This window comes from Aegilops tauschii, chromosome 2, assembly GCF_002575655.3.
Source record: "Aegilops tauschii subsp. strangulata cultivar AL8/78 chromosome 2, Aet v6.0, whole genome shotgun sequence".
NCBI classification, from domain to species: domain Eukaryota; kingdom Viridiplantae; phylum Streptophyta; class Magnoliopsida; order Poales; family Poaceae; genus Aegilops; species Aegilops tauschii.
This window is the reverse complement of record NC_053036.3, coordinates 199,270,826-199,341,410: the sequence shown is the minus strand read 5'-3', so window position 1 is coordinate 199,341,410 and position 70,585 is coordinate 199,270,826. Positions and strand designations below refer to the sequence as shown.

Below are 70,585 nucleotides of genomic sequence, written 5' to 3'. Positions count from 1 at the left end.
TCGCGGGAGAGGAGGTAGGGTGACTGCTACGGCACCTTCCTCGCCGCCACCCCCAGCTGTTTCACCCGAGCACGTGACTGCTAGGGTGGACTCGTCCGAGGAGGACGCTACACGGACTCCGGTCCACGAGCCTCCGGTCCACGGGTCTTGGGCCCACGAGCCTCGGGTCGACTGGCCTTCGGCCCACGAGAGTTCGGCCCACGAGACCCCGGAGGAGCACACGTCTGGATGGGGTACCTGGCCGGATCAGCCCGAGGAGCCGAGTGGCCATGCTGATGATGGCGGGGAGCCGACTGATCTTGAGGAGGAGGGTGGCACCGTCTACCAGCGTGGTGCTACACGGCTCCCGTCCGTGCCGGCGACCCGCGAGCAGAGGTGGTTGATCTTCCCTGATGGGGAGAGGTACGTAAGTGCATTTAATATTTTTGTACCTTCTGCATTCACGTTTCTTCAAATAATTAATGCGTTGGCCTTGTCATGCTGCAGGGGTTGGGACCACCATCATAGTGTCCGCCGGCCCAACTCCGTCCTTGGAGTTCTTTGCCGGCAAAACTTCCCGGGGTTTGTCACGTTGCCTGGTGAGGGTCGGCTTCCAGAGCTTGGGTTGAGCTGGGAGCACTACGTGGCTGCCCCGGCCCCGCCGGATGTCATTATCGACGGTGTCGTGTGCGACACGAGGGCAGACATGGTGATCAGGACGTTCTGGGTAATTTCTCCTTTACACATTTCAAAATCTTCAACTAGCTAGTTATTAATTGTACTAATCAATATTGTCTCATTTGATTGCAGACATTCTACAGGTGTGAGGAGGGATACGAGGAGGACAGCGCAAATGTTATCCAGAACGTCTGCAAGCGCCTACTCCAGAACTTACGGCACGAGGCTCGGGTGCAGGCTGTTCGAGACTACTACGCCTTGCGTGGTATCAAGAAGACCAAGCCGGCGTGCCGCGATAAGTTCCTGAGTAAGGAGCAGTACATGAAGGTAATTCTTAAGGCCTTCTACTTAAGTTCCTTCATTTAGTAATTCTTCGCCGTAGCGCTGAAGTTTCTATTTGCTAACTTAGGCGCCTCCGAGATGGTGTGCGGATCGGATGGATTGTTGGGAGGTGTTGGTCGATGAGTGGTGCTCACAAGAATGGCTAGCCCTCCACAACCAGGCCAAGGACAAACGTGCCCAAATGGAAGGTGTGCCACACCATCAAGGCAGCTCCAACTTATATCAGTTCGGGCGCAACTGGGTATGTGGTTTGCTTCATGATTCATGCAATTCATTCATCATGCTAGCTTGAGCCCTTTAATTACTAATTTTCATTGTTTCTCTCTTTCAGGCACGCTACAATAAGGCGGATAAGGTGCCAGAGGTGTACGACCTGTATGCCATGGCCCACACTAGCTCTTTCAAGAAAGTCAAGGCTTTCTCTCAGTCTGACCTCGATGATGCAAACAACTTCACCAACATCTCCTCCCGCAACAAGCTCGTGAGATATAGAGATGAGGGGAAGGCGAGGAAAGGGGAGGACTTTAACCCGAGCCAGGGTCCCATTGATCCAGAGCTGGTGATGATATCTGGTGGCGGGAGGTCCCATGGCTCCATAGCCATTGGAGATGGACTTATCCGTTGTCCTAGCACTCTCCCGGAGATCAAGGCGCGCCAGTCGAGCTCCGCTCCTGAGATAAGGCCTCGTGAACGGCCAGTGCAACTCGCCATCAAGGTTAGTGATACGTACTCAGTTATCTTTCTCCATTACATTGTGTGCGCTTCCATCAATGATTACAAATGGTCATGTGAGTGGTGTTGCAGGCTGCTATACAGACTGAGAGAGATAGAACGGAGAAACTTCTGGCGGAGGCGGCGGAGAGGCAGCAGGAGATGGAGGAGAGGACGAGAAAGATGATGGAGGAGGAGAGGGCACGGAATGACATGCAGGCAAGGGCCATGTACGAGCTCCTTGTGGTAAGTTTCTTCTGCATATTACTTGCTAGTCTTAACATTTGAGTCTCATTACTAACTAGTATGACTCTGTTCTGAAAACCAAATGTGCAGTCTGTGTGCGAGAAGTCCGGTCAGCCCGCTCCGCCGATGCCAGTGATTGCTCCTGGGAGCACGGTGAGTTTAGTTTGAATGGACATTACTTGGTAGTCTTAACATTTGAGTGTCGTAATGCTAACGAGACATTGGAAATGATCTTTGGTGCAGCTTAACTCCAGAAACGCATCGCACGATCCTTCTCCAGGTAGCGGCACTAGCCACCCCGCTCCTACACCTCCCTGATCACGGTAAGTTTCTCTAGTGTTTTGCTTAACAAATGCATAAAGACCTAGACTTAGCTTTATTTCCTCCAATATGCTTACCATAATGACCTAGAGTTAGCTTATTTTCCTCCAAAATGACCCATTTTACCTAGGTTAGCTTATAAATGATGCAGTTCATCCAAGTTAGCTCAAAAATGACCCATTTTACCTAGATTAGCTCCTAAATGATCCATTTTACCTACGTTAGCTTTAAAATGGCCCATTTCACCTAGGTTAACTCCAAAATGACCCATCTTACCTAGGTTATCTCATAAACGATCCATTTCAACTAATTTAGCTCATAAACGATCCATTTGACCTAAGTGAGCTAAAAAACGATCCATTTCACCTAAATTAGCTCTTAAATGATCCATTTCACCTAAGTTAGCTCAAAAAGATCCATTTCAACTAAATTAGCTCTAAAATGACCCATTTTACGTAGATTAGCTCCTAAATGATCCATTTTACCTACGTTAGCTTTAAAATGACCCATTTCACCTAGGTTAGCTCCAAAATGACCCATCTTACCTAGGTTAGCTTATAAATGATCCAGTTTATCCAAGTTAGCTCTAAAATGACCCAATTTACCTGAGTAGCTCCTAGGTTAGCTTATAAATGATCCAGTTTATACTTCTTGTTCTAGTCTTCTTCTTGTTCTAGTCACCTATTTCTAACTTTCTTATTTACCATTTTGCAGATTTCATTCACTTCATGGAAGCTAGCTTGCTATGATGGAGTGCTTGCTTTTCCTTTGATGAAACTTTGCATTGTATCTAGCTTGCTATGATGGAACTTGCTATCTTCATGAAACTTTGCATTGTAATATATATATGGATGGAACAATGTGTATGGATGGAACTTGCTTATGTATGAACAATGTGTATGGATGAAACTGATGTGATATGTGATATGTGATATGAAACTTATGTGCTGGATATGTGATATGGAAATATATCTATATATGTCATCTATATTTTCTGTGCAAATTGTGGGATTTAATAAAAAACAGAAAAAACAGCCAATATGCAGGCTCTTTGCCGTCTGCCACCGACGGCAAAGAGCTCTTTGCCGTCTGCCGCTGATGGCAAAGAAGCCACGTGGCAGCCAACTGTGCTTCCTGGGAGCTGACCCATTTGGTCAGTTTGCCTACAGTGGCAGACGGCAAAGACTTTGCCATCTGTGGCAGACGGCAAAGAACCTGCACTTTGCCATCTGTGGCAGACGGCAAAGACCAGAGAAATTTTGCCGTCAGCGGCGGACGGCAAAGGTCTGCCGTTAGCCACTTAACGGACTGACAGCGCAATTATTGCCGTCCGCCCTCTTTGCCGTCCGCCGCAGACGGCAAAGAACCTTTGCCGTCCGCCGCCAGGAAGCAGGCGGCAAAGCAGCTGTTTACCGTAGCCTTCTTTGCCGGAGCCTTTTGCCGTCCGCGGCTGACGGCAAAGGTCTTTGCCGTCCGCCTTTCGAGCCTTTGCCGTCCGCCGTGGCAGACGGCAAAGTAGCTCTTTCCTGTAGTGCTTGCGGTAGTACCGTGGCAAGCCGCGGTAGTACCGTGGGCTCAAAAAAAAGTTTCAACCAAAGAAAACTCCTAAGCACGGAACCTTCAAGCGAGAGACTACAGAAAGGAACTAACACACTGGACACCACAAGCACGAGCGCGCCACGAAGAAGGAGAGGCAAGAACCAACACAAACCAAAAACGAGACACAACCTCTCCAAGGAGAGGGCAGTGGCCGGAGCCACCTATGTTTGAGTCAATTGGTATGGCACCGCGAAGAATTATCCTTGGGCCCATGACCAAAACTCGTCTTTGAAGCACAAGTACCATCAAAAATGGCTAATGTGAAAGAGTTTATCACTTTATGCATAATGGGGGGAGGGAGAGTTCATTGAGAGAACAACACTCCCCCTATGTCCATGCCTACACCTAGAATAGACAACAAGTTGAGTGTGGTGGGGTGTGCAAGGGGTCAAGCAACATTGCTCGAATCAATGATATTTAGCTCATGCCTTAACTCGCGAAATCTTGCTTCATCCAAAGGCTTCGTGAAAATATCTGCAAGGTTATCATGGGTGTTGACGTAGTTGAGCTCGATCTCCCCTCGCCTAATGTGATCTCGGATGAAGTGATACCGAATCTCAATATGCTTCGTCTTGAAGTGTTGCACGGGGTTGAGAGAAATGTTGATAGCACTTTCATTATCACACCAAAGAGGCACTTTGTCACAAATGACACCGTAATCCTTTAAAGTTTGCCTCGTCCATAAGAGTTGTGCACAACAACTCCCGGCCACCACATACTCCGCTTCGGTGGACGAGAGAGACACACAACTTTGCTTTTTAGAAGACCAACTTACCAAAGAGCAACCAAGGAATTGGCACCCTCCGGAAGTGGACTTCCTATCCACTTTGTCTCCCGCCCAATCGGAGTCCGAATATCCTACAAGCTTGAAGTTTGCTCCTCTTGGGTACCATAAGCCAAAGTTTGGGGTATGAGCCAAATATCGAAAGATTCGCTTGACCGCCACAAAGTGGCTTTCCTTAGGTGCGGCTTGAAACCGTGCACAAATTCCCACACTCAACATGATATCCGGTCTAGATGCACAAAGATAAAGCAAGGAACCAATCATGGAGCGATATACCTTTTGATCCACCGCTTTACCATTGGGATCGATGTCAAGTTGGCACTTGGTGGGCATTGGAGTGGACGCTGGCTTGACATCACTTAGTTTGAATCTCTTGAGCATGTCTTGAGTGTATTTGGCTTGGTTGATGAAGGTTCCTTCTCTTCTTTGCTTTACTTCGAAACCGAGAAAGAACTTCAACTCTCCCATGGAAGACATCTTGAACTTTGAGGTCATGAGTGCGGCAAATTCCTCATTGAAAGCTTTGTTAGGGGAACCAAAGATAATGTCATCAACATATAGTTGGCATACAAACAACTCCCCTTTGACCTTCTTAGTAAAAAGAGTGGGGTCGATTAGCCCAACTTCAAACCTAGGGATCCTCAAACCCGGGGGGTTGTTTGACATAAACCAACTCATTAATGGGACCATTAAGAAAAGCACTCTTCACATCCATTTGTTGCAACATAAAGTTGTGATGAGAGGCATAAGCAATCAACAAATGAATAGATTCAAGGCGAGCAACGGGAGCAAAGGTTTCACCGTAGTCGATACCCTCGACTTGGGAGTAGCCTTGTGCCACCAATCGTGCCTTGTTGCGAATGATGGTCCCATGAGCATCTTGCTTGTTCTTGAATATCCACTTGGTTCCAATGACATTGTGGTTCCTCGTTGGCCTCGGCACTAATCTCCACACCTTGTTGTACTCGAAGTTGTTGAGTTCTTCATGCATGGCATTAAGCCAATCCGGATCTTCGAGTGCTTCATATACCTTATGGGGTTCAACACAAGAGACAATCGCATGATGTTCACAATAGTTTGCCAATTGTCTATGAGTGCTTACCCCCTTTTGAATGCTTCCAAGCACATTCTTCATGAGATGACCCTTGGTGGAGAGCTTGGATGCAATCTTGGCGGCACGACGCTCCAATTCCTCCTCGGTGGTGAGTCGAGGAGCGGTCACTTGATCATCGTGAGCGCCGTCTTGAACTTGCTCGGAGGAGAGAACTTGACCTTGGGCATCACTTGGTGTGTCACCACCGTCTTGAGCATGATCTTGACCTTGGTCTTGTTCATGAGGTTGAGGGTCTTCATTTTGTTCTTCGGAAGCGTGTGGGCCTTGGGATGGTGATGGCTCCACTTGGGTGGAGCATTGTCCTTCTCCTTCGGCCACAAGGGGTTCCTCAATGGGTAGTATAAAACCAACACCCATTCTTCTTATGGCTTGAGGAGGAATTTCATCACCTACATCACAAGTGCCACTTTGCTCCACTTGGGAGCCGTTATTCTCATTAAACTCCACGTTACACGTCTCCTCAATAAGTCTCGTAGATTTATTGAGGACACGGTAAGCATGAGAGTTTGTAGCATAACCAACAAATATGCCCTCATAAGCTCTAGCCTCAAATTTAGACAACCGAACACCTTTCTTGAGAATGAAACACTTACACCCGAACACCCGAAAGTACTTCAGGTTGGGCTTGTTACCGGTGAGTATCTCATATGGAGTCTTGTTCAAGCCCTTGCGGAGGTAGAGCCGATTGGATGCATGACACGCGGTGTTGATGGCTTCGGCCCAAAAGTTGTATGGAGACTTGAACTCCGCCATCATAGTCCTTGCCGCATCCATCAACGTCCGGTTCTTCCTCTCCGCAACACCGTTTTGTTGAGGGGTGTAAGGTGCGGAATATTGATGCTTGATCCCCTCATCACTAAGAAACTCATCCAAGGTGTAGTTCTTGAACTCGGTGCCGTTGTCGCTTCTTATTGTCAAGATCTTTTATTGTGTTGACGTTGGGCTTCATTCGCAAAGTCAATGACGGTTTGTTGGGTCTCGCTCTTCCTCTTGAAGAAATACACCCAAGTGTATCTTGAATAGTCATCCACAATCACCAAGCAATACTTCCTACCCCCAAGACTATCAAAGGATGGAGGCCCAAAGAGATCCAAATGAAGGAGCTCCAAAGGCCTCTTCGAGTAAATGATAGTTGTGGGAGGGTGAGCCATCTCATGTAGCTTTCCTTCGATACAAGCACTGCAAGCACGATCTTTAGCAAAACTAACATTTGTTAGTCCACGGACATGGTCCCCCTTGAGAAGACTTTGCAAAGATCTCATATTGACATGGGCTAACCGGCGATGCCAAAGCCATCCCACGTCAACTTTAGCCATTAGGCATGTCGCGGTCTTAGTGGGTCGCTCCGAAAAGTTAATCACATAGAGACCATTTTCGACATGCCCAACAAAGGCTACTTTAAGAGTCTTGCTCCACAAGAGGTCCACGGTATCAATATCAAAGAAAGTGGCAAAGCCCATGATTGCAAGTTGACGAACGGAAAGTAAATTGTATGCAAGGGACTCAACTAGCATGACCTTCTCGATCGTGAGATCATGAGAAATGACAACTTTGCCGAGTCTCAATACCTTAGAGGACGAGGCATCACCCCACTCGACATTGGTGGGCATAGATGGAATCTTGTGCATGTCCACCACCAAGTCCTTGCTTCCGGTCATATGATTTGTAGCTCCACTATCGAGCAACCATGATCCCCCACCGGAAGCAAACACCTACAAGAGATCAATGCTTGGTTTTAGGTACCCATTTTGTAATGGGTCCTTTGATGTTAGTAACAAGGGTCTTAGGAACCCAAATAGACCATTCAATATACTCATGAGGAGAACCAACAAATTTGGCATAAACATGCCCATCACTAGCACGGCATAGCACATAAGAAGGATTAAAGTCGCCGGCTTTGTTGGAAGGGGTGGCATTGCCCTTCTTGACACCGCCACCCTTCGCATTGTTCTTCTTCTCCTTGGAAGCACCCTCTCCCTCCTTCACAAAAGTTTGCTTGAGAGGAGGAGGTCATTTGGTCTTGTCATTCTTCTTCTTGTTCTTGGGCTTGGGTGCGAACCCAATCCCCTCCTTGGCCATAACTTCCTTTTGATTGCTCAAAAGGTCGTTGAGGTTCTTCTCACCTTGTATGCATGACACAAGGCCTTTCTCAAGTTGCTCCTTCAACTTAGCATTCTCCTCAACAAGATGCACATGCTCACAACAAGGATTAGTAGCATTTGCATTATCAATTAACACCATATGAGGAAAGGTGGCTTTCTCCTTAGTTAGCTTCACTTGGAGTTGATCATGAGACTCCTTGAGGCTAGCATGAACACCCTTCAAGACTTTGTGAGCCTTGTCAAGAATGTCAAACTCCTCTTTGAGTCTAGCAAGATCAACCCCAAGCTTTGCCTTCTCGGAGTTTAGCACACGAGACACAACAAGAGCATGATCAAGATCTTTCTTTAACTTAGCATGATCATCGTTGTATGACTCCTCAAGAGCCAAACGAAGACCACGCTCTTCGTCAAGAGCATTGGAGAGATCCGAAATCTCATCGGCATAGTCATGACTATGCCCTTCCATCTTAGAGATGGTGTATTCGTGAGCCTCGATCATGTCATTGGCTTCACCAAGTTGTTCCAAGAGAGCAACGAAGTGCTTCTTGGATTTGCCCTTGAGTTTACCCATAAAGGTCTCAAACTCATTTTCCTCCACATTTGTCCCCTCATGTTCATCAATGTTATCCGTCGAAGAAGGATGATTAATGATGGTAGTTTTGATGTTGGGGTTACCTTGTTGGTGGCTTTAGCCATGAGGCACTTGGCGGCGATGTTCTCATTGGGTGAGTCGAAGAGAGACATCCGTGGAGTCATCGCAATGGCCACAGAGGCCATGGCAACCGACTCACCATCTTCATCATCGTCATCATCCTCGTTGTACTCTTCTTGTACGACTAATGCCTTGGGAGGAGTCTTCTTGGTGAAGTTGCTCTTGTTGGGGAACGACTTGGCCTTGTCCTTTCGGATGAGCTTGCCACCATTGTCTTCCCTCTTCTCGTAAGGGTACTCCGCAACAAAGTGGCTCACATTGCCACAATTGAAGCAAGTCCTCACCCGTTGCTTGCCCTTTGCGCCACTTGAATTGTTCTTGTTGAAGTTTGGCCTTGAGTTCTTCTTGCTCCAAAATTGCCTTGAAGCAAGAGCCATGTGTTCATGATAGGCATATTCGTATCTTCGAGGTTGCCCTCCTCTTCTTCCTCTTCATCCTCTTCCTCCATACTAACCTTGGCCTTTAGAGCAAGGTTGGGCTTCTTTACTCTTTGAGAGCGAAGAACCGCATTGTCGGCGGTCTTGTCCAAGATGCTCATAGCAACGAACTCATCCAACACTTCACTTGAGGACAAGGTGTGGAAGTCCGGCCTTTGACGAATGACGGAGGACATGGCTTTGTGGTAGGGCATCATTGCCTTGAGGAATTTGCGCTTGATCCAATTGTCATCCGTGTCTTTACTTCCATGATCTCGGAGAGAGACCGCGAGTTTGGTTACTCTCCGAAAAAGCTTACGAGGTTCTTCATCTTCTTTCATTGCAAACTCATCGGCTTCATCTTGCACCACTTCATAGTTGGAGCGTTGAATGCTTGCGCTTCCCCGATAGAGGGAAACAACTTGGAGCCAAGCATCTTTGGCCACGGTGTAGGGCCGGAGATGAGGAAGATCTTCGGGTGGGATTGCTTCTTGGATGATGAAGAGAGCATTCTCATTGAATTGATGATCCACAACTTCTCTAGGAGTGAAGTTACTTCGGTCATGCGGATAAAAACCTTCTTCAATGATTCTCCAAAGGTTAGTGTTCACATGATTTAAATGGCGCTTAAAACGATAGACCCAAGAATCAAAATCTACATTCTTCTCAATCTTCGGAGCCGGACCGGCATGATTCAAATGAGTGGAAGGGAGCGGTCCACCATAGACAGGTGGAGGTTCCACATGGGCAAAGATGCCGGTGCCATTTTTACCACTAGAAGAAGGAGCTTTCTCGCTAGTAGCTTCCCCTTTGTCGGAGGTAGCATCCGTCACCTTGTTGGCGGGATCACCCACTTTCAATGGTGCGGTGGAAAGTTTAAGCCCTTCTAAGTATTTATTAAACATGCTTTCGACCTTGGTAGTCATGGAGGTTTTCAATGTGTCCAACGCCACATTTAATTCCTCACGAGAGACCGCGGTTCCCCCATCTCCCGTAGACGAGACCGGATTCACACCGGAGTGCTCCTCCACACCGTCTACGGCGTCAACCATACTCTTCGGACGGCAAAGTCCTTAATAAAGAGACGAGGCTCTGATACCGATTGAAAGGATCGATATAGTTGACTAGAGGGGGGGTGAATAGGCAACTAACAATTTTTAGCTTTTCTTTACCAATTTAAACTTTGCATCAAAGTAGGTTGTCTAGATATGCAACTAGGTGAGCAACCTATATGATGCAACAACAATAAGCATACACGCAAGCAAGAGATAAGGCACAAATAAACTTGCACAAGTAAAGGCACGAGATAACCAAGAGTGGAGCCGGTGAAGACGAGGATGTGTTACCGAAGTTCCTTCCCTTTGAGAGGAAGTACGTCTCCGTTGGAGTAGTGTGGAGGCACAATGCTCCCCAAGAAGCCACTAGGGCCACCGTATTCTCCTCACGCCCTCACACAATGCGAGATGCCGTGATTCCACTATTGGTGCCCTTGAAGGCGGCGACCGAACCTTTACAAACAAGGTTGGGGCAATCTCCACAACTTAATTGGAGGCTCCCAACGACACCACGAAGCTTCACCACAATGGACTATGGCTCCACGGTGACCTCAACCGTCTAGGGTGCTCAACACCCAAGAGTAACAAGATCCACAAGGGATTAGTGGGGGGATTCAAATATCTCTTGGTGGAAGTGTAGATCGGGGCCTCCTCAACCAATCCCTAGAGAATCAACAAGTTTGATTGGCTAGGGAAGGAGATCGGGCGAAAATGGAGCTTAGAGCAACAATGGAGCTTGGAGGTGGAAGAGGTAGTCAACTAGAGGAGGAAGACACCCCTTATATAGTGGGAGAACAAATCCAACCGTTATCCACCAACTCAGCCTGCGCAGCGCGGTACTACCGCACCTCAGACGCGGTGCTACCGCAGGGGCACGCAGTACTACCGCACCTGAGGCGCGGTACTACCGCAGGGGTACGCGGTACTACCGCAGAGCCCCGCGATACTGCCGCCCACGCAGCAGAGACCAGAACAGCCACACAGCACTATGGCAGAGGGCGGTAGTACTGCTGGTGCGGTACTACCGCTCCCCCTTGCGGTACTACCGCAAGGCAGGGGCTGTCCAGGGATGGGAAGGCACGGATATAAAAAATTACATCCGTGGCTACTTCCGCAGAGTTGAAGTCGATGCAAAAACCCGACGCGGTAGTACCGTAAGCCAGCCGCTGTACTACCGCGCGAGGTGCGGATGTAAAAAATTACATCCGCCCCTTACAGCCGCGTAGTTGCGGAACTAAGCAGGGACCACGGTACTACCGCTTACGAGAAGCGGTACTACCGTGGGGCCTTGCGGTACTACCGCACCAGCGGGCGGTACTACCGCAAGGTCCTGCGGTACTACCGCTCTGATGAGCAGTACTACCGCACTTCCTAGTTCAGCAGACAAGAGCTATAATTGCATAGACAAGGAAAACTTAGGATGCTCCAAAGGCAAGAGGAAAGGAGGTGCAAGGGACGATGTGTACGTGATGAATCCACCCAACCTTTCCAAAGCGGACCCCCTCTTAATAGTACGGCTTCCCTACGACTCAATACCATCGAAAAGAACCGAAGAGAAACGCCGTCTTCTATAGCCTTTGAGGGGAACCCAAACATCTTGTGCCTAGTCAATATATCTGAAATATTTGATGCACATGATTAGACCGCAAAAGTATTGTCATCAATCACCAAAACCAACTAAGGGATAAAAATGCCCTTACAATCTTCCCCTTTTTGGTGGATTGATGACAACACGGGATTTGCACGAGGGTATAACGCAAAGAGCAAGGGCAAACCCCAAGTCTCTAAAATATAGACGGGCTCCCCCTAGATGTGTGCTATCTCGATGAGTGCTTTGGACTGCACGGCACACATACTAGGATCAACACTCCCCCTGTATTTTATAGACATGGCAAATCTTGCAATAAGGCTAAAGCTAAGCAAGATAGACAGGAGCATAATGTAATAAGCATATGATAGAATAAGCTTACTACGGTACGATAGAGTGCATATGTCTTACACCATATGATAGAAGGTCTCACGAGCACAAACCAAAGCAAACCAAAGCAAACGAAGTTCAACTGACCCAAACACGACATAACTCGCAGCAAATCCTACACTCTCTCCCCCTTTGGCATCGAGATGCCAAAAAGGCAGAGAGGACACCTACAGCAATAGTGGTGGCTCAAGCGGAGTAGTCACTGGCTCGCTCCTCGTCGGACTCTGCAGCTGGGACGGACTCCTCCTCAGACTCGGTCCACCGATAGCCCTGCTTGTGCAGCCATTCTGCCTCTGGGGTGATGTTCACCTCTGACCGGGATGAATCCATCAAACACCTCTTTCTTGATTGCCCGTTGGCAAAAAAATTATGGCGGACAGTTCACATAGCCTTTAATATTACTCCTTCGAATAATATCAACATGTTATTTGGGACATGGCTTGACGGGATAGATTCCGAAATGGCGAAACACATTCGTGTAGGAGTATGTGCTTTATTATGGGCAGTTTGGAACTGCAGAAATGACTTGGTCTTTAACAGAACAACAAATACTCATTTTTTGCAGGTTATCTTCCGAGCCACTGCGTTGATCCGTATGTGGTCGCTACTCACTCCGACGGAGGCCAGGGAGCGTTTGGTTACTGGATCTATCCGATGGGAGATGCTAGCATGGGCTATTTTCAACCAGTTTGGATGGTGGTCATGTAATAGGATAGGCAATTAGTTTCCCTATCTTTATTTTGCCAGCCAGTTGTGGCTTTACTTTTACTTTTCTGCTCTGTGTGAGCATCTTGTTTTCTTTTGTTTGAGACCTCAAGACCTCTGTCGAACTTATTTTCTTTTTAATAAATGTGGCCGTATGCATCTTTCTGATGCAGAGGCCGGGGATCTCCCCCTTTTCTAAAAAAAATGTGATTTGGTGACCGGATTTTGTTCGGAGTCTCGGATAAGATCACGGACATGACAAGGAGTCTCGAAATGGTCGAGAGGTAAAGATTGATATATAGTACGATAGTATTCAGACACCGGAAGTGTTCTGGAGAGTACCAGGTACATATCGGGTCACCGGAAGGGGTTCCAGGCACCCCCGGCAAAGATACGGGCCTAATGGGCCAAGAGGGAAAAACGCAGCAGCCAGCAGGGGCTGTCGCGCCCCCCATATGGGCCACACTTGAGGGGAAGGAAAGAGGGGAAGGGAGAACAAAGGGGAGGGATTCGGCCTCCCCCTTCCTTCCCTCCTCCCTCCTCCTTCCTTTCCCCTCCGGTAAACATGGTAGGGGGGCGAATTGGACTAGGGCCCCAAGTAGTATTCCTCCTACTTGGGGCGCCCCAAGGTTGTCCCCCTCCCCCTCCCACCTATATATACGTGGGGAGGGGACGCCTATAACACACACCAATAATTGTTAGCCGTGTGCGGCGCCCCCCTCCACAGTTTACGCCTCCGGTCATATCTTCGTAGTGCTTAGGCGAAGCCCTGCATGGATCACTTCACCATCACCGTCACCACACCGTCGTGCTGACGGAACTCATCTTCTTCCTAGACACCTTTGCTGGATCAAGAGGATGAGGGACGTCATCGAGCTGAACGTGTGCAGAACTCGTAGGTGCCGTACGTTCGGTGCTTGATCGGTTGGAACAAGAAGAAGTTCAACTACATCAACCGCGTTGTCAAACGCTCCGCTTTCGGTCTACGAGGGTACGTAGACACACTCTCCCCCTCTCGTTGCTATGCATCTATAGATAGATCTTGCGTGAGCATAGGAATTTTTTAAAATTGCATGCTACGTTTCCCAACAGCTTTACCTTTTCCGCTGCTCATACTCTAATATGCTTGTGTAGAATGCCTTGGGTGCCTCTTTAACGTGTGGTAAGCTCAACCTTAACTTGAAAAATACTAAAAGCTACAACTTTTACTTGTTAAGGGTCTAATCACCCCCCCGCGCCCTCCCTCTAACCCCTCTTCTCGATCTTCAGAAAAACATAAGATTTTTCAGAAGATGTTTTTTAAGGGCTTTTCACAAGATATTAGAGTGGATGAACATTTTTCTACGAAATCTAGTGCAAATGAAACTCAAGGAAAAATGCCTATGACGAATCAAACAATCTAGACAGAAAAAAAAATCTATGTATTCGAATTCTCCAAAATTTCTATGAAAATCCTTCAAATAAGAGTCCCTCGAATTCTGGGGTACAAAGGGGGTAATGGATAGGTTAGCTGCTCAAAAGATGATACCGGCTGCCTTACAAACAAAATGACTCAAAAACCAGACATGTTCACACCAGTACAAATGTCACATTCACTCTCACAAACTTCTAAAGCTCCATTCTGTCAATCTCTCCCGTGTTGTCCAGCAGTACAAGACATTGCACCGCTCCAACATATCTCTAGTGTCCAATATATCTCCAAACAGGGAGGCAGGCAAAAGATTCAGAAAGTTCAGGCTAAGCTCTTCAGTCTTCACACACTGCCAAAGTACATACCAAACAGTTCAGTGCTACTTATCCTTTCCCTTGCAGACATCTCTGCCCTTCTCCACCTCTCGCTCCCAGACCTGCTCGCGCTCCAACAAGCAGCAAAGCGCCATGGCCTCCATCCCGTGCACCATCCAGCTCGCGACCAAGACGGCGTCCTCGTCGTCGGGGTGGAGGTCGCCGCGGGCGGCACAGGGAGGGCTGAGGACCCCGCAGCTGGGCGGCGGCGCAGCGTGGCTGCGGCCGTCACTGTTGAGCAAGGTGGCGCCGGCGAGGGAGAGCGGCAGGGTGGGGTTCTTCAAGTTCGGGAACAAGGACGCGGAGGGCGCCGGCATCTACGGCAGCCAAGCGAGGGACGACTTCGACCGCGACGACGTCGAGCAGGTGAGAACCCGTTCCCTGAACTGTCACTGAATCTCCATTGCTGCATGCGTTCGGCATCTGACAAGAATGGGCGGCAGTACTTCAACTACATGGGGATGCTGGCGGTGGAGGGCACCTACGACAAGATGGAGGCGCTGCTGAACCAGAGCATCCACCCGGTGGACATCCTGCTGATTCTGGCCGCCTCCGAGGGCGACTTGCCCAAGATCGAGGAGCTGCTCAAGGCCGGCGCCAAGTACGACGTCAAGGACGCCGACGGGAGGACGGCGCTGGACCGGGCCAGCGGCGAGGTCAGGGAGTTCATCACCGGCTTCGCCGTGGCCAAGAAGGCATGATCACTCATGCTTGGAGATTCCGGTTTGGGGTGTGTAGATTCTCGTCCGTTTTGCTGCGGTTGGTAGAGTGAGCTTAGCCGGGAGATTCACGAGCTGCTCGGGTCGGCACGGCACAACGACTGACCTTGCTTTGTGAAGGAGCTGATCTCCATTGAAAGTTTGAGTAGTTGCTGAACCTGACGAGCAGGTTTCGTTGCGTCATCCTTGAACCGAGGCAATTGATATATAACGTTATTCGGAAGAAGAACCTTGCTTCAGCCTGCTAATGTTATGCAACCATGTAAAATTTGTAGGTGCGTATATTCACTTACTTCAACCTCTCTTTTTTGTAAATGAAATCTCAGAAATGGAAGAGTGTCAAATGTGCCCTCACATAAAAGTGAAGCATATCAAGAAATCATTCATGTATATTTGAGCCGGCATTAGTGCCGGTCAACAGTTCTTTCTGACAAGCATCTACACCAAAACGCCTACAATTGGGTCTAGTTTCTACACACACTTCGAATCTGCTAAACCAAAAACACAAGATTTAAAGAAATAAAAGAAAAATGAAAATCAAACAGTGTATTTTTTTGCCAGATTTGCTGAGAAGAAAGAAATCACAAAAACTAAAACCCAAAATACAACAATAACACCTCAGGCACTTGAATCTCAACAGAAGCGCTACTACACAGTACAAAGCCTTCAACCTTTATTTCATTTGCTTTTCTATTAGCCTCCATCAGTACATGATCTATGTACTACAGTTTTACAACGGCATTCGCCAAAAGATTCAATTGGGGAACATTCACTTTCCTCCGCCTGCACAATGAACACGAGTATAAACTCTATAACCCCTTCCTCGTAAAAAGAATTCTATAACCCCATTATGAATCCACACGATCCTTATTTTTTTCTAGTATCATCAATTTCATATTTTTGTATGGGTTGTGAATATCACTAACTACGAAACATTCGGTAGATGGCAGCTGTACTTCAACCTAGGATGTGCGCGGAGTGCTTGTTGAAGAGCAGTGTCCACTGTGACTCCCTCACGGAACAACTTGTCATATAAGAGGCAGATAAACTGAGCCAAGTACTCCTCTTCATCAATATCTTTGTTGCCTTCACCGTTTTTCTCAGCATCGCTGTCTTCCCAGTCACTTATAGGGCTAACAGGTTCAGGCTCCGACTCATCAGCTTCATCATCCCCAATGACAAACTTCCCATTCTCGAGGCTTCCACTTACATCCATCCCATGGTATGCGATTGCCTGGGAATCTGGAGGCTCGACAGATGATGAGATGATTGCTTTGGCACCAGAATCCACGAATGCCTTGATGAGGCCATGAACAAAACCATACTTGCCACTGCACACAATAATCCTCTCCCTCCATGCTCCAACCTGAGCCAAAAATATGAGTTTAAGGTAACAAATCAAGAGCGCCGTGAACTCTGGATATGCATTTTAGAAAACATGGCAAACAGAAAAAAGACCCTACGATATGGCAGCTATTGAAAGAGTACATCTGTCCCGCAACACATATTTCTGGGTGTGCCCAGGTTATGCTACCAGGGTGCAGACCAAAGCAGGTCAAAATAGATTTTCTTGATATATTTTATCTATATCTATATATAGTATCTAACACCCCTACTTTAGGTGACGTGTGATGCGTACTGTGATACTGAGTTATTTCCGCTCTAGGTCCGCCCATATACCCCATTCCCCTGCACTGTCATATACGTGAACGGTGCCTCTTTGCCACAACAATGCCAACCACCAATGTCTCGCTACAATTTGGTTCATGACAAATCTTTCAAGTCAGCTGTACATTTACCATGTCAACTTTTGATAACGGTTCCATGAAACAATATGCATGTTTGACCCCGTATTCCTAGTTGATTTGAGGAATCAACTAGCAATAATGTATACAGATTTTAGTTGGAGATGCTCTTGCATTTCATAATTAACTACATTCCACTGTAGGCATTTTGTACAGCAGTTCCTATCTATGGACATATGACGGCTAGTTCAAAAGAAGTGCAATCTACCCATAATGGCTTACCATCCAGCGAACATCTTCAGGTGACATGTGACAAGCAGGCACTGTCCTCCTGAACATATAGGCACCAATTTCTTGGTTATCTTCCATCACCTGCGACAAGGAAACTTAGCATACCCAATGACCTGTCTAGGAAACAAAGAAAAGGAAAAGGCAGTTCCTACTTGTGTTTGGCGCCCTATATAGCGGTGATGTATCCCACCGATTTCAAACGATGGCCATTCCGCAACTAACTCAGACAAGCATGAAATCTTTGAAACAGAATATGCACCCGTTCTTTTAGACCCATGCAGCATGGTAGACAAGCTTGTTTTGACACACTGCAGAAACCTGTCTGCAAGTTCCCCTGGCTCGGCAACTACAAATACGTCATTCTGCCAGCTGCAATAGCAAGTTTTGCATCACATAACCAGAACTAAAGGTACAGAAATGCTTGTTTAACTAAACAAAAATATACAAACAATACCTCAATATCGAACCAGTTGAATCATTTTGAAGAGCCAGGTGTATCACACCAACCTGAGGCATATTTTGCAACTTGTCGTACAGTGACCGAACATGTCCAGATGGCTGCCATGACTTTATTGGCGATGTTGGTGGTGATGACTTCATAGCTGGGTGACCATCCAGGCTAAGCGGCGGAACTAGGTCAATTCGACCAATCCGTTGAGTGCCTTCTGGACTATACAGAAGTGGACTAGATGGAAAACTCCCAGTAAACAAGGGAGAGGTAATTGGAGTTGGGAGTGCAGTAGTTGGCTTTCCAAATCCAGAAGTGCTATTCATTAGAGTAAGCCTAATACCATTCTGAGAACAGAATGCTTCAAGCGAACGAGTATGATTTATCTTCTTTCCAAAATCAGGATTAAATGAAGCCTCTACAAGTAGAACCACACGTCTCCATCCCAAGGTAGGATTACTTTCACTTAAACCTGAGAGATGATTATAAGATGTTTCAGCCCCATATCCCATTAAATGTTACCTGAAGGTGCCAGAATGTAGATAAGACAAACCTGATTTTGATGTACTCAATCTTGAAAATGACAGGGATTTGACAATTCCAGAAGACTTCTCTTCCTCTTGATATCTTGGAACTAAAAGCTCACAAACATTCTTGAAAACATCTAAATTTTTCTGAATGTACTCTTCGGTTGCAGCCTCCAACTTAAGCCAGACAGCCGGGTCAGTCTCATCTAACTCCATACCACACCTGTCATCAACTGACAACATAACAAGATCTCACTCATTTGATTATCCAATATCGTTACTTTAAAAGTGCCAAAATGACTAAAAAATACTTATGGTTATGTTGATATGGGTCAAACGTACAGCTTCCTTGAAAGTTAGATTACCTGGATTAAAGCGGAAATATTGCATCTCAGGAAGCATAGGTATCAGTGTATCCAAAGTTTCTTCCACTCTCTCCACTGAGCATGCACTTTCTATTAAAACTTGCCCAGTGTCCAAGTAGCGCCATCCACCTCTCCGGCTCTAGATGAAGACACAGAACAGAATTCTATGAGAACAGTGTGCCAAAGGTATACATCTCAGATCGAAGTTCACTGGAATCTACGCATAGTAAATTTACAAGCAATCGGTATTCCTCTTGGATGACTTAGGTGTTTCCTCATAGTACATTTATGCCTGGATTTGTTATTTCTGGAAGAGGAAGATCTGTGACCACTAAATATAGAGCAGGTTAGACTGATAAATTACTTATAATGCCACTTAATGGAAAATCCTGCATTAATTGAAAATAATTAGACCTTAACCATAAAATTTACAAGCCTAATGCTCTGTTGCGTGATATTCTAATATTTGTAGAATAGGAAAAGTAATTTCCCACAGGAAAAAGGAAAGTACCAATCTAGTAAAAGAACTGGTTGCACATGGATACCTATCGCACAACATTGAATATTTTAATGATGTTGTTGAAGCAGCAAATTCAAGAACTATGACGTGTATTACCTTAGTTGGAACTGAGCCACACCCTATTGAAACTAGGCAATCTATTCTCGTATCAGGCCACAAAAGTTGTGCTTCTCTTATTGCAAAGATCGTGGGATTGTTCGCTACAATAGCTCCATCTTGCCAGCGATTTACATCTGATAAGGAAAAAAAGAGAGGAAGAAAACAGTAAACAAAATAAATGAGTACAGAGGTACATGCTCCAAGATAATAGAGACATACTAATTCTTGCACAAATTGAAATCCAATAGCGAGTTTAGGAATGTTTACCATCAGAGAAATCATCCAGATAATATGGAGCTGCAGATGATGCTCTTATGGCTTCCCATACGTGATGCTTGCAGCTCCCCATAAAAGCCCCACGTTTAATCCCAACTGGTGCACCAGAAACAACCGTTCCAACTGCGCCAGTAGATGGACTTTCTGCCATTCCTGGTGATACCTCCAGAGTGCCGGGTGGATACTGGAATACATTATCAGATTATCATGTGACACAAAACATAAAAAGAGAAGACAGAGAATGGAAGCACGAGGACGCTGATAGCTAAAGTAATACTACTAAATAATACTTTGTATCTTTCTTTCTGATTTCAATTTTGATAACTAAATAGTCCCAGCATACAGCTGTACAAACTACAGTTGGAATTGAAAACGATAGAGCAATAATGGAGGATAAAAAGAACCTGATAGTTCCGGAATATATATGGTTGGGCAGGCATGGCGCTGACCAAAGTTGATACAGCAAAAACCTTCGGAATGCCTTTCACAGAAGACTCTATTAGAAGGTCACCATCATCATCAGCACACATTTCCTTTAGTAACCTCTCGAATTGATCTGCGCTGTGCTGTAATTAAAATATCTTAGTCACTACCTCACCACACTGCAGAACAAGAAACGCCACAACGAAGTTCAATCGTTCATTTATACCTTCGACCCATGTACAACCACTCTAAAACTCTGTGATGAACTTTTGAAAAGTTGATCAAGTTTCTCCTTCCATGTAGCAGATTCGTCCTTAGGGACAGGTTCCGCAAATACAAGTTTACCTAAAAAAAGTAAAAAACAGCAGTTTAATTGACAGCACATTAGTGTTAATATAATTAAAAAAGTAATGAAACATGAAGAACCAAAAAAGCATTCACCAAGTTTTGTATATATCTCTTCACACTGATCCAAACTCATCTGCTTGATTCCAAGAGCCATCGCAAGCATGCCACCTGTTGATGTACCACATATGAGGTCAAACATTTCATGTATTCGCTTCCCAGTCCCTTGCTCTATCTGTTTTAGCATTTGGACAGTTGCAAGGCCCTTCATGCCACCACCATCCATTGAAAGAATGCGCAGACCCTTCTTTGCAACTGGTCTCCCTCTTATTGCCCGACGCAAGTTCTCATTCTCCCCTAAAGAGATCCACAAACACATCAACACATGTTATGGTTACTGACTGATCACGAGAAGTCAATCAGAACCAACAACATACATACCTAGAATTGCGAGAGCACGAGCAGCTGCCTTGCTGACACGCTTCTCTTGTGAAAAAGTAGAGCGAATTAAGAGGTCACGTAAGCTCTCAGAGTGAATGAGGGTGCGACGAGTCTCCAAGCAGAAAGCCAAATTGCCAACTGCAAATAGAGATAAGCGTTGCACCTAACAAAAGGAAGCAAATAACGGTGAGCCCCCAGTGGTTATCCAAACAACATATCAACCATCAACCAGAGTCTAAATCCAGATCATCTTGCCTCAGAGTTCTTGTGTGCACAAAGTGCTTTCAGTGACTTGAGCACATCTTTTCTCAACATCTTTTGAGCAACATGATCAGAAACAAAAGTTAACGTGACCACGACTTGCAATACTGATATTAATTCTTCATCATCAAATGATTTCAGTACAGCTTCTATAGGCTTCATAATATCACACTTAATCAGCTGCATTGCTGATGAAATATCTGACGCTAGTGACGAAAGAGCAAGGCATGCTTGCTCAACCTGAAAAGGTGATTTTCAATTATTGAAGTAAAAAAAATGTGGTATGCTTGAAATATACAACTATTTTCACAAAATTCATCAAATATATGGACGTTCAGGGTTGAGTAGGTACCACGTGACGATTATCACTGCTTATCATGCTGATAAGCTGTCTGACAGCATTTTCTTCTTTGCTAATGGCAACTTGATTGGTACGATCTTCCATTATTTTGGCCAACGCAGAGGCCAGCAAAGGGTGGTGACAGGAAGAGAACCGGAAAACAAGCGAAAAGAAGGCACTAAGTTTGTGCCTGGCCGCAATGAAGTAGGAATAGTTCTCAGTCTGGAAACAAAACCCAAAGGCAAACTTGTCAAGAAAAGAGTTGCAGGTAATGAGATGACCTAGCTAGCAGAATGATAGAATTCCAAGATAGTTTATCTACCTCTATTTCCACAGTGACAGACTTAAGACTTTCAAGTGCATCAATTCTAATATTTGCAAGTGTGAGATGTCTAAGGTTATGCAGCGGCAAAATTTCTGGAAGAAACTCTAGGGGATTTCCGAACAAGCGCAATACACGGAGCTTAGGCACTGACCTGCGGGAAATCGACAATGAATTATGAGGAAAATAGCACAAATTAATAGAAGCTACAGAAAATAAATAACCTCTATAAATAATATTTAATAACCTGAAATCCAATAATGGGCGGACCAGCTTGTTGTGTTCTAGTGATAATTCCTCCAGCAAAACACATTGCCGCAGTTCTACTGCTTGGTAAAGGAGGGGAGAAAGCTTAGATAATTGCAAGGACAGTTGATATGCATAACCTTGAATGGCAAGAAGTCTTGAGATACCACAAAGCTGTAAACACTAATTTTAGAGTTATTAATGAATTAAAGGTGTGCTCACTAACCAGGGACAGAAACTAGCATGTTGTTGTCAACTGTAAGCACTTTCAAGTTCTTCAAGTCACCAACTTCAGGTGGTAAAACTGACAATTTATTGTTGTCAATATATAGCTTCTCAAGAAACGAAAGGCGAGTTAGTTCAACGGGAAGCACCTGCCAAGTTTTCATATAACATTTCATGGTTAGAGTTGCCTTTGGATGCCAATCAATCTCAAATTTCATAGCCTTGCAGCCGACAAAAACATAACAAATAGTATTTCAAAATTGAGAAGCACGTAACAAGTCACAGTCGACAACACTAGTCAAACTGTTAATAACACATTAAAGGCCCTAAGGGGTCCTAAGCTCAGGATTAATAAGATAGTTGGCACGTTAACTATAAGATTTCACTCATTGGACAAAAAAGTCCAGAAGCTGTCCTACTGCAAATGTTAGGTTTGACTGTTCAATACTGAATGCACAGAACAGGCATCTTCCTACAAAATGATCAGCATTAAGCATCAAACAGACAGCTAGATCAGACATGATTCAACACCAACAGTCATTACACAACACATGATGCTGAATTTCACACTGGAACAGCAGGGTTTCTAGTAAAAGCTAACAGCCACGTATGACCAAGAAATGTTCACACGCCATCAGCATGCTGCATGTGTCACCACAAAGCACAGTAACCTGGCGCCAAGCTATACACCCGTGCCCGAGGTTAAACCTGATAAGAATCTCTACAACCAAAAGCAGACCAGTGCAGAGCAAGCATCCAAACACAGCGCCCTGGAGCTTCTACACAAATCCCAAACCCACGATGGCACTTCCCGTATCTACATTAATCACGCGCGCATGGAAAACGACAACGAATTCGAATGTGTGGGAGTGAGAGAGGAAGGAATGGACTGACCATCAGGCCGCAGTTGCAGAGGCTGAGCACCGCGACGGAGCGCCAGTGGTCGGCGAGCACGGGCACCCCTGCGGCGACGGCTCCATCAGCAGCCGGTGCGGGCGCGAGGTTGGATCTGATGAGGCGCGCGAGGACCACGGCGCCGTCACCGGTGCTCTGCGTTGAGCCCAGCGCCCGCGCGACCCGCACCGAGCGCAGCGCCTCCCGTCTCCTGACGACCCGCATCTCCACCCCCACGTCGTCCCCGTCGTCCGCGGGCTTGAGATCGACGCAGACGACGTCGTGGGGCGGGGGCAGCGCGACCATGAGCTGGGACTGGAGGCGCAGCGCGACCTGGTCTTCGTCGTCGCTGGTGGACCAGTCGAGCTCGATGCGGAAGCCGAGGTCGCCGTTCATGGTGGCGACGGGCGAGGAGGAGGCGGTGGGCGACGCGGCGGTGGGGGACTGCGGGGGCGGGGCCGGGGGCGAGGAGGGGTCCTGATCGGGCTCGTCGGCGAAGTCGCCGTAGTCGAGGGTGAGGTGGAAGATCTCGGAGCTGCGCTTCCAGCCCAGGCCCCATGACGACATGGCGGGCGCCGCCGCATCAAATGGCGGGCGCTAGGGTTCTTCGAATCAGGAAGCGCGGGGGGATTGGGAGGAAGGAAGTGGTGTGAGGAGGAAGACGAGCGCAGATCAGAGGAGCGCAGGCAGTGTGGGCGTTGCGCGTCTCGGTTCCTTTGGTTTGGCCCTGCGGAATTTTCCGCGTCATTTCTTTGCGTCTCTTTTCTGTTTGGGGTTTTACCTTCCAAACTCCGCTACCGACACTGTACGGGTCCACGGCACAGCGTTTCCTACCCGAAATTAACGAAACCCCCAACTCCAAACAGCTTTGTTTTTTTTAGCAAATATTTTTTTTATGAGGCCACCTAACTCCAAGCAGCTGGAGAGGCGAGGCCTCGTCCATACATGGGCCTAATTTCCCTCAGCTGCGCTGCCCAGCCCAATTGTCTTCACTTTGTTTTAAGCCCAGCCAGCCATCTATCTCCTCCCCATCCCATCGTGCATCTTCCTTCGTCCAACCAAGCGGTACGGAAGGGAAGCAGCCGCCGTCTCCGTCGCCGTCGTCTCGTTCGTCCCCAAATCTTCACCGAGCTTCCTCTCCGCTCTCGCCCCGCGCAGCAACGCGGAGGAAGGTACGGATCTTCCATTCTCTGCGTCCCTTGTTTTTATTTGTTTCTTATGCCTGCCTGCTTGTGATCCTCGTTTGGGTACGCGTACGTGGATTTCTTCCTCGTTTGGGTACGCGTACGTGGATTTCTTCTTCATAGCGTTCCAATCCCCGTCCCACCAATCAACCTTCTCCTTCTTCTCCTCGTAGCAGAGGCGGCCGCTTAGGGATTAGCGAGCTTGTCAAGTGGTCGCTCCACCCCTTCCCTCCCTGCCACAGATCGCCTCCCTCTGCGACCCCCCCCCCCCCCCCCCCCCCGCCACGCGAACAGCTCGCCGCTCCGCCCGAGGACCAGGTCGAAGCCGCCGTCCTGACATCACCAGACGGCGCCGATCCGTGTCGGCATCCACTTCCCCCCGCTCCTCCCTCCACTTTTAGGTCTGGACAGATCTGCTTAAAACAATTCCCCCTCCCCTTTTCAGAATTAGGGCCGTCCGGTAGTACCATAAGGATTCTGCTTATTCAGTGGGTTTTTGTGTCGATCGAGAAGGATTTCTACGGTGATTTCATGTCTATGTAATGAGCCAAACCTATGAAGCGGTCAGTAAATTTGCGAATTGATTGATGGTAGATGGTGAAACTCTATTATGTGATGTGTTTATTTCAGATGCGTTTGTGTGTACTGAATTCTTGATTGAGGCATACAGATGTTGAGTATAATATCAGTAACGAATTGAGAAAATTTTCGCAAATCCGTGTAGTTAGTGAATGACTAATTTCTTGTTGGTCTAGTGGATGGAGCTTTCTGTTTTTGTATTTTTTGTCTTGTGAACGTGCCAGTCCAAAGCAAGAATTTCATCATCTATTAAACACCAAACAAATTAGTCTAGGGGTATTTAAGACTCTCCACCATTCACCATAGACAACAAATTTGTATCCACAAGTCTTTCCAAACAGGCAATCACTAATTTCACTAGCTTATTTTCGCTGTAGCTTATCTGGTCAGCTGGCTTATGGCACCCTTAGTTTCGGGGTTTACTGGAAATTCGTTAAAATGCATAATTTTATCTGTATTTCAATAAATAGAACTCAGTAGTTTCAGTTGGTATTGGTATTTAGCAGTATGGACATGAATCTGATCTTTCCAAGTTCAGTAGACAAAGAACCACTTTCTTTATAACCGAAATGTGCTGATGCTCATGTATTGATGATATTGGTTCTTCTTTGTGCAGGAATGGACAAGTATCACAGCAGCACCCGCTTTGCACCCCTGAGAGACGCTCCATTTGCTCTCCGTGGTAAGCGCTCTTGAAGGAATTTGCTATGTTATTTGTACCTCTGAATTCTGAAATAGTTTGGAGATATCAAACAAACGCACCAGTCCACAAGTCAATACTAGTATAGGTCATAGTGGGTGCACATATGCGCCTTTCAAGTGCATTCTTGTTGTGTACTTTTGTAGGATGTGTAATGGACTAACAGCTGAGGTGCAAGCTGGAAAGAATATTAGATAGAGTGGTTTGATTGGTGTGTTATAAGAGAATGCATCTATATCTCATTTTCATCTGCATATATGGGTTCGTAAGTCAGTTTGTTGTTTACTGAAGAACATCCATGTTTTTAGTTCATAAATCTTTGGCATGCAATTGCTATGTGTAAATGGTACTATACTATTATCAACATTGTTTTCATCATTCTTGCTATTCTTCTCTAAGAATCTGCAGTTTACTTTTCTAATAAGGCCGGTCACATTTGTTGCCTTTATCTTCAGGTGCCTTTGGTACCTCCAACTCGTCTTTCAACAACATGGATGGCCTTAGACACTCCTCAAGCATTGGGCAAGCAAGGAGCTACACATCTTCTCCCTTAGGAGCTCTGCGACAGAAGATGCCTCCATCTGGAAACCGATCCCTGCATACAAGTCGTCCCCTGTCGACTCCTGTTGCGAACCGCCCACTGTCTCCCCATCTTCCTCTGAAGAAGCCACAGCTGAGCGCTACGTTCTCCATCTCACACCGTATATTTGGCGCTGCGCTGGGTGCTGCCATCATATCCATTCCTCTTGCTACCAGGTTCGGCGTCATGTTTGAGGTCTGAGTGAAATGCAGCCTGCAACGATGAGGGGTAACACTGCTGTGACGGTTTCGTCGTTGGGCATAATGCAACTGTAGGTGCAGTTGTAATAACTGTCCTATCAATCGTGCAGATTTTATGAATAATAAGGGAAACTATCCTAAACATCAGTGTAATGAAAACATAATTTTGGGTCTTCTTTGGTATGAGGTCTGCAAATCCGAACCAGATCTTTTGCTTTGGTTTCAGTGTTTTCCTTCTTGCGGAAGGGGCATTAGTGTTGATAGTTTTTGTCTGTTGAACTGATATTTGTGTCTCATGTTTCCTGCTGCACATATGTTGGAAGTGTTGTATTTTCGACTCCAGGGCATGTTTTGGTTGTGGGGGGGAAGTCCGGGATCCCCGCCTGATCCCTGGGCTGCCACCTGTGGACAACTCTCCTGGGGAAATTGGCTTCAAATGCCCGGGCTAAAAATAAACTTCGTGGAAGAATTCCCCGTGGCACTCTCTGTCTCGCATGCGCTTTCGCTCCTTGGTCTTGTCAAGGGCTGCGCCATCGCCTCGTCGTGGTTGGTCCGTTGTGCTCGTAGCTGCTGTGCTGCCTGCCATCCATGGCATCTCGCCTGGCTGCTGTACCGACGAGAACACCGCCGTGTCGTCTGGCCGCTCCAGCGACGAGAACGCGGTCGTCCTCGCCATGACACCTGCGAGCACGCGCTTGTCCACGCCAGCCAAGCAGCTTTCATCTCCATCTGAGATCTGAGCAAACCCATTGAAGCTGCTTCAGCTTGTCGATGACCACAGAGAGCAGGAGCAGCTGCACGTTCTCGCGCTTCTGCTCAGCGTATGGGTGTTCCGCCACCCGCTTGATGATTAGCTAGGTGAAGCGGGACATGTTTCCGCAATTGCATGGTGAATCTATACCGGCCATTGAGGACTATGGCTCTGTTTGTTTGAGCTTCAGGAATAAGATTCAGCTTTGTCAGTGAAGCTGAATCTAGAATTGGAAACAAACAGTTATTCTAAATCAGCTTTGCCAGTGAAACTAAATCTAAAATCTAAAACAAACAGCTATTACAAATCAGCTTTGCCAGTGAAACTGAATTTGGATTTGAGTCATTTTTACTGCAATTTGTTGAAGCACCTTAAATTGTACTTTGGTTGCGAAGCTGATTCACACACTAAAGCAATCTATAGGTGATTCGAATTCAATCGCTGAAACAAACATGATTTTCTATAACTGTGAATCAGCTTTGCCACTAAATTGAATTCCTAAGTGATTCGAATCAAATAAAAGCTGAAACAAACAAGGTCATAATGTCATTTTCTTTAAGTATTTTTTTCGTATCTATATACGACAGCCACGGAGCCTAGCTCTGTCCTGAAGTGTCAAATGCCGTTGAGAAATTTCCCCGTGGATTAGCATGTGACAAGGGAAATCACACCCGTGCTTTGTAACCTAGGGAAATCTACCCCAGCGACCAAACATAGCCTTAGGCCTCTTTTGGTTCATAGGATAGGATTATCGTAGGAATAGGAATTTTGTAGGAAATGAGATGACATGTATCCCAAATCATATGAATAGGAATAGGAAACGAGATGTCATTTGGTTGACACCAAAGGAATTTTTTCATTGAGTCTAGGCTCATTTTTATTTTCCTACGAAATGTGGAGGATAGGGACCAATCCTATGTAGGAATAGGAATCCATTCCTATGAACCAAAGGGCTCTAAAGAAAAAAATCCTATAAGAATCCTATCCTCTAGAATTCCTATGAACTTCCTCCAAACCAAAGGAGGCCTTATTGTGTTTGATTTTCCTTGTTAGCTAGCTTAGCTTAGTGTCCCCCCCCCCCCCCCCCCCCTTTGCTAGCATAGCTTAGTTTTGGTCTTCGTTCTTTTCTAGCTTCTACTCCCTCCATTCCAAATTACTTGACCCATATTTATCCAGATACAAATGTATCTAGACACTGAACAAGTATAGATACATCTGTATTTAAGCAAATTCAAGTCAACTAATTTGAAACGAAGGGAGTATTAGACTAGCTTCTTCTCTTTTGGTTGTATGCTTAAACTTGGGAAAATATATATAAATTACTGTGAGAAGAAATTCTCACAGTTTCGGGTCAAAAAAACGGAGACACGGTTGCAACAGAGATGTACGTATGTATTGGTCTACGCAAAAAAAATACATACGTATCGGTCTCTCTCTCTCTCACTCTCACTGAGAGCAGCTTGTATCAGATCAGATTCTGTATATATATATATATGTGTGTCAGGTGGAGCATAAACAAACAGTCTTCGACTGCAGCCAACTTGTTGAGCACAAATAAAGAAATAAACTTACGTGCTTACTCAAACTGCTCCCCCGCGTCCTGGGACGGCACGAAGCCGGCCAGCCGAGGGATTCATCCACATGCACTACTTGCAAATTGCTACTACTCCAAGTAAATGGGCCTTCATCACATGTTGCAAAAGGAAGACATGAAAGAATGGCGAACGGCACGTGATTGATGAGACGATGACATGACCGAATGCTACTGGTACTAGTGTGACAATGCTTGCCATGTCCTTTTTGCATGATTGAGGTAAACTCAGGTTTCAAACAGCCTTGAAATGTGGCGGACAAGTGTGCCCATAATGCATAAAATCGTGTGACACGTCATTAAGCTTGGCAAGGGAGTAGACGCCAGCCTAACAAACCGAAAGGTTGCATTAACTCAAACTCTGGTATGTGGTGACAGCAAACGAAATAGACAATGCGCATCACCAATGCTGCTATAATATCTCATGCTGTTGTGCTAACTAGGATTTTTTGTTAGGAAACACTAACGTCCACACGTGTGGGCATTTGCATCTCGCCCACACGCGTGGATCTACGTCCGTTTGTCGGTACACAAATCTTGACATGTTTGTGGTGCCACGTAGGACTGGGCTGGTGTGTGGGCATTCATCTGGCCGCCCACACGTCCGTTTCAACACAGGGAAGGGACGGTGTGTGGGCGTTTAGCAGTTCGCCCACACGTCTGTTTTCACTCATGCACAAGGACTGGTGTGTGGGCATTTGCCATCTCGCCCACACGCCCGTCTCCTCTCCCACACCCAAAGCTGTCAATTGCTATGTGTTTTGCAGTGTACATGGCAACTACCCTTAGTGTGCTTGTAAGAAGATGGCAACTCTTTTTTTTTACCCGAACATGTCAGTTGCCATGTGTTTTGCAGGGTACACGACAACTGCCCTAGTGTGCTTGTAAGCAGATGACAACTCTCTCTTTACCCGAAACATGTTATTTTTGCCATGTCTCTTTGTAGCGCTACACGGCAACTGCCTAGTGTTAGTATGTGGCAACTCCTAAGGGTTTCAAATCATGACAACTGTAGTAAACCAGACCATACATGTCAACTGCCTAGCTTTAGTAGGTGGCAACCCCTAAAGTTTTCAAATCATGGCAACTATAGTAAACCAGACCATACATGACAACAGCTGCAGTTGTCCAAAATGGCATCTGGCACTTGACCTGAGATGGCAACTGCAGTTGAGCAACCATGGCAACTGTAGTTGTCCGACATGGCAACTGTAGTTCAGCGACATGGCAACTGCAGTTAAACAGACATTGAAGAGGGTCCGGACCATGGCAACTGCGGGGAAGCGTGGTGACTGTCACGCTGGGTGTGCGGGACCGTGAGGTAGGTGGCTGAGAGAGGTCGTGTGGGCGTTATCCATTTTGCCCACACGTAGGTGTGTGAGAGGGACCGCGAGGAAAAAAAGAGGTGTGTGGGCGCTAGTTGTTTTGCCCACACGTAGGCGTGCGGGCTGTTCCTCTTAGACACCACATAAAATGTGTGGGCAGACCCCTTAACGCATAGACGTCCCTGAGCGCGCGCTTGCGCTCCCTCTTAGGGATGTGTGTGGCATATATCATGTTTACCGTTTTGACCTGAGGGGGAAACTTCTTTTGTCCCCCTGTGTTCGGTTGCCGGGGCTCCTCGTCATCGTCCTCGCTTTGCGATCCCTTTTCCTTATTCTCAGCATTTAACTTGCCGGCCTGTTTAAAAACCCAACAATCTTTGTTGGTATGATTGGCTGGTTTGTCTGGGGTGCCGTGGATCTAGCATGGACGATCAAGTATGCGGTCCAAGCTGGATGGTCCCTGATTGTTTCTTTTATATGGCTTCTTCTGCTGACCAGACTTGGAGCCACTGAATCCGGCGTTGACTGTCGTGTCATCGGTGTTGTCACCATTGCTTCGGCGTTTGTGTCTGCTGCGTCGGAGCTTGCCGTTGCTATTTTTGCCCTCGGAGGTGCCTATTCCGCTTGCTGTGTTTCTGCTTCGGGCCAGCCAACTACCCTCACCTGCACAAAAGCGGGTCATGAGTGCCGTGAGGGCTGCCATGGACTTCGGCTTTTCCTGGCCGAGGTGGCGGGCGAGCCATTCGTCACGGATGCTATGTTTAAAGGCCGCTAGGGCTTCGGCATCCGGACAGTCGACGATCTGGTTCTTTTAGTTAGGAACCTAGTCCAGAATTTCCTGGCTGACTCTCCAGGCTGTTGAACTATGTGACTTAAGTCATCGGCATCTGGTGGCCGGACATATGTACCTTGGAAGTTGTCAAGGAAGGCTTCTTCCAAGTCCTCCCAGCTGCCAATAGAATTTTCAGGCAGACTGTTTAGCCAGTGCCGAGCTGGCCCTTTGAGTTTTAATGGGAGGTATTTGATGGCGTGAAGGTCATCCCCGCGGGCCATGTGTATGTGGAGAATAAAATCCTCGATCCATACCGCGGGATCGGTTGTTCCATCGTATGATTCGATGTTTACGGGTTTAAACCCTTCTGGGAATTCATGATCCATTACTTCGTCAGTGAAGCAAAGAGGGTGTGCGTTGCCTCTATATCGAGCCGCATCGCGACGTAGCTCCGATGGAGTCCGTCTGCGGTTTTCGGCCCGGGCGTGACTAGGTTTGTCACGTCCGAATAGATAGCCGTCGTCGCGTGTCGAAGCACGTCCTCGCGATCCGTAGATCGATCTTGTATGTCCTGCTCTACTGTCCAGGTCCTGCCGAAGGTCATGTGTATAACCCCGAGCTGTTTTATCCCTACCTTTATGGCGAGGTGGGGCAGTCTGGTGTTCGGCTTGAGTTGCCGCTTTATCCCGACCGCGTGGTGGTCGGTCAGCCGCATTGCGCGATGCTGGTACGGGCTCTGGCGCCTCGTCATCGAACTGAGGTAGCAATATGCGCTTCGGGTAACTTTTGGCTGGGCGCTTAAGGCCGTATTCTTCGGCTGCTAGGACATCAGTCCATCTGTCCTTGAGCAGATCTTGGTCAGCTTGAAGCTGCTGCTGCTTCTTTTTCAGGCTCCTTGCAGTGGCTATTAGCTGGCGCTTGAAGCGCTCCTACTCGAGAGGTTCCTCAGGAATGATAAAATCCTCGTTGTCGAGGCTCACCTCCTCCTCGGAGAGCGGATGGTAACTACCGTCCTCCGAGTCTTCGTCTATGGCCTGTTCATCGGGGCTAACTCGCCCATCCTCCCGATTGTCCTGTTCGGCAGTTTGTTTGTCGGGGTCTTCTATGTCTTCGGCACCATCCGGAGTGTTATCGTCTCCTGGGCCGGTGTTGTTGTCTTTGCTGCGGCGCGATTTAGAGCGGCACCGCTGACGCCAGCGCTTTGATTGTGTCATAGGAGGGTCATCCTCCACTGGGTTTTCCTTGTCATCGCCGCCATTATATTTTGGTGCATCCACCATGTATACATCATATGAGGAAGTGGCCATCCATCATCCGGTGAACGGCGGGTTTTGGGCCTCCTCTTCTCCGGCATCGTCGTCCATACCGTCGATGTCTTCGGAGTCATAATCGAGCGTGTCGGTTAGGTCTTTGACAGTGGCTATGAAGTGGGCGGTGGATGGGAAACGAAATTCTCCCTCATCAGCCTCCAGTTCAAACCGGATATAATTCGGCTGGGAGTCCCCCGCTAGGGATAGATTTTTTAATGAGTTCAGCATGTCGCCCAAAGGCGAGTGCCGGAAGATGTCCGTGGCGCTGAATTCGCTGATCGATGACCAATCCTGCTCGACATACGCGGACGCACATGGCTCGGAACTTTAGCCGGAAACGAGTCCGAGGTTCCGGCGACACAGACATCACCCGAGGATAGGTCTGTGTGCGGCTCCAACGCCGCGGAATCTACGGCTTCCGTGGTGGGGTTGAGCTTCCCGTCCTCGGATGGCGCGATCTGCTCCGGATCTACGGCCAAAGCGGTTACTGGTGCAATTTCCTGGGCATGGCCCGATGACAGATTTTAGTCATGTTCATCGTGGCGACGGGGAGCGACTGCCGTGGTCTTGAATCCGTCGAAGATCAAGTCTCTGCGGATATCTGCGATGTAGTTCAAGCTCCCAAATCTGACCTGATGGCCAGGGGTGTAGCTGTCGATCTGCTCCAGATGGCCAAGCGAGTTGGCCCGCAGTGCGAAGCCGCCGAACACGAAGATCTGTCCGGGGAGGAAAGTTTCCCCTTGGACAATATCGTTGTTGATGGTTGAAGGAGCCATCAAACCTTTTGGGGACGACACAGTGGCTCTCAATGAAAGCACCAATGTCGGTGTCAAAACCGACGGATCTCGGGTAGGGGGTCCCGAACTGTGCGTCTAAGGTCGATGGTAACAGGAGACAGGGGACACAATGTTTACCCAGGTTCGGGCCCTCTCTATGGAGGTAATACCCTACTTCCTGCTTGATTGATCTTGATGAATATGAGTATTACAAGAGTTGATCTACCATGAGATCGTAATGGCTAAAACCCTAGAAGTCTAGCCTGTATGACTGTATCTCCTTCCGGACTAAGCCCTCCGTTTTATATAGACACCGGAGGGGACTAGGGTTGTACAAAGTCAGTTAGAGAGAAAGGAATCTTCATATTCGGTCGCCAAGCTTGCCTTCCACGCCAAGGAGAGTCCCATTCGGACACGGGAGAGAGTCGTTGGTCTTGTATATTCACAGCCCATTAGTCCGGCCCATGTCCAACAGGCCGGACGCCCGGGGACCCCTTAGTCCAGGACTCCCTCAGAGGGGAGGAGGAGGAGGCCGGCCTAGGAGGAGGCGCGCGCCAAGGGGGGGCAATCCTACTCCAAGTAGGTTTGGCCCCCCTTTCCTATTCCTACTAGGAGAAGGCGGAAAGAGGAGGAGGGGAGAAGGAAAGAGGGGCCCGGCCCCCCAAACCCTAAACCAATTCGGTTTGGGCCAAAGGGGGGCGCGCCCCACACCTTGCTTGCTGCCCTTTTTCTCCACTAGGGCCAAATAAGGCCCATAGACTCCCCGGGGGGTTCCGGTAACCTCCCGGTACTCTGAAAAATACCCGATACACTTCGGAACCTTTCCGGTGTCCGAATATAACCTTCCAATATATCAATCTTTCCGTGATCTCATTCGGGACTCCGAACAACCTTCGGTACATCAAATCACATAACTCATAATACAAATCGTCATCGAACGTTAAGCGTGCGGACCCTATGGGTTCGAGAACTATGTAGACATGACCGAGACACATCTTCGGTCAATAACCAATAGCGGAACCTGGATGCTCATATTGGCTCCTACATATTCTACGAAGATCTTTATCGGTCAAACCGCATAACAACATACGTTGTTCCCTTTGTCATCGGTATGTTACTTGCCCGAGATTCGATCGTCGGTATCTCAATACCTAGTTCAATCTCGTTACCGGCAAGTCTCTTTACTCGTTCTGTAATCCATCATCCCATAACTAACTCATTAATCACATTGCTTGCAAGGCTTATAGTGATGTGCATTACCGAGAGGGCCCAGAGATACCTCTCCGACAATCAGAGTGACAAATCTAATCTCGATCTATGCCAACTCAACAAACACCATCGGAGACACCTGTAGAGCATCTTTATAATCACCCAGTTACGTTGTGACGTTTGATAGCACACTAAGTGTTCCTCCGGTATTCGGGAGTTGCATAATCTCGTAGTTAGAGGAACATGTATAAGTCATGAAGAAAGCAATGGCAATAAAACTCAACGATCATAATGCTAAGCTAACGGATAGGTCTTGTCAATCACATCATTCTCTAATGATGTGATCCCGTTCATCAAATGACAACTCATGTCTATGGCTAGGAAACTTAACCATCTTTGATTAACGAGCTAGTCAAGTAGAGGCATACTAGTGACACTCTGTTTGTCTATGTATTCACACATGTATCAAGTTTCCAGTTAATACAATTCTAGCATGAATAATAAACATTTATCATGATGTAAGGAAGTATAAATAACAACTTTATTATTGCCTCTAGGGCATATTTCCTTCAGTCTCCCACTTGCACTAGAGTTAATAATCTAGTTCACATCGCCATGTGATTTAACACCAATAGTTCACATCATCATGTGATTAACACCCATAGTTCACATCGCCATGTGACCAACACCCAAAAGGTTTACTAGAGTCAATAATCTAGTTCACATCGCCACGTGATTAACACCCAAAGAGTACTAAGGTGTGATCATGTTTTGCTTGTGAGAGAAGTTTAGTCAACGAGTCTGCCACATTCAGATCCGTATGTATTTTGCAAATTTCTATGTTTACAATGCTCTACACGGAGCTACTCTAGCTAATTGCTCCCACTTTCAATATGTATCTAGATTGAGACTTAGAGTCATCTGGATTGATGTAAAAGCTTGCATCGACGTAACTCTTTACGACGAACTCTTTATCACCTCCATAACCGAGAAATATTTCCTTAGTCCTGTTAGGTAACTAAGGATAACTTTGACCGTTGTCTAGTGATTCACACCTGGATCACTATCGTACCCCCTTGCCAAATTCATGGCAAGGTACACAATAGGTCTGGTACACAGCATAGCATACTTTATAGAACCTATGGCTGAGGCATAGGGAATGACTTTCATTCTCTTTCTATTTTCTAACGTGGTCGGGTTTTGAGTCTTACTCAACTTTACACCTTGCAATACAGGCAAGAACTCCTTTTTTGACTGTTCCATTCTGAACTATTTCAAAATCTTGTCATGGTATGTATTCGTTGAAAAAACTTATCAAGCGTCTTGATCTATCTCTATAGATCTTGATGCTCAATATGTAAGCAGCTTCACCGAGGTCTTTCTTTGAAAAACTCCTTTCAAACACTACTTTATGCTTTATAGAAAATTCTACATCATTTCCGATCAACAATATGTCATTCACATATACTTATCAGAAAGGCTGTAGTGCTCCCACTCACTTTCTTGTAAATACAGACTTCACCGCAAGTCTGTATAAAACTATATGCTTTGATCAACTTATCAAAGCATATATTCCAACTACGAGATGCTTGCACCAGTCCATAGATGGATCGATGGAGCTTGCACATTTTGTTAGCACCTTTAGGATTGACAAAACCTTCCGGTTGCATCATATACAATTCTTCTTTAATAAATCCATTAAGGAATGCAATTTTGTTATCCATTTGCCAGATTTCATCAAATGCGGCAATTGCTAACATGATTCGGACAGACTTAAGCATCGCTATGAGTGAGAAAATCTCATCGTAGTCAACACCTTGAACTTCTCGAAAACCTTTCGCGACAAGTCGAGCTTTGTAGATAGTAACACTACCATCAGCGTCCGTCTTCCTCTTGAAGATCCATTTATTCTCAATGGCTTGCCGATCATGGGGCAATTCCACCAAAGTCCATACTTTGTTTTCATACATGGATCCTATCTCAGATTTCATGGCCTTAAACCATTTTGCGGAATCTGGACTCATCATCGCTTCCTCATAGTTCGTAGGTTCGTCATGGTCTAGTAACATAACTTCCAGAATTGGATTACCGTACCACTCTGGTGCAGAACGTACTCTGGTTGACCTACGAGGTTTGGTAGTAACTTGATCTGAAGTTTTATGATCATCATCATTAACTTTCTCACTAATTGGTGTAGGCATCACTGGAACTGATTTCTGTGATGAACTACTTTCCAATTCGGAAGAAGGTACAATTACCTCATCAAGTTCTACTTTCCTCCCACTCACTTCTTTCGAGAAAACTCCTTCTTTAGAAAGTATCCATTTTTAGCAACTAATATCTTGCCTTTGGATCTGTGATCGAAGGTGTACCCAACAGTTTCCTTTGGGTATCCTATGAAGACACATTTCTCCGATTTGGGTGCGAGCTTATCAGGTTGAAACTTCTTCACATAAGCATCGCCGCCCCAAACTTTAAGAAACGACGGCTTAGGTGCCAAATCACAGTTCATATGGTGTCGTCTCAACGGATTTAGATGGTGCCCTATTTAACGTGAATGCAGTTGTCTCTAATGCATAACCCCAAAACGATAGTGGTAAATTGGTAAGAGACATCATAGATCGCACCATATCTAATAAAGTACGGTTACAACGTTCAGACACACCATTTCGTTGTGGTGTTCCAGGTGGCGTGAGTTGCGAAACTATTCCGCATTGTTTCAAATGAAGACCAAATTCGTAACTCAAATATTCTTCTTCACGATCAGATCGTAGAAACTTTATTTTCTTGTTATGATGATTTTCTACTTCACTCTGAAATTCTTTGAACTTTTCAAATGTTTCAGACTTATGTTTCATTAAGTAGATATACCCATATCTGCTCAAATCATCTGTGAAGGTCAGAAAATAACGATACCCGCCACGACCCTCAACACTCATCGGACCGCATACATCAGTATGTATTATTTCCAACAAGTTAGTTGCTCGCTCCATTGTTCCAGAGAACGGAGTCTTAGTCATCTTGCCCATGAGGCATGGTTCGCAAGCATCAAATGATTCATAGTCAAGTGATTCCAAAAGTCCATCAGCATGGAGTTTCTTCATGTGCTTTTACACCAATATGACCTAAACGGCAGTGCCACAAATAAGTTGCACTATCATTATTAACTTTGCATCTTTTGGCTTCAATATTTATGAATATGTGTGTCACTACGATCGAGATTCAATAAACATTTATATTGAGTGTATGACCGTAGAAGGTTTTTATTCATGTTAGAACAACAATTATTCTTTGACTTAAATGAATAATTGTATTGCAACAAACATGATCCAATCATATTCATGCTCAATGCAAACACCAAATAACATTTATTTTAGGTTCACTAATCCCGAAGGTAAAGGAAGTGTGTGATGGTGATCTTATCAATCTTGGAATCACTTCCAACACGCAACATCACCTCGCCCTTAACTAGTCTTTGTTTATTTTGCAACTCCCGTTTCGAGTTGCTACTCTTAGCAACTGAACCAGTATCAAATACCGAGGGGTTGCTATAAACACTAGTAAAGTACACATCAATAACATGTATATCAAATATACCTTTGTTCACTTTGCCATCCTTCTTATCCGCCAAGTATCTAGGAAAGTTCCACTTCCAGTGACCATTTCCTTTGCAGTAGAAGCACTTAGTTTCAGGCTTGAGTCTAGCTTTGGGTTTTTTCACGGGAGTGACAACTTGCTTGTCATTCTTCTTGAAGTTCCATTTCTTTCCCTTGCCCTTTTACTTGAAACTAGCGGTCTTGTCAACCATCGACACTTGATACTTTTTCTTGATTTCTACCTTTGCCGATTTCAGCATCACGAAGAGCCCGGGAATCATTTTCATCATCCCTTGCATATTATAGTTCATCACGAAGTTCCAGTAAATTGGTGATAATGACTAGAGAACTCTGTCAATCACTATTTTATCTGGAAGATTAACTCCCACTTGATTCAAGCGATTGTAGTACTCAGACAATCTGAGCACATGCTCACTGGTTGAGCTATTCTCCTCCATCTTGTAGGCAAAGTACTTGTCAGAGGTCTCATACCTCTCGACTCGGGCATGAGTCTGAAATACCAATTTCAGCTCTTAGAACATCTTATATGTTCCGTGGCGTTCAAAACATTTTTGAAGTCCCGGTTCTAAACCGTAAAGCATGGCGCACTAAACTATCAAGTAGTTATCATACCAAGCTGGCCAAACGTTCATAACGTCTGAATCTGCTCCTGCAATAGGTCCGTCACCTAGCATTGCATCAACGACATAGTTCTTCTGTGCAGCAATGAGGATAATCCTCAGATCACGGACCTAGTCCGCATCATTGCTACTATCATCTTTCAACATAGTTTTTCTCTAGGAACATATCAAAAATAAACGGGGAGCTACATCGCGAGCTATTGATCTACAACATAGTTATGCAAATACTATCAGGACTAAGTTCATGATAAATTAAAGTTCAATTTAATCATATTAGTTAAGAACTCCCACTTAGATAGACATCCCTCTAGTCATCTAAATGATCACGTGAATCCATATCAACTAAACCATGTCCGATCATCACGTGAGATGGAGTAGTTTTCAATGGTGAACATCGCTATGTTGATCATATCTACTATATGATTCACGCTCGACCTTTCGGTCTCAGTGTTCCGAGGCCATATCTACATATGCTCGTCAAGTTTAACCCGAGTATTCTGCGTGTGCAAAACTGGCTTACACCCTTTATATGTGAACGTAGAGCTTATCACACCCGATCATCACGTGGTGTCTCGGCACGACGAACTGTCGCAACGGTGCATACTCAGGGAGAACACTTATACCTTGAAATTTAGTAAGGGATCATCTTATAATGATATCGCTGTACTAAGCAAAATAAGATGCATAAAGGATAAACATCACATGCAATCAATATAAGTGATATGATATGGCCATCATCATCTTGTGCCTTTGATCTCCATCTCCAAAGCACCGTCATGATCACCATAGTCACCGGCTTGACACCTTGATCTCCATCGAAGCATCGTTGTCGTCTCGCCAACTATTGCTTCTACGACTATCGCTACCGCTTAGTGATAAAGTAAAGCAATTTCATGGCGATTGCATTTCATACAATAAAGCGACAACCATAAGGCTCCTGCTAGTTGCCGATAACTGTTACAAAACATGATCATCTCATACAACAATTTATATATCATCATGTTTTGACCATATCACATCATAGCATACCCTGCAAAAACAAGTTAAACGTCCTCTACTTGTTGTTGCAAATTTTACGTGGCTGCTACGGGCTGAGCAAGAACCGTTCTTACCTACGCATCAAAACCACAACGATTTTTTGTCAAGTGTGTTGTTTTAACCTTCAACAAGGACCGGGCGTAGTCACACTCGATTCAACTAAAATTGGAGAAACTGACACCCGCCAGCCACCTGTGTGCAAAGCACATCGGTAGAACTAGTCTCGCGTAAGCGTACGCGTAATGTCGGTCCGGGCCGCTTCATCCAACAATACAGCCGAATCAAAGTATGACATGCTGGTAAGCAGTATGACTATTATCGTCCACAACTCTTTGTGTTCTACTCGTGCATATAACATCTACGCATAGACCTGGCTCGGATGCCACTTTTGTGGAACGCACTATTTCAAATTTTTTTACCTACGATCACGCAAGATCTATCTATGTAATGCATAGCAACGAGCGGGAGAGTGTGTCCGCGTACCCTTGTAGACCGAAAGCGGAAGCGTTTAGTAACACGGTTGATGTAATCGAACGTCTTCGCGATCCAACCGATCCAAGTACCGAACGCACGACACCTCCGCGATCTGCACACGTTCAGCTCGGTGACGTCCCTCGAACTCTTGATCCAGTTGAGGCCGAGGGAGAGTTTCGTCAGCACGACGGCGTGGTGACGGTGATGATGAAGTTACCTGCGCAGGGCTTCGCCTAAGCACTACGACAATATGACCGAGGTGTTGAACTGTGGAGGGGGGCACCGCACACGGCTAAGAGATTGTCTGTTGTTCCTTTGGGGTGCCCCTTGCCCCCATATACAAAGGAGGAGAGGAGGAGGAGGCCGGCCTAGGAGAGCGCACGCCAAGGGGGGGGGCAATCCTACTCCAAGTAGGTTTGCCCCCCCCCCTTTCCTATTCCTACTAGGAGAAGGAGGAAAGAGGAGGAGGGGAGAAGGAAAGAGGGGGCCGGCCCCCCAAACCCTAAACCAATTCGATTTGGGCCTAAGGGGGGGGGCGCCCCACACCTTTCTTGCTGCCCTCTTTCTCCACTAGGGCCCAATAAGGCCCATAGACTCCCCGGGGGGTTCCGGTAACCTCCCGGTACTCCGAAAAATACCCAATACACTTCGGAACCTTTCCGGTGTCCGAATATAACCTTTCAATATATCAATCTTTATGTCTCGACCATTTTGAGACTCCTCGTCATGTCCGTGATCTTATCCGGGACTCCGAACAACCTTCGGTACATCAAATCACATAACTCATAATACAAATCGTCATCGAACGTTAAGCGTGCGGACCCTATGGGTTCGAGAACTATGTAGACATGACCGAGACACATCTTCGGTCAATAACCAATAGCGGAACCTGGATGCTCATATTGGCTCCTACATATTCTACGAAGATCTTTATCGGTCAAACTGCATAACAACATACGTTGTTCCCTTTGTCATCGGTATGTTACTTGCCCGAGATTCGATCGTTAGTATCAGTACCTAGTTCAATCTCGTTACCGACAAGTCTCTTTACTTGTTCTGTAACGCATCATCCCGTAACTAACTCATTAGTCACATTGCTTGCAAGGCTTATAGTGATGTGCATTACCGAGAGGGCCCAGAGATACCTCTCCGACAATCGGAGTGACAAATCCTAATCTCGATTTATGCCAACTCAACAAACACCATCAGAGACACCTGTAGAGCATCTTTATAATCACCCAGTTACGTTGTGACGTCTGATAGCACACTAAGTGTTCCTACGGTATTCGGGAGTTGCATAATCTCATAGTTAGAGGAACATGTATAAGTCATGAAGAAAGCAATAGCAATAAAACTCAACGATCATAATGCTAAGCTAATGGATGGGTCTTGTCAATCACATTATTCTCTAATGATGTGATCCCGTTCATCAAATGACAACTCATGTCTATGGCTAGGAAACTTAACCATCTTTGATTAACGAGCTAGTCAAGTAGAGGCATACTAGTGACACTCTGTTTGTCTATGTATTCACACATGTATCAAGTTTCCGGTTAATACAATTCTAGCATGAATAATAAACATTTATCATGATATAAGAAAATATAAATAACAACTTTATTATTGCCTTTAGGGCATATTTCCTTCAATTTAGGGGCTTTTTAGTTCTTTGTCGCTAGTGAAGTTAGGGCAGCGCCGGTGACGAGAATAATGGGTTCATTGGCTTCCCTGTGTCGTTGGCCTTCCTTGGAGGAGCATTGACGGGTCGGAGGATGATGTCGATCGCAGGTTAGTGTTGTTTTTCAATAAAGAGTGTTTTTTGTTAACTCAAAATATAGCATCAAGCATTCAAGGGGATACAAAACATGGTGAGCAATACTCGACCTCTGCATAACTACGATGCACAGATCCAAACACTAACAGTCTGACAAAAGATAAATAAAAAGGCTGACATATCGACCACGGTGGAGTCATATAGAACCGACACAATGTCTATATCAAAGAAGGTGATGGACTGTTCTAAAGATTATGATGTCATCTATGTTGGGTAAAAACCTCTCAAGCCAACCGCTCCAACCGCATACACACCGCCATGAATATCGATTAGAACTTCGTTCGATGCAGCATCGACCATGTATGAAGTGAGTGCGTACAACTCATAGACCAAGAGGTGCACTGTATCTGTATGGTTTGATGCACATGGCTTTGGTGAATGTGAATATTTTAGAAAGGGGAGTGAGCTTCGATGAAAGCTTTAGTACTACTGCTGGAGTAGCAGATATTCGAGAGGGTCTAAAGCATTAACAATATTCCTAGCAAGATATTACCCGGTGTTTGTCCAAACTGAATTTTGCTGATCCTGACGTCCGCGACACAAAAGCTTCCGGGTGTCTCGCATTTCCCTCTTTATCGCTGAAAGGAATCCAATCGCCGAGGGCAGCAAAGAAAGCGGCTTTATCATGCCCCACGAGGCCACGATCGTCTCGCACCCGCGGTCGCCGTCACAGTGCCAGCCACTGCCTGGCCTCGGCAGGCAGGCATTTCATTCGCCAGCAGAATGGCCTACAAATATCCCCCCAAAACCGAGAGGCCGCAGCATTTCCCTCCTCGGCCGCCCGGGATCATCAGCAAGGCCAAGAAACCAAGCGAGGTTCCGTTCCGTGGTGTTCTCGGCTGAGCCGAGCTCTTTGGCTTCCGTCGGTAAGCGCCCGATAATCCTAGTCTTTTCTTCGGCAAGCAGGTCGATTAGCTCGACTGTTGGACAGCCCAATGATGGCGCGTTCCGTTCCTCTTTGCGGTTGCAGGTGAGCTGCGCCGCCACTTCGTCCTGCTGAGCATTTCGTCGAGCAGCTGGTAGGCGGCCACAGGCAGAGCAGGAACTCATTTCCATCGCTTGCGTTCCTCTTCTGCTTGTTCTCCTGGTTCCTCGGTGCGATCTCGGCCTCTAAACTCCTTCTCTTGGGTGGAAACAGAGGCCGTCTAGATCGAGAACGAAGTATCCGTGTTAGCTTCTGGTTCTGGAGGTCAAGAAGCCACTTGTGCTTTCTTGCTTCGGGCAGATGGGCTCTGCTCACTTTGCTGCCATACTGCTCTGTGTCTGCATTATTGCCGGTGGTGCCATAGCAGATAGCCAGAATGGCACCAACGGCGTCTCGAGGCCGGCCGAGGTGCGCATCGGTGCGCTCTTCACATTTGATTCGGTCATCGGGAGGGCAGCGAAGCCGGCTATCGAGCTCGCTGTTGCGGATGTCAATGCTGATCCAACCGTACTGCCCGGGACAAAATTGAGTCTTCTTATGCAGGACACCAATTGCAGTGGCTTTGTTGGGACTATTGAAGGTTCATACTTCTTTCTTTTTCATCAGTTTTTCTTTTCCAGAAAGCTGTCTGCATTCTATATCTGCAAGTTAGTTTTAACTCTGCTAGTAACTAGACATGAGATATAAGTTGATGAATATTATCTGTACATTAGTTTAGTACAGTATCAAATAGTAACATATTTTTTCCTCGAGCACGCACCAAAATGCTTTTTGTATTAGAATAAACCGCCAAGAAGGTGCAAAGTACCTCGCTGCGACCAAAACAGAAACATAACTTATGTAGAGAAGCAAGCAAAGTAAAGCCAAAACCGAACCAAAACAAAACTGCTAGATATACAAATTAGGTTTCTAACTGCGCTTAGTAACTAGACATGAGTAGCAGATGGCGAAGATATTTGAGCCTGATCATATTGAAATTAGCAATTTGCCAGTTTAATCTGCTTGTCATGCAATCATCATTTCCTGAATTAAACATCATTCCCCTTTAACTAATTGCTTGGCTTTCTTTCCTTGCACGTGTTGTATTTCTTTTCTACTTCTTTTTAACTCAATCTTGGTAGCCAACACCGTAATCAAATTCAGCTACAGAGGAAATTTGGCTTGGAAAGTTGCAAAGCTATATAAGGTAGTTCCATGATATCATGGCAAGTGTGCAGATTTTAGTCCTACTGAGTATTTGTTCTTATGCAAACTAGAAGTAGATCGTCTTTTCTAATTGTAACTTTCCTTAGTTTTCTTATACTTACTAAATTGTAAGTGAACATATAATTTATTTATCTCTCATTCAAATCTTGAAGAGTTTGATAACAATGGTTCCTGTGCAGCATTGCAGCTTCTGGCCAAGGATGTTATCGCTGTATTAGGTCCACAATCATCCGCAATTGCTCATATCATTTCTCATGCTGCTAACAAACTCCAAGTCCCACTTATCTCTTTCGCAGCCTCCGATCCTACCCTTTCTTCCCTTGAATACCCTTACTTTGTGAGGGCTACACAAAGTGATTACTACCAAATGTCTGCTGTAGCTAGTATCATCAGTCAGTACCAATGGAGAGAAGTCATCGCCATCTATGTTGATGATGACTATGGTAGAGGCGGCATCACAGCACTTGGTGATGCCCTTGCAAAGAAGATGTCCAAGATAGCCTACAAAGCAAAATTGCCACCTGGTGCTGGAAGGACTGCAATCCAGGATATGTTGATGCAAGTGAATGAAATGGAGTCCCGCGTCTATGTTGTCCATGTGAACCCTGACTCTGGGATGACAGTTTTCTCTGCCGCAAAATCTTTAGGGATGATGAGTAGCGGCTATGTATGGATAGCAACAGACTGGCTCTCTGCAGTGATAGACTCATCTGGGCATGTTGCTTCTGATGCGACAGAAAACACTCAGGGGGTTATTATGCTTCATCAACATGTTGCTGACTCTGGCATTCAGCAGTCCTTGCTGCCCAAACTGAACAGTCTGACAAGGAAAGGAAACCGTTCGAGCTTCAGTTCCTACACTGCACATGCTTATGACTCCGTATGGTTGGTTGCTCATGCAGTTGAGCAGTTCCTGAGTGCTGGGAATGCAGTATCTTTTTCTGCAAACCAAAATTTGCAAGCTATAAAAGGAAGTAGCCTTCAGTTAGATTCTCTCCGAGTTCTCAACAATGGAGATAAACTACTGGAGAAAGTGTTGCAGGCAAATTTCACAGGGGTTTCAGGCCAAGTACAATTTACTTTGGACAGGAATTTGATCCATCCAGCTTATGACATCCTGAATATCGGTGGCACAGGTTTCAGAACCATTGGGTATTGGTCAAACTTTTCTGGTCTCTCAGTTGCTGCTCCAGAAAACTTGCATTCAGTACCACTGAACTCTACAACCAATGATATACAGCTCCATAGTGTTATCTGGCCTGGTCAGACTGCTGAGAAACCCCGTGGTTGGGTGTTTCCTTACCATGGGAAGCTTCTAAGGATTGGGGTGCCTCTGCGTACAAGCTACAATGAGTTTGTGATGCAAGACGATGGGCCTGATGGGGTAAAGGGGTTCTCAGTTGATGTTTTTAAATCTGCAATAAGCTTGTTGCCTTACCCCGTGGGATGCACTTTTGTTTTATTTGGAGATGGACTGAAGAATCCGAGCTACAGTGACCTTGTACAAAAGGTGTCCGAAAATGTGAGTAACATCTCCATATCATTGAGTCTGAAAAACTATTGTACCATCTTTATTAAACTGGATTTTATTCATTTTGTTCTTCTTTTTTGGTACCACTCAGTACTTTGATGCTGCCATAGGGGACATCTCCATTGTGACAAATAGAACAAGACTTGTTGATTTTACCCAGCCATATACAGAATCAGGTCTCATTATTGTAGCTCCAGCCAGGGAGACTGAATCAAACGCTTGGGCTTTTCTGAAACCATTCACCTTTCAGATGTGGTGTGTTCTAGGTTTGCTCTTCCTCTTTGTGGGTACAGTTGTTTGGATCCTTGAACACCGCACTAATACTGAGTTCCGCGGAACCCCAAGGCAACAAATTATGACAGTATGCTGGTTAGTATATGTATTGCATAACATTTCTGTTTTTCAAAGTGTGCAAGTTTTTTTTGTTATCTGATATCTGATGTCTGCTCTGCACCTTTCAGGTTTAGCTTTTCAACCATGTTTTTCGCACACAGTAAGTTCTGAAATCAAACTTGTCAAGATATTAAAGACTCTTTTGGTTCACTCTTATATTCACATTTTTTGTTGGTTTACACAGGAGAGAACACTTCTAGCGCACTTGGCAGATTTGTGCTCCTTGTGTGGCTCTTTGTTGTGCTCATTATTAACTCAAGCTACACGGCAAGCTTGACATCACTTCTCACAGTTCAAGAGCTAACAACAGGGGTAAAAGGTCTTGATAGCTTGATCTCTAGTTCAAGTGCAATTGGCTATCAAGTTGGATCGTTTGCCAGAAATTATCTTGTGGAGGAGCTCAATATCGCCGATTCCCGTCTGGTGCCACTAAACAGCCCATCTGATTATGCAAGAGCACTAGAGCTAGGGTCAGGAAATGGTGGTGTTGCTGCAATAATCGATGAGCTACCATACGTTGAGATCTTCCTGTCAAAATACTGTAAATTCAAGACGGTTGGTCAGGTTTTCACAAAAAGCGGATGGGGATTTGTAAGTTAATTAATTATGATCAGATAACTCATTCAATTAAAAAAAAGATGAAATAACTGATGTTTTTGTCTCCTAAATTAAATATCTTATTGTTGTACTGTATTTTGCTGCAGGCCTTTCCAAGAGATTCCCCTCTTGCCGACGACTTGTCGACAGCAATCCTTACACTATCAGAGAACGGCGACCTCCAAAGGATCCATGATGAATGGTTAAGTGGGATGAAAGGATGTGAGTCAGATGATAGTGGGATGAGCTCAAACTCCTTGAGCCTGTCAAGCTTCTGGGGCCTCTTTGTCGTGTGTGGCCTTGCATGTGTCGTTGCTCTCCTGATTTTCTTCTGGCGAATATTGTTTCAGTACAGCAAGTATAATAACCAGGTTGAGCTTGAAGCGGCGATCGTGAACCGGCCAGCGAGGCTAACCAGCATCAAATCGCTAATCTCTTTTGTTGACAAGAGGGAGGAGGAGGTGAAGAATGCTCTCAAGAAAAAGCCTAATGGCTCTCAGCAGGCAAGAATCGGCACTACAGAAGAACCATCTACATTGCCGCTGTAAAACTTACATCGCTGCTGCATGACTAACATAGTCAGAAAGAACAACGCGCGGCCCTGCTGCAACTGAAGTGGCAGATTCCGAAACCACGGGTGGCGATGGACCGACGACGCGGTTTTCTTGTGTTCCATTTGCTCTGGCTGTGGAAACCTTGCAGCGTCCAGAGCAGCTGAAGTAGAATATTTTCTCTGAAACATGTTACCAACATGTGGATGGGAGAAGTAGCAGCATTCGGTTGTGGTATGTACCTGGTACATACCACAATCTGAAGTAAGCTATCCAGATTGTAGCTACAATTTTTTTCTGTCAGAGTGCGCTTTTCTTTTTGAAATTAGAAGTAACCTCTTGTGTTCCAAGTTGTTGTACTCCCTATGTTCACTTTTATAAGACGTTTTAGACAGCTGAAATTGAACTGTTTTGGGTGTTGTCTTAAATGTCTAAACGGTCTTACAAAAGTGAACGGAGGGAGTAGCTACAATCAATCTGAAGCATGTTCTGAATAAGCCGAGGAGTCTGAATCCTTGTTTGGTGTGGTGTGCCAGTGTGTGCCTGGTACTCTAGTTGTGCATTTCCTTTCGCTACTGAGCTGTGCTGTGCTGTGATGAAAGAGTAACGTATGCATCTCTACTCTTTCGCTTGACTGCGAAATCTTTTAGTACATCCCAGCAGACTCGAATCTACATCGAGCTTAATTAACATTCTGCTCTGTGATTGCAGAATTCACGTCTCAAAAACAGCAATTTTAACATTGCGCAAAAAGAAATCTCTCTCTGATTACAACGCTGGACCTGTCCAGCTCTCCCTCCCTTGCTTGCTGCAAGGCAATGAAGGAAAGGGATCTTACTTGCTGATTCTCCATGCGACTGACTGAGAAACTAATCCGGACGATTACGATAGGAAGGTAGCATGGCCGCGTCTCCCGGGATATCTTTTAGCTTGTTTTAATTGCTGGTCCCGCTTAAGTTTGATTGCCTAATCTGCTTCTAACTGAACTGCAACCAAATTCAGGTAACTTTAGAGCAAGTATAATAAGGTACAGTCAGCAGGTTGTAGGGATTAAAATATTATATGTTTGCCGAGTTGGATGAGAGAGAAGAGGAGAGAGAGAAGGGAAGCCGGCCGGGAGGCCCCCAGATCCCGCTGGCCGGCCCTCCCCCACTCCTCCTCCTCCTCCCTCGCCGCCGCCCAAGGGCGCGGCCAGGAGAAGCCTGGTCGTCGCCGGCGGCGGCGGGGACTCGGGCCCTCTCGCTCGCGTGGGGCTGGCGCGGGCCGGCGCCCCGGGCCGGAGCATGGCGCGGGCCGGACGCCACGGCGGGTGGTGGCGGCGCCTCGGCGACTTCGCTCCCCCGCGGCAGGAGGCCTCGCGATCTGGTGCGTCGCGGTCGCCAGGGACGACAGCGGCGTGACCGGATCGGGTTGTGGCGGTGTCGTGGTTCTAAGTCTGACAGTAGAATGTGGGGTAGGGATGTAGAGGCAAGATCCTAGCTATGGAGAAGCTGTACGCACGAGTTTTACGAGTTCAGGCCCTTCTCGGAGGAAGTAACAGCCCTACGTCTCGGAGCCCGGAGGCGGTCGACTGGATTATATGTGTGTGTGTTATAGGGGGTGCGAACCCTTGTGCATGTGGAGGGGGGTGGCTTATATAGAGTGCGCCAGGACCCCGGCCAGCCCACGTTACAAGGGTTTTAAGGTACATCAAGAGGGGGGCGTTACTGGTAACATCCGTAATAAAGTGTTATAAATGGCTATTAAGTCTAGGAGTTAATGCTCGACCGTTGCTATGTAGAGTGACTTTAGGTTTTCTGTCCGTCGAGTGTTTCTTGTTACGGTCGAGTGATCTTGATTCCTTCGAGTGGAAATGTTTCTGGTCGAGTGGGTGATGGTACCCCTCGAATGCTTCTGGCTTTAGAGTCATGTCCTTGGGGAGGGTATTTAGGTCAGGCCTCTGACCCTACCCTAGGTACATGTCCTCATCATTAGCCCCCGAATGGATCAGGGTTTGAGTGGAGAAGGAGTTGAAAATACTTCCGACTCATTTTTCGTGTTTCGGGTGTGTCTTGTTTTGGATCAACGAACCGAGGTGGTGACACCAACTTCTTTTTCAGTCGCCTTGATCCATTCCTGGTTTTGTCGAGTGAACTTTTGCTGGAAGAGGTCCGAATGCTAATGTGGTGGAGATCTTCCGTCTGACAAGTTGTTCTGCTGCCTGCGGATCTCGCGGGATTCGAATTTCGGGAAGCACGCGGGGCGGAGGAGGCCGCAGTAATCGGGCTGGATAAGGCAAGGCCGCCTCGATTCCTGTGCCGCCTTTTTTGCCACGTATCATGCACGCGACTGTTGCGGGATTTGATAAGATTGCCCGAGCCTACATGTCAGCCACTCGGAAGCAACCCCATATAAGGCGCCGGACCAGGGTTTTTGAACAGTGCGTCCTCATTCTTCTTCTCTCTTCTCAGTTTTCCCCACTGCGCCTGCTCCTCCTCCAGCGCCGCCGCTCCGCTCGAGCTCAGTCCACGGTGATGGGGAAAGAAAAGACGGTGGCTCTGGAGCACGCGAAGAAGGCGACGACGAAGGCGAAGGGGAAAAAGTCCAGCCGGGGCGGATCCTCGTCGCGGTCCGGTTTGCCGCGCGGCTGGATCCAGGGCGACTAGAGCTGGTCGACGATCAGTCAGGATGACCTCGACGATCTGGCGGAGGAGGGGTTGATTCCTCACGGATCGGCACGGCTCCCGGAGGATGAGACCGAACCTCGACCGCGGGAGGGTGAGTGCGTCCTCCTCGCCACTCACGTCGACCGTGGATTTTCTCTGCCTCCGCATCCTTTTTTTCGGGCTTTCTTGAATTTCTTTGGAGCACAACTTCATCACTTTTCCCCCAACACCATCATATATCTTGCTGCTTTCGTGTCTCTGTGCGAAAATTTCTTGGGTTGTCGACCACACTGGAGTCTCTTCAAGCACATTTTCATGGGTCGCTCCTAGTCGGTCAAAAAGGCCAACCCGAGTGACGAGAGGACTCAAGTGATCCAGATGTGTGGGGGTCTTGGGATTCAGATGAGGGGTAAGAGCTCTTTCCCAGCCATAATTCTTCCTGAGTTAGTACGAGGGTGGCAGTCGACCTGGTTTTACTGCAAAGACCAGCCGACTCCAGGTCAGTTGACTGGACTTCCTCCTTTTTCTATGGCTCGCGTAGAGAAGCCCTCCGCCTTGAAAGTGACTTCAGGGGAGAAAGCGGAGGTGAAAGTGCTGGTTGAGCGAGTGGTCTATCTCATCCGTGAGGGTGTAACTGGAATGGATCTGCTGGAAGTCTTCCTCAGACGACGTATTCAGCCACTTCAAGCCCGCGACCATCCGATGTGGATGTATTCGGGCATTGAAGATTCCACTCAGGTGCATCCAGAAGAAGTCGACGAGGATACGGTGGAGAAGTGGTTGAGGAGTATCACAGGCAACAAGGATAACCCCAGAGGAGCCAGGAGAATCCCTCCACTTGACCAATCCTACGAACCAGACAAGGTCCGATTCTGAATTACCGAGTGTCATCTTGATTTAACATGCAACTGTTTATGCTTCACCGACTGACTTTGTCTTGCTTGTTTTCTTCTAGGCCCTTACTGAAATGTATTCGATGCCCAACGGAGAGCAGGAGCAGGACCCGGAGGGGGAGGCAAGCGGAGGTGAAAGCGGCGAGTGGCATTCCGACGGAGAGGGGGACGAGGAGAGCGACGACCCGAGTGACGAAGAAGAGGTCAACTCTCCTCCCCGCAGGGAAAGGCGACCCAAACTTACTCACGACTCGGCGAGCGCCCGTGACAAGGCGACCGTTCAGACCGGGCAGTCGTCAAAGCGTCCTCGGACGTCCTCTCCGGCACCAACTAAAAAATCTCCAAAGCAGTCCAAGGTTATAGTGCAGAAGACTCGGAAGGCGCTGCCGAGAATCAAGATTGACGTTCCCGTTGCTTCTGTGTGAGTGTTCTTCTTTCGCTTTTACTCGACGTTCTGTGCTGTTTATTTTTCCCTTGGTTTGACCGAATGAATCTTGAAACTGGCAGTGCCGCTACCTCTGGGACCTCTGCTTATAAGAACGAGGATGAGGAAATGGAGGATGCGGTGACCTCCAATCCGGGTACAATCCTCGTGATTTTATCTTCGATTTGTTGATTGAACTGCGATATATCCAATCGGGTGATGAAACTTTGGCGACTGATCTTTTTACAGCCCTCAACATCATTGACCTCCCCGACGATGACGAGGACGAGCCACAGAGGCCCTTGGGGAGAGGAAACAGGAAAACGTCCGCTGGCAAGACGCTTCAATCGACACCGGTGGCGGAACCGGTAATTCAGGACACCGGCGATGCCAATCAGACTTCCGTCTCCTTCGCCATACCGCTGTCGAGTGCTCGGCCTTCCTCGTCAGCTGCACAGACTCCCACCGATCCACCTTCACTTTTTTCTACACATCACGTCCCAGAGGACTAAGTGGGTGCTGCAAAAGAGGCTATACGCCAGGCGGGCATTATGATGGAGAAGATGAAGATGGTGCGAGAAGCCAGCCAAGCTGCTTATGATGCCAGCTCCGCTCTCCAGAGCAATGTCCAGGTTAGTAGATCATCGACTGACTCCTCTGGCTTGTTCTGTTAGGATATGGTACCTGAAAACTTTCTTCCCAAGAATCTTTGCATCTGTCTGCGCCTTGCATCTGTACACCCACTGGGTGTTTTGATTTGTCACTGAACAGATTCGCACTTTGGGCTGATAATGTTGTTGTCGATTGAATCTTTTGACCAGTGGGGGCACGCTGAGTGCACCCATTGGGTGTAGTCCCCGAGACCATAATTGACTGCGGGCAGTCGACTATGGTCTGAGCATCAGAATTTGAATTTCTTCACTCGGTCTGGTCGGGCCATGTCGAGTGGAACTTTGAACCAGTGGGGGCACGCTGAGTGCACCCACTGGGTGTAGTCCTCAAGACCGTGGTCGACTGCTGGCAGTCGACTATGGTCTGAAGACTCTATTTTTTTTTGCACTCGTGCTGGACAAGCCTTGTCGAGTGTAAACTGAACCAGTGGGGGCACGCTAAGTGCACCCACTGGGTGTAGTCCCTGAGACTACTGTTGGATGTTTGATTCGGCAGTAGTCTTAGAATTTGTTGGCTTTATCCTTTTACCTCTCCGAAATAACCAATCTTTTCACCAGTCGACTGACCTGTTCTTTGGTTGCAGAAATCTTGTGATCTTGGAGCTCGTTTTGCCGACCTGGAGAAGCAGCAGATTCAGCTCAACGATCTGGAGCTGGCCAAGACAGAACTGCAGAAAGCCAAGGATGACGCCGCTGGTAAGGAAGACCCGTCGATTGAGTTTTCCCTGAACCGGATTTCATTCTGCTTTTTCTGAATCCAACATTATTTCTTTCAGAGAAACTGAACCAAGCTCTGGCGAAAAAGGATCAAGATCTGGCGGCCGCACAGGAAAAAGCTGACAAGAAAACCGCGCTTGCTGAATAGAAGTTGGCTTCAGTCGGCAAATTGGAGGAAGAAAACTCCAGGCTGAAAACTGCCCTTGACGAAGCCAATAAGGAAGCGACTCGCCTGAAGAAGGACAAGGAAAATCTGAACGAGAAGATGGAAGGTATTGCCCGCAGGAGGAACGATCTGGAGAATTATCTGGGAAGCCTTGCTAAAAAGTTGTTCGTCATGCTTGAAGGTGTTTCCTTTGATCCGACTGGTTTGTTCTTGTCGACTCGACATATGATCATTGGCTTACCCTTGAATTGTGTATGCAGAGTTTTGCAGGGACTTAGAGGAAGAGACCGGGCGAATTGAACCAAGCTTGGACCCCATCAACTCTCCAGTGAAGGATGAAGCTGCCATGAACGTGCTATGACTGGAATCCCATCACTGGTATTGTCGATTATCTCGCCCGACTGAAAGTCGCGATGTCGCGGATTGACACAGCTCTCTGGCCCATGGCAACACTTCAGAATGACCTCGAGTCTATGATGGCTCGGCTCAATGAAGCTCCCAATCGAATTCAAGAATGGAAGAAGTCTTCTGCCCGGTGCGGCGCTGATGTGGCTCTATCTCTGGTTCACGTCCACTGTCGAGAAGCTCGGGAAGAGAAGCTGGCGGCGATTGAAGTTGCTAACACCAAGAGGCACGACTTCCAGTCCTTCATGGAGACTTTCATTGCTGCCGCCACTCGGATTGCTGACGGGATCGACCTGGACGAATTCGTCGAGCCTGCCAGCCCTCCTCCTGCGGAGTGAACAAACTTTTATGCTCTGCCTTAAATTTGCCTCGGAATGCCGAGTGATTTTGTATCCGTTAAACTCCTTCGGGCTGAATGCCCGAGTACTTTGATCCGTTGTCTTGAACTTTAGGATTTATTTGAACTTGATTTATTTGTGAATATGCTTGTGTTTGTCTTCGAGTGGAATTTATTCTTCACACGGAATAATCTTTGTGCTTGAGATGCAGCTCTGAGGTTGATGCTCCAGTCGACCCGCACCTCGTCGTCCTTGCTGATAAGGCTGGAGTGCATGTTGTACTTGTGGCGCAGCTCTGAAGGAGAAAGTTGCAGTCGACCTGCACCTCGTCGTCCTTGCGGATAGGGGCGGAGCGCAAGTTGTACTTGTGGCGCAGCTCCGAAGGAGAAAGTTGCAGTCGACCTGCACCTCGTCGTCCTTGCGGATAGGGGCGGAGCGCATGTTGTACTTGTGGCGCAGCTCCGAAGGAGAAAGTTGCAGTCGACCTGCACCTCGTCGTCCTTGCGGATAGGGATGGACTTCGAACTTAGGCGAGTACTAGACTGCAGCTAAGCCCCCGAGTGGGAGGGTTTCTCACCACTCGGTAGGATTTTTCAAACTTAGCCGAGCACTGGACCGCAGCTAAGCCCCCGAGTGGGAGGGTTGCTCACCACTCGGTAGGATTTTTCAAACTTAGGCGCGTACTGGACTGCAGCTAAGCCCCCGAGTGGGAGGGTTGCTCATCACTCGGTAGGATTTTTTAAACTTAGGCGAGTACTGGACTGCAGCTAAGCCCCCGAGTGGGAGGGTTGCTCACCACTCGGTAGGATTTTTCAAACTTAGGCGAGTACTGGACTGCAGCTAAGCCCCCGAGTGGGAGGGTTGCTCACCACTCGGTAGGATTTTTCAAACTTAGGCGAGTACTGGACTGCAGCTAAGCCCCCGAGTGGGAGGGTTGCTCACCACTTGGTAGGATTTTTTAAACTTAGGCGAGTACTGGACTGCAGCTAAGCCCCCGAGTGGGAGGGTTGCTCACCACTCGGTAGGATTTTTCAAACTTAGGCGAGTACTGGACTGCAGCTAAGCCCCTGAGTGGGAGGGTTGCTCACCATTCGGTAGGATTTTACAAACTTAGGCGAGTACTGGACTGCAGCTAAGCCCCCGAGTGGGAGGGTTGCTCACCACTCGGTAGGATTTTTCAAACTTAGGCGAGCACTGGACCGCAGCTAAGCCCCCGAGTGGGAGGGTTGCTCACCACTCGGTAGGATTTTTCAAACTTAGGCGAGCACTGGACCGCAGCTAAGCCCCCGAGTGGGAGGGTTGCTCACCACTCGGTAGGATTTTTCAAACTTAGGCGAGTACTGGACTGCAGCTAAGCCCCCGAGTGGGAGGGTTGCTCACCACTCGGTAGGATTTTTCAAACTTAGGCGAGTACTGGACTGCAGCTAAGCCCCCGAGTGGGAGGGTTGCTCACCACTCGGTAGGATTTTTCAAACTTAGGCGAGTACTGGACTGCAGCTAAGCCCCCGAGTGGGAGGGTTGCTCACCACTCGGTAGGATTTTTCAAACTTAGGCGAGTACTGGACTGCAGCTAAGCCCCCGAGTGGGAGGGTTGCTCAGCACTCGGTAGGATTTTTCAAACTTAGGCGAGTACTGGACTGCAGCTAAGCCCCCGAGTGGGAGGGTTGCTCACCACTCGGTAGGATTTTACAAACTTAGGCGAAACAGATTCGCAGCTAAGCCCCCGAGTGAGAGGCTTGCTCATCACTCGGTAGGTTTTTCAAACTTAGGCGAAACGGATTCGCGACTAAGCCCCCGAGTGAGAGGCTTGCTCATCACTCGGTAGGATTTTTTAAACTTTAGGCGAAACGGATTCGCGGCAAAGTCACCCACTGGGGGATTTCAGACGCAAACAAAAGCAACAACAACCATTTAGGAAGACTGTAAAGCTCTTGTCTTTGATAAACAAACTACAAAGGTATTTCTTATTACATCTCATCCGAATGAGTACTTAAGTATAAAAGGGGCGGAGCAGCTCCGCGTTCCAAGCCCGTGGCTCGTCTCTCTGATGCTCGACATTGTAAAGATGGTATGCTCCATTGTGGAGAAATCTGGTGACAATGAAGGGACCTTCCCAAGCAGGGGCGAGCTTGTGTGGTTTCTGCTGATCCACTCGAAGAACCAAGTCTCCCTCTTGAAAGGCTCGGCCCCTCACGTTTCTGGCGTGGAATCGACGCAAGTCTTGCTGATAAATGGTCGACCGGATTAAGGCCATCTCTCTTTCCTCCTCTAGGAGATCGACTACGTCCTGCCGGGCCTGTTCTGCTTCATCTTCAGAGAAGAGCTCGACTCGGGGTGCATTGTGAAGCAAGTCACTCGGTAGAACAGCTTCAGCTCCATAAACCAAGAAGAATGGAGTTCGGCCAGTCGACCGATTGGGAGTTGTCCTCAATCCCCAAAGAACTGATGGAAGTTCATCGACCCAGGCGCCTGCTGCATGCTTGAGATCACGCAACAGTCGGGGTTTCAGTCCTTTGAGAATCAAGCCATTTGCTCTTTCTGCTTGTCCATTCGACTGGGGGTGGGCGACTGAAGCATAGTCGACTCGTGTGCCTTGGGAAGCACAGAAGGCTCTGAACTCATCAAAATCGAAGTTCGACCCATTGTCAGTGATGATGTTGTGTGGAACTCCATATCAGAATGTCAATTCTCTAATGAAGCTGACGACAGTACTGGCTTCAAGATTCTTGATAGGCTTGGCTTTAATCCATTTGGTAAACTTGTCGACTGCTACAAGCACATGAGTGAAGCCGCTCCTACCAGTCCTCAGGGGTCCAACCATATCCAATCCCCAAACAGCAAAGGGCCAGACAAGTGGAATAGTCTTCAGGGCTGACGCAGGCTTGTGGGACATATTGGAGTAAAACTAGCAGCCTTCACATTTGTCGACTATATCTTTCGCCATTTCATTTGCTCGTGGCCAACAAAATCCAGCTCGGTCTGCTTTGGCCACAATGGTCCGAGAGGACGCATGGTGACCACAGGTCCCCGAGTGGATGTCGTTGAGGATCACTCGACCTTCTTCTGGTGTTATGCATTTCTGGCTGACTCTGGTTACGCTTTCCCTGAATAGTTGTCCTCTTATCACAGTAAAGGCTTTGGATCGACGGACGATCTGTCGAGCCTCTTCTTCATCCTCTGGGAGTTCCTTCCTAAGGATATACGCAATGTATGGCACTGTCCAGTCGGGAGTGATGACCAAAACCTCCGTGATCAGGTCGACCACGGCTGGGACTTCGACTTTAGTCGGATCTGTGGCACTCTTAGGCTGCGAGGGCTCTTCAGTGAAAGGATCTTCTTGAACTGAAGGTGTATGAATGTGTTCCAAAAACACGTTGCTGCGAATGGCTTCCCTCTTGGAGCCTATCTTTGCCAAATCATCGGCTGCTTGATTTTTCAGTCGGGGTATATGATGGAGCTCTAACCCCTCAAACTTCTATTCCAACTTCCTCACCGCATTGCAGTAACCAGTCATAGCTGGGCTTCTGACATCCCACTCCTTCATCACTTGATTGACTACCAAATCTGAGTCACCGTATACCATGAGGCGATGGACGCCGAGCGAGATGGCCATACGTAACCCATATAAGAGTGCTTCATATTCCGCTTCGTTATTGGAGGAATCAAAGTGAATCTGGAGAACATATCTGAGCTTGTCTCCTCGGGGGGATACCAGTACCACCCCAGCACCGGAACCATTCAGCATCTTGGAACCATCAAAGAACATGGTCCAGTGCTCCGAGTGGACTTGAGTCGGCAGTTGCTGTTCGATCCACTCGGCGAGGAAATCTGCTATTGCTTGGGACTTGATAGCTTTCTTTGCCTCAAACTTAATATCCAAGGGAAGGAGTTCAATCGCCCACTTTGCCACTCGACCGGTTGCATCTCTGTTGTTCAGAATCTCTGATAATGGAGCGTCGCTGACGACTGTAATGGAGTGGTCAGAGAAATAATGTGCAACCTTCTTCGTGGTCATATAAATCCCATAAACAAGCTTCTGATAATGTGGATATCTTTGCTTTGATGGAGTCAAAACTTCAGAAACATAGTATACTGGGCGCTGAACTATACAGGCTTTTCCTTCTTCTTCCCGCTCGACCGGAAGTACTGTACTGACGACTTGTCCAGTGGCTGCAATGTAAAGCAGTAAAGGCTCTTTGCTGATTGGGGCAGCAAGCACCGGCTGGGTGGAAAGCAAGGCTTTGAGCTCTGCAAATGCTGCATCAGCTTCAGGAGTCCACTCGAACTTATCAGACTTCTTCACCAGTCGGTAAAGAGGCAATGCCTTTTCACCGAAGCGAGAAATGAATCGACTTAAGGCGGCCAAACAACCTGTAAGCTTCTGGACATCGTGCACACGCACAGGGCGTTTCATTCGGAGAATGGCACCAACTTTCTCTAGGTTAGCGTCGATCCCCCGTTCGGAAACGAGGAAGCTGAGTAATTTTCCGCCCGGAACTCCGAATGTGCACTTTGATGGATTAAGCTTGATATCATACCTTCTGAGGTTGGCAAAAGTTTCAGCAAGGTCAGCCAACAGGTCGGAACCTTTACGTGACTTGACCACAATGTCATCCATGTATGCTTCCACATTCCGACTGATTTGAGTGAGTAAACACTTCTGAATCATCCTCATGAATGTGGCTCCAGCATTCTTCAGGCCGAATGGCATGGTGACATAACAGAAGCACCCAAATGGAGTGATGAAAGCTGTTTTTATCTCATCGTGTCCATACAGTCGGATCTGATGATACCCGGAATAAGCATCCAAAAAGGACAAGCGCTCACACCCTGCAGTCGAGTCGACTATTTGATCGATGCGAGGGAGAGGAAAGTGATCTTTCGGGCAGGCCCGATTGATATGCTTGAAGTCAATGCACATGCGAAGTGAGTCGTCCTTCTTGGGGACCATGACAACATTGGCTAGCCACTCGGAGTGGTAAATCTCTCGAATAAACTCAGCTGCTAGGAGCTGAGCTACTTCTTCACCGATTGCTTTTCTCTTCTGTATGGCGGACCGTCGAAGATGTTCTTTGACTGGTTTCACTTTTGGGTCGACTCGCAAACGGTGCTCAGCCAGCCCCCTGGGAACACCCGGCATGTTAGAAGGTTTCCATGCAAAGATGTCCCAGTTCTCACGGAGGAACTGGATGAGCGCTTCTTCCTATTTGGAGTCGAGTGTTGTCGAAATGTGAGTCGGAGCTGCTTTGGGATCGGTCGGGTGAATATGAATCGGCTTCGTTTCACCAGACGACTGAAATGCTGAATCCGTGGCAGGCTTCTTAGCTCGCAACAAATCACTCGGATCTGCATTTTTTGATACTCCTGCAATTCCACTACTGCCATTTGTGCATCGGCGATCTTTGAGCCCTTCTGGAAGCACTCTTCTGCCTTCTTCCGATTGCCAATGATAGTGATCACTCCTTTAGGACCAGGCATCTTCAATTTGAGGTAAACGTAACATGGTCGAGCCATGAAACGTGCATAAGCCGGCCTGCCCAGAATAGCATGATAAGCAATCTGGAAATCGACGACTTCAAACGTCAACTTTTCTTTGCGGTAATTCTTGGAATCACCGAAAACCACATCGAGGGTGATCTGGCCGAGTGACTCAGCCTTCTTGCCAGGAATAACCCCATGGAAACTCATATTGCTTTCACTGAGTCTGGACATTGGAATGCCCATTCCTTCCAAGGTCTCCGCATACAGTATATTCAGGCCACTGCCACCATCCATCAGAACCTTAGTCAACCGAGTGCCTTCGACGACTGTGTCAACCACCAACGCTTGCCTCCCAGGGGTGGCTATGTGTGTCGGGTGATCAGACTGGTTGAATGTAATGGCAGTCTGAGACCACTTCAAATAACTGGGCGTCGCCGGAGCGACCATGTTCACTTCTCTGTTGATGACTTTTAGTCGACTCTTGCTCTCAACATCAGCAAAAATCATCAGAGTGGAATTGACGTGGGGGTAACCATCATCGTCCTCTTCCTTATCCTCAACTTTGTCCGATTCTTTCTCCTTTTCTTTGGGTTGTTTCTCTCGGAACTGCTGGATTAGGAGCCGACATTGTCGAGTGGTATGTTTCGGATAAATGAGATTACCCTCCTCATCCTTTTTGGTGTGAATGTGGCATGGTAAATCCAACACATCATTTCCATCTTGATCTTTTACTTTCTTGGGGTTCCATGGCCCTTTGGGCTTCCCCTTGAACTTTCCTTGAGTCACGGCTAAGGCTTCTCCAGGAGCAGCCGGCTCGGCTTTACGCTTCTGCTTCCGACTGGAGTTCCCTCCCCCAGTTTCGTGGGCGACTGTTTTGTGCTTGCCACTCCGGAGCCGATCCTCCTCTTCACCATTAGCATACTTGGTGGCAATTTCCATCATTCGACTCAGAGACATATCTCCGGTCCGACCGAACTTCAGATTCAATTCTCGATACTTGACGCCTTCCTTGAAGGCACAAACTGCTTGGTGATCAGACACATTCTCCACCGTGTGGTGCAATGTGATCCATCTCTGGATATAATCTCTCAAAGTTTCATTCGACTTCTGCACACAAGACTGTAGCTCTGTTAGCCCTGTTGGCCGTTTGCATGTACCTTCAAATGTTCTGACAAACACTCGGGCAAGCTCTTCCCAGCTATAAATACTGCCAGGTGCTAACTGATTCAACCACGCTCTAGCCGAGCCCTCTAACATCAGAGGAAGGTGCTTCATGGCCACTTCATCATTGCCACCACCAATCTGCACAGCCACTCGGTAGTCCTCAAGCCAAGTGTCAGGCTTGGACTCACCAATGAACTTGCTGACTCCAGTCGCCAACCTGAAGTTGGGAGGAATCACTGCTGCTCTGATGGCTCTGCTGAAACACTCGGGACCTGAAACATGCACCCTGCTGCCGGTCGGGTAATCTCTATCGTGGCCATCTCTGTGTGCTCTGTTCCTGTCAACCAGATCTTGAACGAGAATGGATCTCGCGTCAAAGCCCGGCTCCCGGTGGTCGACTGGAATCCTTCGCCCACCACTGTGAGGGCGTCTGTCATCGTGTTGCCGAGGCGCGTATGACCCACTCCTTGGGGGAGGCGTGGGTACTCGACGACGATCATACCGCTCACGGTTTCTGTACTGATCCTGTCGATCTCCACGTCCCTCACGCCTTGGAGGTGATCTTGGGCTGTGAGCCGACTGAACTGTGTCTGCCATTACAGATCTACTATGAATCCTATTCTGAGACTGTGACACTGCTGTGTTCTGCTCCCCCGCCGCCCGGAGCAAAGCCCGGATCTGCATCAAACCCCTACCAGCCTCCGACTGGGAAGGTTGAATCGACTCTGCTATTCGGGCAGCAGCTGTGAGATTCTGGATCGGAGTTCGATATACCTGGGTTGGAGGCGGAAAAAGTTATCGTCGACTGGATTCAGGAACTCGCTGCCGAGCACGCTCGTCAAGTGCGTGCTGGAGATTCTCCAGTCGAGTGCGCTCAGCCAAGTTGGCCAGGCGCACCTCCTCCAAGGCCCGGGCCTCGGGGGTTTCTCCAATGATAGGAGTGTGAAGTGCATCCATGTTACGGCGGCGAAGCTCTTCCCTCTGCTGCGAAGAGAGGGGCTCGGGGCGGTACTCCTCGTGGACACGCGACGGATCGCCTCCGCCATCACCACCGTCGTCGCGGGGGAAGCCAGGAGGACTGCGCGGTCCATTGACCATCAGGACTTCCGCCGTGGGGTCACTGCTGTCGCACTCGGATGCGGTCTCAACGGACCCAGTCGAACAGGCCGTAGAGAGTTTCGTCGGGCTCGATTGCCGCGACTTGAGGGGTGGCCGACTAGCGAGCCACCGCGTGCCTCACCCACCGCTGGAGCCTCGACCGACCGGAACGCTCGTGCCGGCGGGCAGCAGGGAGTGAAGACGCCACCGGAGCCGACCGATACTGGGTCGCCGGCTGCCGCAGGAGGACGCCGCGGACGCACGCGCGAAAGTGCGTTGCCCCGCGGACGGGGAGCGCCTCGACGTCGAGTGGAGCTTCTTGGAGCCAAGCGGAGTCGTCGGCGACGAACACGAGCGCGCCGAGACGGATCTCGCGGTCCTCAGCCAATCCTCCGCCTGAAACCATGCTGATGGGGATTAGAAAAATTGCAACTTCTCCAACAAGTCGCTAAGACACCAGTCCCACGGTGGGCGCCAACTGTCGTGGTTCTAAGTCTGACAGTAGAATGGGGGTAGGGATGTAGAGGCAAGTTCCTAGCTATGGAGAAGATGTACGCACGAGTTTTACGAGTTCATGCCCTTCTCGGAGGAAGTAACAGCCCTACGTCTCGTAGCCCGGAGGCGGTCGACTGGATTATATGCGTGTGTGTTACAGGGGGTGCGAACCCTTGTGCATGTGGAGGGGGGTGGCTTATGTAGAGTGCGCCAGGACCCCGGCCAGCCCACGTTACAAGGGTTTTAAGGTACATCAAGAGGGGGGCGTTACTGGTAACGTCCGTAATAAAGTGTTATAAATGGCTATTAAGTCTAGGAGTTAATGCTCGACCGTTGCTGTGTAGAGTGACTTTAGGTCTTCTGTCCGTCGAGTGTTTCTTGTTATGGTCGAGTGATCTTGATTCCTCCAAGTGGAAATTTTTCTGGTCGAGTGGGTGATGGTACCCCTCGAATGCTTCTGGCTTTAGAGTCATGTCCTTGGGGAGGGTATTTAGGTCAGGCATGTGACGCTACCCTAGGTACATGTCCTCATCAGGCGGCGCGACCGAATCTATGCCCAAGCATGGGCCTTGATCGCTGGTCTGCCGTCGGCACGATGGCAGGTGCGACTCGTCGGCAGCTGGGCAGATCCGACGGGATTCTACCCTTGTCTGGTCCTTGACAGCGCGGGCATCTCCGGGGGAAACCCTAGATCTCCTTGGGATCGAGCGATGGCGGTGATTTTGCATTGTAGTCCCTCTTTAGGGCATCGTTTTGGAGTTTACTTCGGTTGAAGGGACCAGCGACGTCGGTGGCGCACGTCTGGTGGAGCAACTGCCGATGAAAATCGCGCCGACTACGGTCATGGCGGACGATGACGGCGTCTTTGATGTCGTTCCCTTGTCGAGGCATCGTCGTTGCAGTCTGCGTCATCAGGCTCGGGATGCTCCAGGGAAAACCCTAGATCTGGGTCTTCCGGATCGGACGATGATGGCGTTTTATCGCTTTCCCTCCCCGGGGCATCGTTTTGGAGCAAGTGATGGCTAGGGGGATGGTGGAGCGGTACTTCATCTCTCACATTGATGGCGGCGAAGATCGGCGGCATGGCGCTGTGGAGGCTCGGCGTCCGATGCGCGGAGATGGACTCACGCAGGAGGAGGTAGCTGTCAGGCGTCATGGTGACGTTGATGGCAGAGTGGCCAGACAAGGTAGAAGCCTCAATATGATCTGAAGACAGACCTGTGGAAGATGGCGGCGAAGACACACGAGTGCGTCTGACCGGATTGTGCCCCAGACCCGGTATGTGGCTCGGCTGGGGCTTCCGGCTTTTGATGTTAGGCTTAGATGAGTGGTTTGGGTAGTGACCCAGCTAGCATCCCTTCATCATATGAATAGGAGTAGCGGCATATGTTGCCAAGATGGTGGATTCAGGTATATTGTTTATAATACTTTGTAAGGTCCTCGAGAATAATCAATAAAGTGGCCGTATGCATCTCCTAGATGCAGAGGCCGGGGGTCATCCTCCTTTTCTAAAAAAATATTAAGAGCCGGCTGCAGCACGTGCTTCAAGAAACAAAGTGAGATTATAAGGTGGGCCATCCATTAGTGAAGTAGTATTACTTCGTAAATAGCTATTATACATGTTGCCTATTAGGTTGCCTATAAATGATGTGGCAACTTCATATAGCCCATTGTTGGCTATACTATTAACCATGCTCTTAGTGCATCAACAAATCACCCTCTCCTCTTCCAGAAAGAAAGTAGGCACCAACCAACCAATTGTTGATTGGAGGGTATGCGTGCGGTGCGTTTCATCGAGAGGTGGATCGATGTGTTTAAACAAGTTATTACTCAGTTACATGTATAGATCTCTACGTGCTTACACTTTACACGGTACACGTGAATGGTTCGTTGCTGCTACACGCCAATTTCTCTATGTATATATAGGGGGTCAACATCTAGATGCATGGTACTGTACATCATATCAAATGATGAGGTGTCCAAGATGATCCCAGGAAATATTTATCTTGTCAAGGCGCGCAACCTGTGCGGCCACCTCAAAGTAAACTAAGTGGAGAGAAGCCAAGTGGCGGGAGAAGAGTCCAAGGAGCGGCTGACGCCCTTGTGCAATCGAAGATGGTCTTGGCTTTTCTCATTCTCTTCTGTTGGGGGCTCCAAAAATGTGAGTGTGCCCAGATGTGCCCAATGCAATTCGCACAAGCAAAACTGTGGTGTAGTGGTTGCATGTGTCTTGAACGTGCATGATCACATTTAGTAATCAAAACGCTCTTACATTTCTTTACAGAATGAGCACTAACTAAGCTAGTACAAACACCACCCGCAGGCGGTGCTTGTGCATTCATGTTGCTTCTTGTTGGCTTGATGCTGCTGATGAGGTGCTCCATGATGAGGTGATTGCTGTGGGTGATGAGAACCGCTTCTCCTCTCTTTTTCCCAGTGATCGCTGACTGTGCGACACAGACAAACTTCTATTGAAACATGATTGGATATCATGCAGCGCTAATGTCGCTAATTTTTTGGATATGATGGGGTGTACATGCATTGGTGAGATGATGGCACGAGCAAACAAACCCGTTGTTGCTCCATCGGTTGGAGCACTTTATCTAAACATATGCGTCTCATCTTTATGGGGGAAGTGTTCTTTTTTTCCGATGCAATGGTCTGAGCATAAGTACCGATGTGCTTCAAGGGACGGCAAAGGAGAAAAGTAGTATCCTTTTGCGTTTGTGGTTTGTGATCCCCCTTGTCTACTCTATCGGCAGTGGTAGTAGGGCCGTCAAGAAAAACAATCAATTGTTTCTCAAAAGAAGAGACCGTCGATGACATCACAAGTTAGTTAGTACTCCCTCTATCTCATAATATAAGAACGTTTTTAACATTAATATAGTGTAAAAAACGTTCTTATATCATGGGACGGAGGGAGTACTACCCAATTAGTTTTCTCTCAAAGGCAAAAATGGTTATTAGTATGTTATATACTACTGGTATATATCATCATCGTACGTGGTCTTGAAAGAGAATGAGCAAAAAGTGCGTCATGAATGTTAGATGTGTATTGTCCCTTTTCGGTATATCCCCATTATATTTTGTTTCAAAATAGGCTTTCGCCCCGCTTTATATATAAAGCATCAATCACAGAAGTACACGGCCGAATGATACAAGATGGTGCGGTAGCCCTCTTACAAAGCCGATCCTAAGATATTCGGCAGACACAGACGCACACGACTATGCTACCAGCTCCAAGCACCGGAAGCACCAAACACCCCCACGCTACAACCTAACACACCTAATCTCCACGACAACGCCCCCAAGAGGGAAGACGGCGCAGAGCGTCACCGCTGCCGAGTCCAAACGGAAAAAGGTCTTCACCCGGAGCCCGGGCACGATGAGAAAAACCACAACGACGTCTTCAAGAAGAGAACGGCATCCACGGGTGTCGTCGTCGTTGGCGCCATCATGGCACAGAGCTTTCGCCCGGCAACTCACTCATGCCCCAAGAGGCCGCTAAGAGGAGCGCGGCGAAGCCAGCACACCAGGTCCGGATCAGGACGCCACCCCACCGGAGAAAGGGCACGTCTGAGCTACCCATTGCCACCCCTCCCGTTGTCCACACAACCCGGGAGAGGAGCCACGACCACCACAAGATGCCCGCCGGAGAGCAACCATGTGGCCCGCCATCCGGGGCCGCCGCCCCGGTGTCCCTGTCGCGAGATATCGTGCACCGGCCACGTCAAAACACACCCAACCACGGTAGGAGGAGCGACGACAGTCCATCAGCTCCTAGCCCGGCATCAGTCCCGGTGTCTGGGCAAGCGCCTCCAAAGTAGGAGGCACCCACACCTGTGTCCCCAGCCAGTGCCAGGTGGACTGGGGGGACACGACTCCAAGACTACCGACGGCCGCCGGCAAACCAGCCCCTGACCAGGCGAGTTCACACGACGCCATGTCCATGGCCACCGGCATCGATCCGCGAACCGACGCACCGCAAGTACGACCACCACCAACGAGCACTCCCCGGACCGCGCCCACCATCGCCTACCCGGAGTGGAAGCACCGACTCGTCTCGGGCCTCGAATTGGTCCGCCCGAGCACGAGCCCCGGGTCCTGACCCTCTCCGCGTGAAAGCCCGCGCCTTTGGCCCCGAACCCAGGAGAAGGGAGGAGCCACCACCACCCGCACCCCACCGCCGTATGTCACTGGCCACCACCAAAGCCGCCGTGGTCCCCACGCCGGCGAGTGCACCACCCAGGCCGCCCGTAGATACCCGAACCCGACAGATCGAGCACCCACGAGCCGGCACCACCTCGTCGGAGTCCCTACCACGCCGGAACGCAGCAGCAGATGCCGACCCGCGCCGCCGCGGCCCTCGTCGCGAGAGGCGGCCGCCCAGCAGATCTGGCCGAAGCCCCCCGCCGCCACAGCACCCCCGCACGGGCACTCGACACCACCCACGCCGCCTGAAGCCTGGCAAAGCACGCCGGCGCCCTCCAGCACCCGCTTGCTGCCATGCCGCACCGCCCGGCGCTCGCGCCACGCCCCGACCAGAGGAAGCCCCGCCGTGCCGGCCTCCACTCGCGGGGAACGAGAAAGACCCCGCCGCCGCCGGATCCGGTCGGGCTTTGCCCGGCCGATCCCTGTGGCGACGGCGGGAGAGGGGAGACAAGAGGCGGGGGACCGGCGGCGGCTGGCTAGGGTTCCCCCCGGTCGGCGCGCGTGGACGACTGATACGTCTCCAACGTATCTATAATTTTTATTGTTCCATGCTATTATATTATCTGTTTTGGATGTTTATGGGCTTTATTATACACTTTTAAATTATTTTTGGGACTAACCTATTAACCGGAGACCCGGCCCAAATTGCTGTTTTCTTGCCTATTTCAGTGTTTCGAAGAAAAGGAATATCAAACGGAGTCCAAACAGAATGAAACCTTCGGGAGAGTTATTTTTGGAACAGAAGCAATCCAGGAGACTTGGAGTAGACGTCAGGGAAGCTTCGAGAAAGCCACGAGGCAGGGAGGCGCGCCCTACCCCCCTGTGCATGCCCCCACCCTCGTGGGCCCCTCGTGGCTCCCCTGACCGACTTCTTTCGCCTATATATGTCCATATACCCTAAAAACATCGGGGAGCAGAATAGATCGGGAGTTCCGCCGCCGCAAGCCTCTGTAGCCACTAAAAACCAATCGGGACCCTATTCCGGCACCCTGACGGAGGGGGGATCCCTCACCGGTGGCCATCTTCATCATCCCGGCGCTCTCCATGACGAGGAGGGAGTAGTTCACCCTCGGGGCTGAGGGTATGTACCGGTAGCTATGTGTTTGATCTCTCTCTCTCTCTCTCTCTCTCTCTCTCTCTCTCGTGTTCTTGAGGTGGTACGATCTTGATGTATCGCGAGCTTTGCTATTATAGTTGGATCTTATGATGTTTCTCCCCCTCTACTCTCTTGTAATGGATTGAGTTTTCCCTTTGAAGTTATCTTATCGGATTGAGTCTTTAAGAATTTGAGAACACTTGATGTATGTCTTGCATGTGCTTGTCTATGGTGACAATGGGATATCACGTGATTCACTTGATGTATGTTTTGGTGATCAACTTGCGAGTTCCGTAACCTCGTGAACTTATGCATAGGGGTTGGCACACGTTTTCGTCTTGACTCTCCGGTAGAAACTTTGGGGCACTCTTTGAGGTTCGATGTGTTGGTTGAATAGATGAGTCTGAGATTGTGTGATGCATATCGTATAATCATACCCACGGATACTTGAGGTGACATTGGAGTATCTAGGTGACATTAGGGTTTTGGTTGATTTGTGTCTTACGGTGTTATTCTAGTACGAACTCTATGATAGATTGAACGGAAAGAATAGCTTCGCGTTATTTTACTATGAACTCTTGAATAGATTGATCAGAAAGAATAACTTTGAGGTGGTTTCGTACCCTACCATAATCTCTTCGTTTGTTCTCCGCTATTAGTGACTTTGGAGTGACTCTTTGTTGCATGTTGAGGGATAGTTATATGATCCAATTATGCTATTATTGTTGAGAGAACTTGCACTAGCGAAAGTATGAACCCTAGGCCTTGTTTCAACGCATTGCAATATCGTTTACGCTCACTTTTATCGCTTGCTACCTTGCTGTTTTTATATTTTCAGATTACAAAAACCTATATCTACCATCCATATTGCACTTGTATCACCATGTCTTCGCCGAACTAGTGCACCTATACAACTTACCATTGTATTGGGTGTGTTGGAGACACAAGAGACTCCTTGTTATTTGGTTGCAGGGTTGCTTGAGAGAGACCATCTTCATCCTACGCCTCCCACGGATTGATAAACCTTAGGTCATCCACTTGAGGGAAATTTGCTACTGTCCTACAAACCTCTGCACTTGGAGGCCCAACAACGTCTACAAGAAGAAGGTTGTGTAGTAGACATCAGCGACTCGAGGGGAAGGAGAAAGGGGGGTCTTATCTTATATCCCCATTGTATAAGGGGTTTCTTGCACTTTACCACACATGTATATGTAATGGCCTTTGGCCCTCAGTGAATACTAGTTGCTTATTCTCTAACATGGTATCAGATGTTAGGTTTACCTCTCTCCCGCACGATGCAACTCCGTGCGTGCTCCACCCTCATCGCCATTGTTGCTAGTCCCCGTTCCTAGCTTCGTCCGCCTCTTGCCCAGACTCGCTTGCTGCCGGTCCTTTCCCACTCGGCATCCTCGTCTTCGCCTCGTCTAGACTCGCAGCCGATCGGCTCTCTCCCGCCTGGCCGCTGCTCGGCCCCCGGCAGGACACCTCCTCCTCGCCCGAGCCTGGATCTGCCATTGGCCGGCCTTCTCCCGCCCGACCGCTGCTTGCCCTCTCCCGCCCGGCCTCCTCTGCCTCGGCGACCAGCCGCGGCCGCCCCCTCTCCTCGTCTCCTTCTGGACGAGAGGGCCCCTGCCCTGCCTTGTCGCCGCCCTCCAGCTCCGCTGGCTTCGAGGGTTGCCGCCCCTGCACTGCCTCGTCGCCGCACTCGCCTCGCCTTTCGCTCGATTCACTGAGGCGCTCGCATTTTGGGCTCGGGTGTGTGTTGGCCCGATCTCGATCGGGTCTCCTCTGCAGTTGACTTAAAAAACAGAGAGAAAAAGAAAAGCCAAAGAGACAGATCTCAGTATGTCCTCTTCCGGCTATGTGGATGTTCCTCGATGCTCAGTGATTTTTGATGGCACTAACTATGTTGAGTTTGCGGGCTTCATGCGTATTCATATGTGTGGTCTTCTTCTGTGGGTTTTTCTCTCTGGCGAGGTCCCCTGTCCGCCATGCCCCGTTGCTCCTGTGGCTCCTACCCTGCCGGTGCTGCCGGTTCTTGCTGCTGATGCTTCTCAGGCTGACCGGGATACATCCAAGGCTCTCGATGATGTTGCGGTTGATGCTTATGATCAACAGATGTCAGCTTATTCCAATTCTCTTTCTGCCTACCGAGATGATTTGTCTGCTTACACTCAGTGGTGCAATGATGATGCTCAGGCTGGTGTTGTTCTCACTGCGAGTGTCTTATCTCAGTTTGCTTTGGAGTTCATGGGCGTAGGCACCGTTGCAGCCATGTGGTCTTATCTATGTCAGCGCTACCAGCCCTCTGGTGAGGCTCTCTACTTATCTGTGGTGCGTCAGGAGCATGCTCTTCAGCAGGGTGACTCTTATGTCGATGAGTTCTACACACAGAGTTCTGCCATCTGGCGCCATCTTGACTCTCTTCGGACTGTTGTTTGTGGATCCTATCGCTGCTGCCAGACTATGCGTTCTGACCCGGAGTTTCAATGTATCCATGAGTTCTTATCTCACATCCGCTCTGAGTTTGAACCTCGATGTGCTCACTTGCTTGCTCGTGGTCGTGTTCCTATCTCGGAGGTCCTTGCTGAGCTTCGTGCTGAGGAGACCCGCCTTCGCTCTGCTGGGTTGCTTGCGGTTCCTTCAATGTTGGCTGCCTAGGCCCCTGTGTTGTCTACTCGCCTCACCACTCCACCGCTCCTGCCTATTCCTTTAGGGGGTGGGTTGCCCTCCTTATGCTGAGAAGGGCACGTCGCGCCGTGACACCTTCTGTGGCTACTGCTCACGGCCAGGTCATCCAGAGTCTGATTGTCGCCAGAAGAAGCGAGAACAAAGGCGCTCCTCCTCCAGTGGGTCTCCTGCGTCTTCCTCGACTCCGTCACTCACTGACCAGGACATTGTACGGCTCAAGCGGCTACTTGCTTCCTCCGGTTCCTTGTCGACTGGTTCTGCTGCCCTTGTGACTGCATCCACCTCTTCATCACCACCGGCAACTACATCGTCAGGTACATCTTCGTGGGTTCTGGACTCTAGAGCTTCCTTTCATATGTCCTCTGATTCTTCAGCGTTGTCTTCTCTTCGCCCTCTTGATTCTCCTATTAATGTTCTTACTGCCGCTGGCACATCTCTTCCTGTTGCTAGTCGTGGTATTCTTTCCACTCCGTCCTTCTCTGTTCCTAGTGTTTCACATGTTCCTCGCCTTACCATGAATCTTTTTTCCGCTGCCCAACTCACTGATTCTGGTGGTCGTGTCATTCTTGATACCGACTCTTGCTCCATTCAGGATTGTCGCACCAAGGCTTTGGTTGGTGCTGGCCCCCGACGCCGTGAGTCAGAGGGCCTTTGGGAGGTTGACTGGCTTTGTGTTCCTTCCGCAGCCACCACTTCTGCCAGCTCTCATGCTCTTACTGCCTCCTCGTCTGCGTCCTTCCAGCAGTGGCATCATCGCCTTGGTCACATCTGTGGCTCTCGCCTGTCATCATTAGTGCGTCAGGGTCTCTTGGGGTATGTATCCGGAGATGTTTCTTTGCATTGTAATGGTTGCAGACTTGGCAAACAGACCCAGTTACCTTATCCTACCAGTGAGTCGGTATCTCAGCGTCCATTTGACTTAGTTCATTTTGATGTCTGGGGTCCTGCTCCCTTTGATTCGAAAGGTGGTCATCGCTACTATGATTTGTTTATTGATGATTTCTCTCGCTACACTTGGCTTTACTTCATGAAATCTCGTGGAGAGGTTCTCTCTATATACAAACGATTTGCTACCATGGTTCACACTCAGTTTTCCACGCCTATTCATACTTTCCATGCTGACTCCGCTCGAGAGTTTATTTCCCAGCTATTGCGTGGTTTTCTTGCGGAACATGGTACTCTTGCCCAGTTCTCATGTCCTGGTGCTCATGCTCAGAATGGCGTTGCAAAACTTAAGCATCGTCATCTACTTGAGATGGCTCGTGTGCTGATGATTGCTGCTTCCCTTCCACCCCATTTTTGGGCTGAGGCT

The 70,585-nt window shown here is 48.0% G+C and overlaps 4 protein-coding genes across 4 annotated transcripts; 3 read left to right on the top strand and 1 right to left on the bottom strand.

Annotated features, from left to right (window-relative positions):
• The first annotated feature begins 14,430 nt into the window (after positions 1–14,430).
• On the top strand, positions 14,431–15,664 carry LOC109759964 (protein LHCP TRANSLOCATION DEFECT). The gene is made up of 2 exons (XM_020318794.4): positions 14,431–14,893; positions 14,971–15,664. Exons 1-2 carry the CDS (start codon positions 14,621–14,623, stop codon positions 15,226–15,228), a joined length of 531 nt encoding a protein of 176 aa, XP_020174383.1. The 5' UTR covers positions 14,431–14,620; the 3' UTR covers positions 15,229–15,664.
• A 231-nt stretch (positions 15,665–15,895) lies between these two features.
• LOC109759959 (phospholipase A I) lies at positions 15,896–23,770 on the bottom strand. The gene is made up of 18 exons (XM_020318786.4): positions 23,015–23,770; positions 22,122–22,269; positions 21,897–21,975; positions 21,650–21,803; positions 21,340–21,549; positions 20,982–21,227; positions 20,727–20,889; positions 20,382–20,642; positions 20,167–20,285; positions 19,922–20,083; positions 19,509–19,701; positions 19,239–19,375; positions 18,623–18,761; positions 18,284–18,490; positions 17,737–18,202; positions 17,435–17,651; positions 17,274–17,363; positions 15,896–16,612 (listed from the first exon to the last, which is right to left on the bottom strand). Exons 1-18 carry the CDS (start codon positions 23,579–23,581, stop codon positions 16,172–16,174), a joined length of 3,999 nt encoding a protein of 1,332 aa, XP_020174375.1. The 5' UTR covers positions 23,582–23,770; the 3' UTR covers positions 15,896–16,171.
• A 229-nt stretch (positions 23,771–23,999) lies between these two features.
• On the top strand, positions 24,000–26,540 carry LOC109759963 (succinate dehydrogenase subunit 3-2, mitochondrial). The gene is made up of 3 exons (XM_020318793.4): positions 24,000–24,186; positions 25,394–25,459; positions 25,933–26,540. The coding sequence occupies exons 2-3, from the start codon at positions 25,396–25,398 to the stop codon at positions 26,256–26,258; spliced, it is 390 nt and encodes a 129-aa protein (XP_020174382.1). The 5' UTR covers positions 24,000–24,186; positions 25,394–25,395; the 3' UTR covers positions 26,259–26,540.
• A 15,764-nt stretch (positions 26,541–42,304) lies between these two features.
• LOC109759960 (glutamate receptor 3.4) lies at positions 42,305–47,274 on the top strand. The gene is made up of 8 exons (XM_020318787.4): positions 42,305–42,440; positions 42,545–42,593; positions 42,713–43,079; positions 43,885–45,227; positions 45,328–45,605; positions 45,698–45,729; positions 45,814–46,220; positions 46,334–47,274. Exons 3-8 carry the CDS (start codon positions 42,800–42,802, stop codon positions 46,772–46,774), a joined length of 2,781 nt encoding a protein of 926 aa, XP_020174376.1. The 5' UTR covers positions 42,305–42,440; positions 42,545–42,593; positions 42,713–42,799; the 3' UTR covers positions 46,775–47,274.
• The last annotated feature ends 23,311 nt before the right edge of the window (positions 47,275–70,585 follow it).

Excerpts from the sequence above, each read along its gene's own strand:
- LOC109759964 (XM_020318794.4), top strand. The coding sequence starts at position 14,621 with ATGGCCTCCATCCCGTGCACCATCCAGCTCGCGACCAAGACGGCGTCC. Across the intron at positions 14,894-14,970 it reads ACCGCGACGACGTCGAGCAG|TACTTCAACTACATGGGGAT; the intron begins GTGAGAACCCGT and ends AATGGGCGGCAG.
- LOC109759959 (XM_020318786.4), bottom strand. The coding sequence starts at position 23,581 with ATGTCGTCATGGGGCCTGGGCTGGAAGCGCAGCTCCGAGATCTTCCAC. Across the intron at positions 19,702-19,921 it reads ATATATTCCGGAACTATCAG|TATCCACCCGGCACTCTGGA; the intron begins GTTCTTTTTATC and ends AATGTATTCCAG. Across the intron at positions 16,613-17,273 it reads CTGAAGATGTTCGCTGGATG|GTTGGAGCATGGAGGGAGAG; the intron begins GTAAGCCATTAT and ends TTTTTGGCTCAG.
- LOC109759963 (XM_020318793.4), top strand. The coding sequence starts at position 25,396 with ATGGACAAGTATCACAGCAGCACCCGCTTTGCACCCCTGAGAGACGCT. Across the intron at positions 25,460-25,932 it reads CGCTCCATTTGCTCTCCGTG|GTGCCTTTGGTACCTCCAAC; the intron begins GTAAGCGCTCTT and ends CTTTATCTTCAG.
- LOC109759960 (XM_020318787.4), top strand. The coding sequence starts at position 42,800 with ATGGGCTCTGCTCACTTTGCTGCCATACTGCTCTGTGTCTGCATTATT. Across the intron at positions 45,228-45,327 it reads TACAAAAGGTGTCCGAAAAT|TACTTTGATGCTGCCATAGG; the intron begins GTGAGTAACATC and ends GGTACCACTCAG. Across the intron at positions 45,730-45,813 it reads AACCATGTTTTTCGCACACA|GAGAGAACACTTCTAGCGCA; the intron begins GTAAGTTCTGAA and ends TGGTTTACACAG.